Consider the following 60,948-nt stretch of genomic DNA (forward strand, 5'->3'; position numbering starts at 1 on the left):
ACTTGGAAAAAAGATCAGGGAAAAACATCTTCTGGACTCTTTTGTTGCCCCAATATAGAGATGCATAACATTTTGAAGATGTTTTCATTTTAAGTGAAGTGGAGCAGGTCTTGAATGAGCTGAGCTACAGTGGTAGGGATTAAGACTCTCAAGAGGTTCTCAATGGTGGGTGCTGTAAAGCACTGAAGGGGCTGAAAACCCACCAGGTGCCTTTTTAGGCACATTGAGGGCCAAGGGCTTTATGTTGCTTTGTATTGCTTTTGTATGGCAGGCAGGCTCACCCCCGACACACTCTAGTTGACATAGGAGCCAAGCATTTTGCTCATGCTCATCACTTAAATGAACTCATTATCACTGTTACAATCATTGTATTGTAATTTCATAAATTATTATTATTGTGACCATGTTTGATCAGCAGCAATTTATTTATTTATTTATTTATTTATTTATTTATTTATTTATCATTGAAAATGGGGGCCTTGGCTCTAAAAACAATTACACAATATTTAAAAAAATCGTCGAATATATGAATCCACAGGTACTGAACCTCGAGAGATTGTGTCTATTACATAATGGGTTATTGTATAGTGGGCCTTTTTGGAGGCTTGAGTTGAAATGAAAACATGGGACAAAGTCATCTAATAGCATCTATTGTGCATTCTGGTGAGCTAATTACAACGGGAGAGCTGTGTTGTCTCCCCAGCATTTCCCACCCTGTAAATGTTTATGACTCAGCAGTAGATTGCATCTCTGGTCGGAGGGATTGCCCCCCTGTTGACTCACAGCTTGATGGGGACTGACCAGTTCTTTCTATCTCTTTGTTTTATTGGGCCTCCAATTCTGCTGATTTTCACCTCCACTCCGCGGCTGCTGCGCTTTAAAATCACCACTTTGTTTTATCTATATAATTCAAACTTGTTTTTTGTCAAAAAAAATGCATAATGATTATTATTACTTTTATTGATCAGCATGTTGATGTAGTGGTGATGTAGTGATGTAGTGAGCATGTGTGCTTCATAGTTCTGCAGGTCAGGGTTTAAAGGGGAAGTCAAGTCAAACATTTCTTCAAAAATATTATTCAAAGATATGTTGTATGCAGCCCCACTAGTCTTAACACAATGTTCTGATTAATACTGTGCATGTGGGATATGAATTCGGCAGCAAAATCCACCTGTTTTATTTTCCATCTCAGGGGGCGGCTATTTTGCTTTCATGTCTTCTGAAAAGACATGAAAGCTCAGGTAACGACTAATCACAGTTTAGCTTGCTAATGTCACAGGACCCAAAAATAATATATTCATAAATATATGGATATATATTACTATCATGATTACAATAACCTGGTATCCTAGAAAAATTTATTATTTGGGAATCAGTGTAAATAAATCTAGTTTTTTTCCATCTCTGATTTAAAAAATAGTATAATTATGTTGATCCTTGTTTTGTTGTTGTTTTTTAAGGCAAACACTTGTCCTTTTGTGTATTTTTGCTTATTGGACTCAAAGAGCAGCTCATGCCATTAAAAGTCACCAGACATTGCGAGTGAATCATCGAATTATTGAATAATGCGATCATTACCATTTTTAAGTTTTCTTCTTCTTATTTTTTTGAGCGCAAATATTTGTTCAAACATACCAATTTGACATGACTTCATCGTCCCCCTCTATTCTGCTTACCACCAATCATGGCCATATTTTTTGTATGGTATCTAAGGAATGATAATGCTGTGATCAACAACCATATAAATTGCTGGACTGGCGCTCATTAAAAGCCGCAGATGTGAGGTGGTTGCTGAATTTTGAAACAATGTCGAATGTGACTGTGACCATAAGTGAAAGCGAGAGGTGGACACAGGTGACTTCTCTTCATACAGTGACTCTTTGTGCCCCTGCCCCACAACACAACACTCTATTGTTTATTGATGGAGGCAGTTGTCATAGTCCTGCAATAACAAAAGCCCAACTATTGGTGTGTTTACCTCTGCACAGGAACCACTAGGCAATTCTCCATTAAATTACAGCCATGTGTGGCCCACTGATGTCTCACCCGCCCCTCACCCGCCCGCACAAAACCTCCACCGGCGACAAACTTTTTCAGCTCAAGTCCCAATTTAGAAATGCACTTCCTCCCCCGACCCACTTTAAATGAAATTGATTGTAGCGGGCATGCACTCAAAAGAGTCAAAAATTGGACACATTTAATGTGAACGCACATATGCTCAAATTAGATATTGTATTGCACCTTTAAGATTTTCACCAAAAATATTTTTACCAGACTTGTGCAAGACACATATCTATCACTACAAACATGTATTTTGGCCCCGACACTTTGTGTGGCTGCAGGAAAGCTTCGGCACTTTCTGCACAAGGCTTATGCCAGAGATTGGAACGGTGTATCAATTAAAGGAAAAGAGTAAACATTGAGTTTTGTGGAATGCCACAGCACATCACTTCCACACATCCCAACCCTCCTCTGCCCCCCCTCCCCCGTCCAAAGCTCTCAGTTAACGGTGTGAGACAAATAAGCAGTCATCTTGTTATCTTACATGTCTCAGCTCTAGCTTAAAGACATGAGTACACTCAAACTTCCTGTATCAACACCATTTCAGCTATGCAAATTCTTCATCTGCATTTACCTAAATAAATACAATACTGCAGAAAAAGTATTAGCTCTCACTTTAACTCGTTTTGTCAGTGTTACGATGATCATATGGAGTAAAGTGGTGAATCAAAGTAACAAAAAAACTGGTGTCGTGGTTAGCAAGCAAACTGCCTTGTGATTGAGTGACGACCAGTTTAGTGAGTATAATCACCTGGCATAAGCTCCAGATCACCAAATGAAAACAAGCACTATAGAAAATAGATAGTCATGTATTTTTTTGTTTAATAAAGCTGTAGAATACGTGAGCTGCTACTTACAGGTTAAAGGGCAATTCAAGTCATCAATTTTCTTTACAATAATAGGTCCCACTAGTCTAAAAATGGCATTCTGGTTAATACTGGGTTTGTGGAATATGAATTAAGCAATAAAATCCTCCCTTTTTATCTTTTTATTTTTGTCACATGATGGAATCTAGAAAACAGTTGATCACTCGCTACCCCAGCCCTTAGGCAATGTGATGTCATTTTCCGTCGACAGCAAGTGGCAAAATGGCCGTCCTCCTGAGATGGCTGGATTTTCTGCTTAATTCATATTCCAGAAGGCAATATACATCTGAATGCCGTCTTTTAACAATTGGAGGTGCATAAAACATTTAATGCTTAAGAATATTTTTTTGCTTGGCTCCGTCTTCAAAATGCTCCGGAAATGTCTTTGGTGGCTTTTGCCACAAGTTCTGTATACATTCTATGCATTCATTAGGCTGTACGCTGGATATTGACTGTTTGCATGTGGCAGTCATGTGAAACATAGGAGTGTTTTCAAAGGGGACATGTGCACAAACATCCAACAGCTTCCCCCCACATCTCTCGCTACATTCTCGTGAGCGAACAAAAGCTCGTGAAAAGCAGAACATTTGAAAAAAGCCAGCTCACCGATCGATGGCAGTAACAATATGACACTGTTGTTGTTTACTGGAAAATAGCTTTCTTTGCTCAATGCCCCCTCAAAGGAAGAAAACGATGGGCCAACTCGCTGTATCGACAATCACATTCACTCTTGTACAGTTGATGGGTAAGTCCCAAAAAGTAGGTCGTTTTGTGAACAACAATGAAGAGAAATGTTGGCAGACCTCCCTGAAGGTCCAGAAGATGCTTATGTGGGTTATCAACAAATTGTACACCTTCATTAACAGTATTCCATGCTTGTTTCATGACTTTGCAGCAACTTTACATTTTTTCCTCTAATATGTCGTAACAAAATATTGTGACAAAAGGCAGGTGAAGAGGATGGTCATACGGTCATTGCTTGATACAACGGCCAGGTTTTCATCACCCTTGCTGTATTTGTTTGTTAGTCACTGAGATTTGGTAGAAATTATTTTGAGGAGGAAGAATTCATTATATTTAGGCGGGGAACTGGATCTACAGGAATTTACTTGAAGCAACCAGATGGACAAACAAACACTTGAGTCCTGCCTGGGCGGAGGTCTGCATGACTGAGTGACATTCTATAACAGCATTGCTGAAATAACCAATCTAATGGTACACTACGGATTTTGCTGGAAGGCGCCCGGCGGTGGTGGGAGCGGGTGCAAAAACGTTTGTGCTCAAGGGCCACAATTGTTAATCAACACACTGAGTTTGGGTGAAGAAAAAAAAAGTCAATGAAACACATTTGTATTTGTACATATTGTATGTGTTCTTTAATTAAAGTCAATTAAATAATTATTGTCATTCAGTTTTAATTGTTTAGTTATGAGTATAAAGGTGGTTCGGATAATGAGTCGATTTGAAGAACACAAAAGCTTGAGACAATAAATATTTTCAGTCTTGATCGTGACTGAGTGGTGCAAGTTTAAGAACGGAGCCCAATATAGGGTCGGGGGCCGTATGTGTCCCCCGACCCTATATTGGGCACCCCTGCTCTAAGGTGATGAATCTATTCCAGGTTGCTTGTCGACCTCTGATTTGTTTCACATTTCAACACTTCTATTCCCTTAAGAAATGATGTAAAGGGAATGAATCTGTAGGCTCTAACTCTTGCCCTCATAAAAGCTTTATTAACCCTTTTAAAAATCATTGTAATGTACTTTAGGGTAGGTTTAAGTCAACCACTGTTAATAATGTAAAACAAATACTTAAATTTCTTAAATATTAAAGTTATATACTGGGCATAACAAGGGTGTGTCCACACGCATCTGACAGTTTGGTGGTCAAAACTACACCTACTCTAAGTCCGGTGCGGTGATTTTTGTGAATTTGATCGGAGCACAGGTAGACAGATCTTGAGCTCTGTGGATATGTGCATAGATGCCATTGTATTTCATTTATAAAATGAATAAATAAATAAATAAATAATTGTGGTTATTATTGTCATCATTCTTATAGTTTAGTAGTCTTTCCACTGGGCGGCACGCAACAATGGGGGAAGGGACACAAATGAGCGGGTGCAGGGCCTTTTCTTTTGAAAAACTCAAATTGTTGGAAAATATTCATTTCTTGCTCACTAATCTGAGCTTTCAAAATTTGGAGCAAATTTAGGTCAATTTTCCCAGAAAACCATTTGGACCATCTATGAACAAAAGGGGGCAGTACAGTTGAGAGGTTCTAGTAGTTTGCCTTTGTACACACCTACAATACACTTCTCAGAAAAACATTTTCAGGTGAAAATTTAAGATGGTCATAAAGTGCACTTAAACCATTACAGGAGAACTTTATTCGACCTTTTGAATTTTTTTTTTCATCATTAAGGAATGACCTCCATTTTCTGAGGCTCAAACCTCTGTGGAGAAATGCCATCTTTGTAATTATATCTGTAATTTAAAGTATCTGTCTGAAAATGATTTGCATTTTACTATAGGAGAACATTTTGTTGCCGCTAATGTTAAGTATTCCCCTATGGGTGCGAGGGGTGGCTGGGCGTGGTTGTACGAGCGCACACAGACGCAGAAGAAGAAACAAAACCGTGTATTCAAGTATACTTTCTTATTGGGGCCATAAAGCGTCTAGACAGCACTCCCTTCTTTTTCACCTTCAGCCGAGACCGTCAAAGAGCATTTGGTTGTCCGAGTGTTTGGGCCACTCTTTGTCAACAGGGTCATTATGTAACACAAGCTAGAAGACTCATGTATGAGTGTATGTTAAAGTTAATTTTTGCAGGTATTTTTTTTAAGAAGAAACAATCAGAAAAATTGTAAAAACAAATAAATCTGAAATTGATTTTGTTCAAAATTCCTCACTCTTGGCCATATTGTGACATAAATTACACGGATTATTTTACCTGCCATGTAATTGTTGTCTTGTATTGAAAGGTAAACGCACAACATCATACCGCAGCTCCAGAGGAATCCTTGCCCTCTCTTGAACCTCATCTTAAAACAATGGGCATTCCCAAAAGTTCCCACGCAACGCGTTTGATCCCAGCTGACCCTTCTAGTGTCTGCGTACCAGAGTTTGGACCCGGGGCTTGGAATGTCACTGGTATGCCAAAAATAAATTCCTGTCTGTGTGCATGGGAGAACGTAAAGGAAAATAATTACATTTGACACTATTGTAAAGAACGAGTCATTTTTTTTAAGGGCACTGATGAATCGGATACGCTGTGTGCTTTTTTTCTTTTAAACTCTTTGAGGGGTATGAGTCAAATGAATTCTATTGTTTAATATTCGATTGACTGTTTGTTATCTGGATAACACTGGAAGAACGACATGTTTTTTTGAGGAACTAATATCAAGTTGTTGTCTTCTGTCAAGTACTGTGTGATCAATTTCTGGGAATGCTTCCCACCTCTCTTCCTTTGGAGGATGGTTGTCTATGCCCACAAGGTAAATGCTGATGAAATGCAGCATTATTGTTTACTGTTTTTGCTGTATGTTGTTGGAATGATCATTCTTTTTGGTTTGTAACTAACTCTGCCCAAATGTCAGAATTCTATTTGCTTATTGTGTTTTCAATGCTCTAATGCCGATCTAAAACCTAGAATGACACTCAATAGAGCACATCCTTCAAGGCCAAACTGTAAAGAGAAAAGAAAAATAGTGCATTTTCATATTTGCGTTTGAACAAACTGTTTAACTATGTCAACAAAGTCGTTGTTAAAGTTACTTGAATAATTCCTGCAAATTGCGGTATTTCATGTTGTTCTATATTCAGAAGTAACACTTCATGAATAGGTTATACTCTTCCCAAGCAAAAAAATAAATACTTCAGGTGTCATGAGAAAAATGTAGACAAAGAATCAAAATATTTTTGGGTGGATCAAGATAACAAGTAAAAAAATTATGTATTTTGGATTTTTTTTTTCTCCTATAGTACACAGGCATGCAAAGTTCCCACATGGCACACATTAAGTGACAGAAAAACTACATGCTACTAGTTTATTTGGTAAACTAATAGAGTGCAGCCATGGTGAGCATTATGCTTTTGACGTTAGTCAAACTCCTCTGAAATGACTATAAAGAAAATAATACATGAGTTTTCAGAGGCTATTTTTAAACTGAACAACTGGCAACAATTGGCGAATCACTGGTTTAAAGAAAGCTTTGTGGCCTGGGACCATACTTTGCCACACTGCCTTCAAAGCATCTCTGGCGATCTATGAACTCAATTACTTTTCTATTCAGATGCATTACAAAGGCGTGGGCAAAAATATAATAATATACACTATATATAGTATATTAGTTATTTCTAAAAAAAAAAAATAAATAAATAAATAAATAAAAGTACAATTTGTCGACAAGAACCTGAATTAAAGTTACTCTTATACTGCTGAGTAAGAAAATGTGTGATCAAGATAATCTGTTGTAAAATGAACCAGGGCTCGTGAATTAAACAAAATGTATATATTAAATGATCAATTATTTCCCATTGCCATTGCAGAGCAACGAAACATCCGAATCATTGTCATTGATAAATTCATTGCGTCGGGGGGAAAATGATTTGGGTTGAATTTTGTGCACTACTGTATTTGGATTTGACTTCCTCCGATGCAGAAGCTGGCCAATGAGCTGGGCCTCATTAAGCCGGCCTCCGTGCTGCGGGTCCGACCACTGGCAGGGCTCCTCCCGCCCCCTTCATCAATGAGGTAGTGGGCTTGCTCATTTGAATAATGTGCGACTACTTGGACTGGAGCCAATCAGCTGTCGGAGCACCACGATAACTCGCAATGCATTATTGATAATAATAATTACGTTGACATGCGCATTTGAGGAGGTAGGAGTGCGGTGGCGGTGAGGGGGGACATTTTTTTTTAAAGGCCAAAAGAATTTGTAGAAAAAGAGGAGGATAATTGTGCGGAACTCTTTTTGGCCCAGATGGTTGCAGCATGTCGAGGCGCAAGCAAGCCAAACCGCAGCACATCAACTCGGACGAGCCTGGGTCCGCACAAAATGGTGAGTTTGATTTCGAATTAGTTGTTTTAAGAGTTCCGCTCGCGCACTTTGACCCATATGACGGTGCTGATTGGGAGTTTGGGACAGATCGAAACTCGACAATGGTTACTCAGGTGTGGGTCTAAATATGAAGTGTCTTTAAATCGAACGTATCCGTAAGCCATGCAAACTTTGTTCATTCAAAATATCTGTTGATTTCTACTTTTTTTTTTTTTTTTTTTTAATTCATGGAGTGGGTGGTGTTGAATGAACTCACCCGGACGTGTAATGAAACTTTTAACACTAACGACCCGGTCCGTTTGTAAAATAAGTCCCATTCTTTTCATACAATCTTCTGTGGTTAATTTTGCTGCCTCCTTTCGAATCTGCGCCTCCTGAGTATGAAATCGAGTTTCAATTGAATGTATTTAATCGTACCCATTCAAATTAAAATTGCATTATTTAAAATTGATTTTCACATTGACTTGTAAACGTTGCAACTTTGAAACAAATGTAAACTAGTCCATTCAACAATACAAAAAAAAAGTATGAAATGGGACTCCGAGTAAGCTGACCCAAAGGCAATAAATCCCCCAGTTTAATGCATGACTGTTTCCTTTGGTACGTATGTGGGGGGTGGGGGATGAAGCAGTGGCCCTTTTGGTAGAGCCTGTTGGGTGGGAAGGGGGTGGGGGGCTCGACACCCCCCCCCCCCTTTTCTGCCCCCACCTCCAACAGAAGAGCGCTCACCCTTTTCTTTGAATGAAAAACTTGAAAAAGCTTCACTGTTAACTGGATTCATTCGTCGTGCGGTTTTTGTCAACCAAAATGTACAAAACGAACATTTGTTGGTGGATAATTTATAATTTGCCGCCTGCAGCCATAGGGGGTGGGAGCTAAGACTATGATGTATTTATGATATAAGAGTCGTATTGTGCGCAAATGCTCGCAGTTTCCCCCTCGGATGAGTATTGTAATGCAACGTCTGTGTGTGTTTTTGTGTATGAATGTGTACGTGTGTGTTGTGACACCGTTCCTGTACCTCCTGCTGTGCAATTATCAAGTCCAACAGTTTCTTTGGGCAAATGCAAACAGGTGGTCTGCCCCCTTTCTTCCATTCGCAATGCATTAGCATTTACAATACACCCATGTTGTGAAATGGAGACAAATTAAAATGCACATTTTTGGGTGCTTGGACAATTCACACTGGTCTTGTTCATATTTAGTGTGGTTACCTGAAAGTAGAAATGTGTGTGTGTGTGTGTGGGGGGGGGGGGGGGGTCTGACAGTGGTTTGACTCCATTCCTATTAACTGGTAGGTATTGTCATTGGTTCGTTGTATAGCCGCATGATATATTTTAAATACCAATGCTTCCTTAGGCGCTTGCACAATGTTCAGATTCATGTTAAAAGTAGTTGGTTGCCCCCTGCTGGCCTTGTGGACAAAAGGTCAATTCAAAGTTGTTCAAGGGCTCTTAACAGAAGAAAATAGCCCAGATGGACCCAGGTTTTTCAATGTTGGATCAGGGTTACTGTGTTTAATCCGTTGTTTATGTACTTTTTGTAAATTGTGGCATTAAAAATGTGAAAATACCAGATTTAAAGTCACTGGATTTGCATGTCACAATGTAAAAAAAAAAAAAAAAAGAAAACACTTGTTTACTGCCATACGTTCAGAAGACACTTATCCCTTCCAACCCCCACCAGGCATTCTACGAGATGATCCAGAGCAGCAGACGGACGGAGAAGTGAAAAAGTTCCGAATAGACCAGACTCGGATCTGCAACAAGTGCTGTGCTGAATTCTTCGATGAATTTGAATTTTTGGAACACGAAAAGAACTGTACCAAAACCCAGAAAGTGCTCATTATGAGAGAGGGTGATTGCAGTGAGATGACAGAGGAATATTTGCAAGGTTCTCCCGAAGACCCCGTCAGTGACCATGACGATAGCCGGTCCAGCAGCCATTCCGTAGCTGCCGCCAACGCTAACCAACTGGAAAAAACTGAAGAGGAGTCCAACGCGCACATGGAGGACCACGAAGATATGCCTGCCAGTCCCGAGACACACTTCCAACCTTCCCCTGAGATGCAGGATCCAAACAATTCTGAGGCCGTGACTACTGACTCTCAAATTTCCATCTCCCAGACTTCTTCAAATCCATCAGCTCTATCATCGCAGGACGCATTACAGGTCATCCCCATGATCTTGGAACAGTTGGTGTGCCTCCAGCAGCAGCAGCTACAGCAAATCCAGATCACAGAACAGATCCGAATCCAAGTGGCCATGATGACTCCGCAGGGTCTGCGCTCATCAGTGGGGGCGGCCATGGACCCCCTGAAAGCCCTCGGCGCACATCTCTCCCAACAGCTGTCTGCTGCAGCGGCTTTGATAGGAAAAAGGACCGGCAGTCAGAACCTGTCAATGGAGGCGGTCAAGCAAGGTAAACATTCTCTTCCCGCCGGCATCTCGACCTCCGTACCTGCAGGACTGAGCGCAATGACCTCTAAGATGGACATTTTGAAGGGCATTCCTGATCTGGCTAGTCGTTTACCAGCCCTTGTCACTGAGTCACCGGGTGTTGTCGGTTTCCCGGGCACCTTCGGTGCAATCCAAACAGGGAGTGACTCGAAAAAAGCAAAGGGGAAGCTGCTGAATGTTCCAATAGAGTCAAAAAATGGAGACTTGTTATATAAGCACAAGTGCAAGTACTGTGGAAAGACCTTCGGCAATGACAGCGCGCTCCAGATTCACCTGCGTTCGCATACTGGAGAGAGGCCCTTCAAATGCAACATCTGCGGAAACCGCTTCACAACCAAAGGGAACCTCAAGGTGCATTTCCAAAGGCACAGGGACAAATATCCCAACATCACCATGAACCCTCATCCAGTGCCCGAACACCTTGACAGCATTCCCACCAGCACCGGAATTCCCTTTGGTATGTCGGTCCCCATGGAAGAGTCCAATGAAATCAAGCCGATACTTGGTCATCCCGCTGCAGGGTTCCATTCTTCGTCACTCTCTGGATTCAAGACATTTGATGGCTTTGGAGGTGGTGACCCATTTTCCCAGAGACCCTCGCCATCAACAAGCGATGGCTCCCCGTCTGTTTCCTCAAATATTTTTGCCCAAGAGACCAGTATGGATCACACCCAGAAGGATGCCAAGGACCTCCTGGGAACACTGCATCACATGAATGGAAATGCCTTGTCTGGAGAGCAAAGTTCTGGCACCGCAAAGCTCCAGCAGATGGTGGACGGCTTGGAGAAGAAGACAAACGACCCCAACGAGTGTGTCATCTGTCACAGAATTCTCAGCTGCCAGAGCTCGCTGAAGATGCATTACCGCACACACACCGGGGAGAGGCCGTACAAATGCAAGATCTGCGGCCGTGCTTTCTCCACCAAAGGCAACCTAAAGGCCCATTACGGGGTGCACAGGGCCAACACTCCTCTTAAAATGCAGCACTCCTGTCCCATCTGCCAGAAGAAGTTCACCAACGCGGTGGTTCTGCAGCAGCACATTCGCATGCACATGGGCGGCCAAATTCCCAACACCCCAGTGGCGGAAACCCACTTTGAGGCCAACGACACAATCGAGTCCTCTCCACCGGAAGAAAAGTCTGCGGACCTCAATAGTTTTGCTGCAAACATGGAAACTCGAGAACCTGAGGTGAGCTCTCAGAAGCCACTTGACAATTCTGACTCTGTCCCATCTGCCGCTGAAGACCAGAAGCATCCTGGCCCCTCTGTGTTTTCCAGCCTTGATGTTTTGAAGAATCTCACCTCTGCTCTTGCACTAAAACGACAGGGTAGCACTCCATCTGAGAGCGAGGGGACACCCAAAGAATCGCCATCTGCTCCCAGAGAGCAGGAATATCAGAACGACCGCAGTCCAGGCGTTTCTGATTCTGCCATGTCATTTCATTCCACCTCTCCCGTCAACAACACTAGTAGCCTCAAGTCTCCGGAATCTGCTACAGAAGAGTTTGCCCGTAATGGATACAAACCGGACCTTGAAGGGGCGAATCAAGACGGAAGTGAATCCAGTGGAGCCCTCGACCTCACGGCTTCGAGCAGCTTTACCCCAAAAGCGATCAAAGAGGAGCCTAGTGTGCCATTCACAAGTGGAGAATATGGTGTGTTCATCAAGCAAGCAAGCACTGTAATTGTTTTGATTTTGAGCTAATTGCCTTTTTGTATCAACAGCTGCCAGTAGTATGTCTTTCATGAGGATCCCGTCGAGTCTGGAGATGAAGATTCCTCAAGAGAGCCCATTGGGCACCCATGGTTTGTTTGCAACTCAAATGCCCCCAGGAGCAGCAGTACCATCGCCCATCCCCACGGCACCGCGTCGGTCCTCCAAGCAGCATGTTTGTAACGTCTGCGGGAAGAACTTCTCGTCTGCCAGCGCCTTGCAGATTCATGAGCGCACGCACACTGGGGAGAAGCCTTTCGCCTGCAACGTCTGCGGCCGGGCATTCACCACTAAAGGAAATCTAAAGGTCCGTCTGACTTAATGTTATATCTGTTTGAATACGAATTAAAACAGTCAGAATTTATCATTTTTATTCATATCAGATGCGGCCATTTTGCCACTTGTTGTCTGAAAATGGCATCACAGTTGCTCAGGAACAATTGTGATTTTCAGTTGACAGCAAGTGGCAAAATGGCCGCCCCCTGAGATGGATAAAATGGGTGAATTCTGCTGATATTGATACTGATTATTATTATTATTATTATTATCAGCATAATTATTATTATAAAGGAATTCTGGGGTTGACTTCCCATTTTTATAAACACTAAATTCATTATAATATTCAGTGACCATAACGTTCTGTCGGCCATTGCAATACGTTTTAATTAGTTCTTTAATGGGTGTACATGATTATCAGATACTCACTTTCACTATAATTTGGGGATTGTAATTTACCTTTTTTTTTTTTTTTTAATCCCCTTCAGGTACACATTGGTACTCACATGTGGAACAACTCCTCAAGACGTGGTCAGCGTCTATCCCTGGATAATCCCATGGCTCTTATGGCAATGAGCTCTGAGCCAAAGATGTTACCAGAAATGTTGCAAGCCCCCAAAGAACTTGCTGCTCCACCCATGAACTTTGACCCATCCATGTGGAACCAGTACACCACAACCTATAGCGGCGGTCTGACCATGAAGGCCAACGAGATCTCAGTCATCCAGGGAGGAGGCATCCCCCTCCCCGGGAGCCCTGCTGGCGGCGCCCCGCTGATTGGATCCACCGGAGGCCTCATGAAGATGGACGCGTCTCACTCTGGCTTGCCTGCCTCCATGGCTGAGATTGAGAAGAACAGCTCTGACAGTGTACCAAAATCCCAGTTTCCACATTTCATGGAGGAGGGGAAAATTGCAGTCAATTAATCACTTGAACTTTCAGCCTGAATGTCTTTTTGCAACTGAGGTACAATCGTGGAATGCAGCAAAGGTCTTTTCCCAGTAATCTGCTCACATCACTCATTCAATTGATTCTATAGCATTGCTTTTTAGTTGATTTAATGTAACTACTGTAGTTGTATTTTATGTGAATTATATACGGGTATTTTTTTGCTGTTTATTCAAACGTTTGAATGTACAACATTACTTGAAACTCTGCTTTAACTCCAACTGTCTCCTTTAAAAAAAAAAAATAATCTTTTTGAAGGATTTCGACTTCAAGGGTTTGACATTTAAGGTTTAATGTAAAAAAAAAAGCAGTCACACTATAACGATTAAAGGCTTTGCTGCTAAGTAAAATAAAACTTGGTAAAAACATATTTGATCCTTAAAAAACTATTTTGGAACACATAACACCAGCTTAAAATTGTCACCCATTTTGGAAACCATTTTTTATCTGCAAAGATAAAATGATCGAGAGCACTGAAGAATGTTTATCAATCAAATGATTCCTTTGGAGCCAGGATGGACCCAATCTGGCAAAACACTTTTAAGCTTCTAGTGTAAACAACTTATTATCCACCCATTAAAATTGACGTGATTTCGGGACTAATATTTCAAAATGAAAACTGCAGTCTTGCCGTGAGAAATGTCAAGAAACAAAGTAGTTGGACATTTCCGCTTTTAGCGCTTTGGCACAGTTAACCATGTCGACTACTTACAAATGACTACTTTCCTTCCTATTGTGTGCCATCAATTTCTGACATTGTATGTTTTTGTAATGTAGTTTTTCAAATTGATGTGACATTTGGACAGGTTACTTGAGTGTCCTCCCTGTTGCATATGTGTTAGTTTTGAATTTGAATGATGACTCATGGTTCTACTTGCCAAGTGCCTAACTTGAATCGTGTGTGTTGCTGTTGTCTTTCAGTGCACCAGAGGGTTAATTTAAAGGCTTTGGCATCAATGATGATTTGTACATGTAGCATTGCTTGTGTATCAGATTTACATCCAGAACTCTCTCTGCTGCCTTTGTGTTTTCTTGTAAGGCGGTCATATTTAGTTGGCTGAGATCCAAATGCAGAATATTGTCCAGCCTGCACTTTATTTGAGCTTTATACGGTCACAGTTATTGTTGCATCTCAGTCTCACTGCGTAATGCTGTCTTAGCAGGACAAAGGGCAAAATTACAATTTTGTCTCAAGAGGTTTGCCAGTGCTCAGATTGAATGGTCTTCAAATTGTAGCATTTTAATTTATTTATAATACACAAGGCTTGAGTTGTGGGGGTGAGTTCTACCTCATTTAGATTTTAGTTCGCCACACCGCCCTTTCTCAATATTAACTGTACATTTCTCCCCCAATACATTCTTGAGTGCATATATTTTATTTTCTACTCTAAATCTGCTGTGTTGAACTCCAATGAATGTATCACAGGACACTTTACACAAGTCAGAATGCTCAGAGTTGGAAGGCCCCTGCTGTACATTCCTTAGTAATTATGCATTTGCCAAGTTGTGCCTTTTGTGTTTGCGAGCCTTGTCAAAAACTGCTTTTCGAAGATGTCTCTACAATTCAATGTTGAGCCAGTGTGGCCTGTTTACAAGTGGACATTGATTTAATGGTTTTTTTTCACCAAATATTTCCTTCAACTATGTTTGCTGGTTTTGAAAAAATAAAGTCCTCACTTTTTCACACAAGTATTGTTATTAATTCACCAATGATTGAAGTCCCAGCAGTGGAGTTGAGTAGTGCTTTAACTAATATCTTAACACAGAAACTACAGCAGTTTTAAAGTAAATGGCAGTTAATGTTAAAGAAAGAAGATCCATGAGTTGCATCTTGGGGTGATTTTGCACGCTTATTTTATCATGCATGTTAAGAGTCTCTTAGCAGTGTTTCCCAATAGAGCCAAGGCACATGGTTTGCATGAGGAAAAATCAGAAGGCATACCACCAAACAATAAATTCACGGGTTTATTAACCTCTTTAAATATGTTCCTTTGGCCATCTCGTGAAAACCTCTTGCTCTACATCATTGGCACAGATACATGAAAAAAAGTTATATTATTTGTAATAGGGCCAATATACTTCTGGGACCTGTGAATTAAATCAAACATTTTTTGAATGACAATTACTATTTGAAAGTGTGTTTAAACTTATTTTGCCCATCAACTATCCAATTAGATGTTCATCCCGTTTTGGGGTAATCATATATGCACGCTCAAGTAATTGTAAACATCTATAATGAATATGAAGCTTAGAATCTGTCATCGTACAAATTCTTAATTTTTTCCTCCCCCTTGTTCTGTTTATTGTCTCCCACCCGTTTTGTTTTTCCTCCCCCATTTTCTGCTTAGTGTGTCCCACCCCGGCTCTCTGACAGCGGCACGGTGCAAGTGACAGCCTCCACCCAGAGAGCCTCAGCTCGGAACCGCCCCTGCCAGGCTGCGTGCCCGCGGCGGCTGTTCTCCGGAATGACCGACAATATTCCCCTGCAGCCTGTCCGGCGGCCAAAGAGAAACAACAGCAAACACAGACATGGGTAAGGATCGTTGAAATGACACACGCGTTCATTTTGGCAGCCCTGTCGCTTTCATTTGCAGCCATCTTCATTGAAGACAAACGATTGCTTTGTGTTGTCAGCGGGGAGGGACAATGTACAAATTCCGGGTTGCTAAACGATTGGCAGTATAGATTATAGCTATGTTTTTAATACATATATCAGGTAAAGAGTGTTGTCCTAATGTGGCTGTTTAGCAGCTAGCTTTAGCCTTAGCTTATATAGCTTACATCCTTGTTCCGGGGAGAGCGTGCAGCAAGTGCACTTGAAGACGACGTCAATATTTGCCTTTTCGTTGCAGTGCAAACGCAACCCACATGTAGGCCCCGAGCAATGCTTTTTCCACTCAAAAAGTTTACTTATTAACATGATTTTACGCTAACTAATTTAAATGGATGACAGGCCTAGTGCAGATTGATGGAGAGGCGTTTTGAAATGTCTCAAAGTGATGCCATCCATTGAACACAACCATCGTCAGATCATGACACTGAACGATAACATCAATAGAAAGCAAATCCGTATACTGAAGAGGGCTTCGATTTGCAATTATTGATGCATGTTTTCGATACATATGTTTTAATACCTGCAATTTTTAAAATGACACATCCGTGACTTAAATACGAGACGCAGTCACAAACTAATTGGCCATTTTCAATTTACCCAACTTATTGTTTATTCCCCCCCCCCCCCCCCCCTGAAATGTCAACAGTGTAGTTAAAATACTCTTATTTACAAAATGTTGTTTGTTTGTTTGTTTGTATCTGCTTCCTGTCAGCAATTGGGGGAAATGACGTCATAATTGGATGTTAAAGTCAATGATGGGAACCACCTATGAACATTTTCCAAAAGATTATGGAAATGCTGCGGGGTTGAAACATTTCTCAATCGCATGATGACAGGACATGAAACCTTATTACAAAACAAGGAATTCAATCAGGTTTTTTGCGTCAGATGGACATCCAATGATGATGTCAAATCCAAAATTGCTCGAATTTCTTTTTTTTTTTTTTAAACACAATTTATTTTCAAAAGAGTAATTTAAAGGGACCATAGAGCAGGAATGGTCAAATTTTCACTTACAAGCTCAATTTCTTATTTTAATTTGCATTCGTTTAAATTAGACATAGAAGATAGTAATACATACAAAACCAAAGGACAAAGAAAAGAGGGATTCTTTTATTTGCTATGATACTCGCTGACTTGAATTCCAGTGCAGGTAGCCTTGATGTCTTATATGATACACATAATCTTTTGTGCTATTTTGAACAGCATATCATCCCTAGATATTTTGTTTGGATTCAAAATTGGGTTTCACAGTATTTTTTTTTTTGTCCTGGGTTTATAACTCACAGTGTAGTTATTAATTAATCACAAGGTCACTGAGTTCATTCGTATGGAATGTAGGCCTGGTTTGAACTTTAGGAGTGGTCACCCATTTCCTGATGAAACCACAGTTTTTTTTCTCTTTATGGACATGCAGTTGAACCATCTGTGTGGTTTATGTTTGTGGCCACACATTAACTCAAGATGTGATGGCGAATACATTAGGAGCAATTCTTAAGTTGAAACACATACACACAAGTACATTTTTCTCGACTACAATTGTTCTAAAAGTATTTTTGAAATAAAACACACACCAGAAGAAGCATGTCTGTGTCATAAGCAAACCAAATATTATTTATTGCCATTCTGTTGTGTTATGTCATTACCGTATGCTTTTTAAAGAACAATATTAAATACTGCCATATTGACATTTTGGGTTATTTTGGAGAACAGATGAATGGAATTTAAATTCATTTCATTGGGGAGGAATGATTTGAGATACAAAAGTTTTGAGTTACAAGCTTGCTCACAGAACGAATTAAACATCTATCAAGGCGCCACTGTAGTTGGCTGACGGCTTTTTGCCTGTGGTGGACTCAAAACAGCATTCAAATGGAGGAAGTCATGCTTTAAAATTGAATACAAAGAAGTGTTACGAAACATTGATGTAGATGATATGCAAAACGAGAATGTACAAAAAAGACAAAGTCGCCATTAAGGGCGTGGGGTGAGTGTTTTGTGAATTAGCTGTAAAACTGCTTATTTAACTCAATTTAGTGCTTATCAGTGTCTTTAAATAGTTTAAATTGATGTTTTGGTGTCTTGAATGAATGAAAATCTACTATTTGTGGCTGGGTTTGTATCATCTGGTGTCAGTTGAATTGTTGGCAGGTTATACTTAACTTCCCCCTTTGTTTCAGATGCTGCCCGTGGTCCAAATGTTGTGGCATGTGCGATTTCCGTCCCCGCACGGTGTGGCTCGGCCATCCAGAAAAGCGGGAGCAGAGGTACCCCCGGAATGTCATCAACAACCAGAAGTACAACTTCTTCACTTTCCTGCCAGGGGTTAGTTTCACTCAAAAGTCACCATTCTATTTCACTTCCCAACAACCACATATATAATTCAGAAGTCGGACGATTATTTGTATCGCACAACAACAAACCAGCTCAAGAGGGCACCTTGTCTCCTATTACCAAATAACTAATATATATGTAAGTTTACAAGATTTTGGATTCTTACGTTGCGTGTTTGCATTTAAGCCTGTTATTAAGTGCAGCAAATGTGACTATGACTTTGCAAATGTTACATCCCATTTGTCTGCATATTTATTTGACGTGAGCCTAAGGATGGGGGGTTGCTGTGCTGTTTTCACTTCTGATTGTTTTGTGTTTTGCATGAACATTTGCTTTCTATTCAGCTGTCTTAGGATAGGATCTTCAGTAGGTTGGTGAAAGTCGTTATTGTTTGTCAAACAAAAGAGCAGATGGCTTTTGCAATGCAAAGTGGAACTTTTTAAGTTTGTTGTTGTGTGTCTTAGCATTTGGTCTCTTTGCCTGCACCCAGCTTTAGTAATCTCTCACATTGGTGGCAATGGAATTGAATGAGGTTGTAACTTGAGTGTTAAATGTGACTATGATACTGGTTAAGGCTGCTGCTCTCCTTCCTAGACTGGAAGTGACACATTTTTGTAGTCTGCTCCAGGCATTTCTAAAACTTACATACAGTTGAATCTCAGGACACAATTCATTTCAGTAAGATGTTTTAGGTATTGAAATGATTTAATGTCTCCATGTGCAAATGGTCTTATCCTCTCTGACCACCACCAAACATTTATACACGAGTGTGAGTGGCACTGTATTTTCCCTGGCAAAAATTCATACTTTTTTTTACTAGTTACAAATGCACGTGGGGCTATTGCATCAATAAATTACTACATCAATGGAAGACAGCCACCTCCTTAAAAAAAACAACTGTACAGTACCAGATGTATAAGCCTTGGCCCCTGTTCTAATCCTTCTGCCCTCTAGTGGCTCTTATTGTAACTCCAACTCTCCCTCACAACAAGTTGCCGGTATCTTCACCAAAGCAGATGGAAATCCCCATTCAGTATTCCTATGAGGATGTTCAGACTGGATTGTAAAGCGAAAGCCACCCTAAATACCGTACTTGATTATCTCGTTATCTTATTAGGATTTTGTGACTGTCTGTCTTCTCCCCCAACAGGTGCTTTTCAATCAGTTCAAGTACTTCTTCAACTTGTACTTCTTGCTGCTGGCCTGCTCTCAGTTTGTGGAGGAGCTACGCTTGGGTGACCTCTACACCTACTGGGTCCCTTTGGTATGTGGCCTTTCGCTCTGTTAGTCAATAAGTCACCTTTCCGACGATGTGGTTCTTTAATTTCATTTAACAGGGTCTGGTCTTGACCATCACCATCATGCGAGAGGCCGTTGATGAAATAAGATGCTATATTCGAGACAAAGAGGTGAACTCGCAGATCTACAGCAAGCTGTCAATGAGAGGTAAGCATGGGATGCCCTTAAAGTCAGGTAGCGTAGGATTGGGAAATTAATCAATTGTCAAGTTTCAAAGTGCCAAGACCTTTTTTTCCCAATTTATTTTTTCCCCCAAATTTCTTTTAACAAAATCTCCGGATCTCATATATCCATCTTCAATATTTTTACTTATTGGAGAAAAAACATGGAGATGTTTCACATATAGGCAAAACCCACAATGCATTGCTATCATCCACAGAATGAGGATATACTTTTTCACTTTAAAGACATTTTGAGCATTTATTGATTTGTTCTCAAGCTGATTTCAGTACTTCCAATTGGTCATTACTGCAATAAAAATTAAGTGTGTCTGAATACATGTGGGGAAATGGTCATGTCCTCTGCTTCTGACATCAGTCTGATGTTGCAAAATTGCATTAAAACCATCAGAAAATAAGTATCAAATTACTATTGACTTTTTTTTTTTTTCATACATCTTTTTTAAGTCCAGAACTACAAAAGCTTCTGGTGTTATCATATCTTATGTTTTCTTACAGACAAGCATATATATTTTTTCATTTTTATCAACCACTCTACTTAAGTGTTTTCTTGACATTCAATACCTTCCATTGTAATGCTGGAGAAGGCAGATAATTCTCGTTTGACCAATCACAGGATAGCAGAATGTCAAGCTCCACCCCCCTGCAAGCTTACTAATGCGTTGCATACCACAATGACTAACTAAACTTAAGATTTGGACAGTTAGGTTCATATGTATATTTTGGATCACTTAACAAAATAAACAAGTGTACAGAAACATACTACAATGAAATAATAAACAATAAAATAAGTATTTTCAGATGTTTGCATTGGTATTTAAACCAAAATGTCCTAATGGAGGCTTTGAAGTTTGCTTTCAAATACACAGTACAGGTTTAGAAGATAGTTCCACAGGAACTTAGGACAGATTCCACCTGAGTCACCTTTCCTACATTTCAACATCTATTAAATGTAAAGGAGTGGCCCCGTTGAAGCTTACTGGCTCTGAGGGGAAACGGTGTGTAATTCAAAGCAGAGACATAAAATGAGTATACAAGGCCATGGTATGAAGTGTGAGCAACAATAAAAAAAAAAAAAAAAAGCAAAAAACCTTTCGTGGTTTCCATCACTCGGCCACTTTGATGTGGCAGCTTGTTTTAGCCGTAAACCTAATGACCGCCCGCTTCCATGATAGTGGCCCCCTGTACACACTTGTTTTGCTCCAGTCTCCAAAATGTGGATGACACGTTGCCATCACAACTTCTTTATACTTACAATCACGATTATTTTAAGTTCTGATATAATGCAATTGTATGCATGTCATAGCAGAAACGCCGTCGTCACAATGGGACAAAGAAGAACTGAATTCCCATGAACCCCGACGCATAGTGATATTATATGTGCCTTAATGTCTTGCATATGCATTGGCCGGAGGTCACGGCAGAGGCCAGGGGTCAGTGATCTCCTCCAAACAAATTTGCCTGTTAATTCCAAATGGAATGAGAGAGAAAGGCTCAACTCCCCCAGCATTCCTTCAGATCTGCATGGAAAATTACTTCCCCCAAACGTCAGCGTGCGGGAAAGCAGCTGGCACTCCTACAATTGATATTTGAGATATTTTTGCTGTTTACTCTAAACCATATTTTAACGATAGAAACATTTGACGTGTTTGATGGTTTTACCTTTAATGTCTTCTGTATTTTTCTCTTCCCTGTTAGGCACAGCAAAGATCAAAAGCAGCAACATTCAAGTGGGGGATCTTATAATTGTGGAAAAGGTTTGTTGAAAATGCTTCCGCACAGTAAGAATGGAAAAATCTCCCGCATAATGCTTATCAATTAATCCAAGCAAATTGATGTACATTTTGACTTCATTTTTAGGTCTGCTCAGTATATCTAGTCGCTTTCCATTAAAATTAAAAGTGTGGCTATGGCAGCTCCATTTAGGTGTTTTGCACACGAAATATAAGAGGCATACTTCAGTTTCCAACGAAGAGCGTCTTTCTGAATGACTGGCCGAAGGAAAGGTCACACATGTTGCCCGCCAACATGTCCGACTGATTTAATATTACGTCTTGGAGAATATGCCTCTGTGATCCAGAAGAACTGTGTTGAGATTTTGGGGCTATGTTACTAATGTGCCACGTGCGACGTGATAATTTAAACATTTTAAAAGCAGAAGGAAGGTGGGTGGGGTGAAGGAGCAGGAAGTGATGTTGGAAGTGATGTTTTTCTTTCTGCCTCTCTTTGTAGAACCAGCGTGTTCCTGCTGACATGATCTTTTTAAGGACCTCAGAGAGAAATGGTAAACATCTGCTGGTCATTCATCCAGATCTGGCTGGGGAAATGACTTGTTTAAAAAAGGCGCTGAGGTGCAGGGATTAGCCCAGAGCCTGGACAGGAAGTCCTATAATGTCTAAATTGTAATTGGGTCCAGTACTATACTATCAGTCAAAGCTGGCGTGGTTGGAAGAAGGGGGGTGGGTGGGGTTGCTGCTTCCAGTTATACATTCACGTGAGGGAGACCAAACATTGACCTCTCCTCCTCATGCTAGTCTTGCAAATGAAATTGTGCAAACCCAATCAAAACTGGAATAATTTCCATACAGTGGAACTAAGTTCTAACACAATACATTCCAGGGCCACGGTTGATGGAAATCCTTCAGATTTAGATACGTTTCCAAAATTGTGCAAATGGGAATGAGCTGGTCCATGATCAAACTTGTCGTAACTTAAACACACTTAACGAACTACACGAACAGGCACTTTTAGACAATACAGTATAATACATACATATTTATTTATTTATTTAGTGTTTTCATGCAGCTTTTTGTAAATTTTTTAATTTTTTTTTTTTTATATATTGGTGCTTCTGTTCAGACTTTTATCTCCGAATACCTATTGACCTACTTAGTCTTATCTTTTTGGAATGATTGCCATAAGAATGCCAAAGAAAAACCAAGCACATTTATATATTGTGCTCTTATGAAATTTGGGCGGCATTGCTGACGCTACTTTTTTAAAAAAATAATAATAATAATTTACAAGAAACCCAAAAAATAAGACCGCTATCTTTCTGTTTACCTAAACTTTAAAGGTTCCACTACACAAAAGCACCTCATTTGACTGATCATATGTGGATTAAGTTTGACTAATGCAACAACAACATATGTGTCTTTAATTATGTCCAAGGTTGCATGTTGTTATGACTTTATGGCCAGGAAAATGAATACAGCCGATTTGTTTTCCTGGAAATAGTGTGCGGGTATCTCCCTTCCATGTGGATGCCATTAGGTCTATTATGAAGATCCCGAGTCAGGACTGGGCTTTTTTTTTTGTGCCACATGACTCAAGTGACTAAATTTGGTGGCAGGGTGTCAGGTTTCTGTCCCACAAGTTACTGTGGCCAAACCTAGTCAGCAAAACTCCCAATGTTATTTTTCACTTGTTTTGGCTCACAGATCATGAATTGAGATGTCACTTCTTGACACTTGTCTGTTGTCACCCCCGAGTGGTGGAAGTGTTTCTATGGGGCATAAGCTTTTGTCTTCTCTCGCTCAGGCTCCTGCTTCCTTCGCACTGATCAACTGGATGGGGAGACAGACTGGAAGCTGCGCCTCCCTGTGGCATGCACGCAGAGGCTGCCGACCGCCTCAGTGAGTACATGAATAGCGATGGACCAAAATTCCCACGCTCCAAAACTTTATAAAAGTCACGCAAACTATAGCGTTAATTAACATGAATGTCCAACCCCTAAATAACGTTGTCGATGTCTTGTAGGACCTTCTACAGATTCGATCCTACGTATACGCAGAAGAGCCAAACATCGACATCCATAACTTTATTGGAACTTTCACCAGGGTGTGTGCAAAATGATCTGGTCCTAAGAAGCAAACAGGTTTCGATTTGTGTCAATGTGTTACTTCATCAGGGAAATGTTCTGTTTAACACCTTACCCTTATTACCAGTAAATATAAAATTAATAATCATTATTATAGCTATAATAAGTTACTATGGTTTAAATAACGTAACTTTTTTTTTTACTCTTTATTGAAGAAAAATACTTGGTGGAAACATGACTTCAGAAATGTAAGAACCTTCCTCAACATCTCATCTTTTACAGGAAGATGGTGACCCTCCCATCAACGAAAGCCTCAGCATTGAGAATACTCTATGGGCCAGCACGGTGGTTGCCTCAGGTAAGCTACTGAAAGATGTGAAAGTAGGTGCTGAGCGGTTTGGTTTGGAAGAATGATCTTTATCTTAACATTGGTTATTGGAATGTCTGTGGTTCCCGTGTGACAGGCACGGTAGTGGGGCTTGTTATCTATACCGGCAAAGAGCTGCGTAGCGTCATGAACACATCCAACCCGAGGCACAAGGTAGGTTTGCTGAAACCAGGCATGCAAATGACAGTCTTGTATGTGTTGAACATAAAAATTGTTGCATATTGCACTTAGAAAATATCCTCTGTGATCATTGTGACTAATTACAGTACGGAATGTATTGCAAATTGAATCGCGACATTTAATTGGGCGATTTGCTGTGTTCATGTCAGGTGGGCTTATTTGACCTGGAAGTGAACTGCCTGACTAAGATCCTGTTTGGGGCATTGGTGGTAGTGTCTCTGGTCATGGTGGCCCTGCAGCACTTTGCAGGACGCTGGTACCTGCAAATCCTGCGCTTCCTACTCCTTTTTTCCAACATCGTGCCCATCAGGTGGGACATAAAACCCTCCACATTGTGGCTCTGCAGTTATGCTATACATGTGGCTTTATTTCATTGTGTGCACGCTCTTGTTCTTCCCTAGTTTGCGGGTCAATCTGGATATGGGAAAGATGGTCTTCAGTTGGATGATCAAAAAGGACTCCAAGATACCCGGCACGGTGGTGAGAGCCAGCACCATACCCGAACAGCTGGGCCGCATCTCCTACTTGCTGACTGACAAAACAGGTTGGATAGGAGAAGAATCACTCATTTAAATCAGATCAGCCTCAGTGAAAAAAATTGAAGCAGAAACCTTACTGATCACACATTTTATGCTTTATTCAGGTCCACATTTAGTAGAATTTAATGACTATGACTATTTGTATGGCAGGAACGCTCACTCAAAATGAGATGGTGTTTCGCCGCCTCCACCTCGGGACAGTGGCATACGGGATGGACTCTATGGATGAAGTGCAGAGCCATGTGTTCAGTGCCTACACACAGGTACAAAACATGGAAAGGGACAGAACATTATCGCTTGACTATCAGGAGCCAACAGAGAATAAGGACGTCCTTTTTTTTTTTTAAAGCAACAACAATTTGTGATTGTTTGTACCTCTCAATTCTTCCTGACCTCTGATCATAGGCTTTGTCCCCCTTGACACCAGAGGTTAGTGAAGCAGGAAACAGGATTAACCCAAAAGCCATGCGCTGCCCCAACATGTTAAATGACGTTGCCATTAACCTCTGCATCGTGCAGAATGGCTAATAATAGAAAGGCCTCAGTGAAAAAGCATATTTCATTAAAAACATAGCTAGTTAGTTGAAAACATGTGCGTATTCTTGTGTAGCGCTCTGACTCCAATGATTACATTTGGACTTTTTGAGTTGCATGATGGCCTGAGTGAGGGAATGAGTGAAGCAATTGATTTTTTTTTTTTTTAATCAAGCGGGCTGTAGAGATAAACATTGCATATTTAATAAAATCAACAAACCATCATTGATATGAAATTTTAAGCCACCAAATTGCCTCTTTAAACTCAATCAGCTGAAAATCAATAAATGGTGCCCATCTCTAGATTGCATATATCATGATAATCTCATCTGTCCTCATCTGTGGCCTGTGTGTGCTCCTCAGCCCACTCATGACTTTCCGGCCTCCAGGACCCCCGCGGCCACAAAAGTTCGTAAGACCATCAGCAGTAGAGTTCACGAGGCGGTGAAAGCCATCGCGTTAGTGCACAACGTGACTCCGACATACGAGTCCAATGGCGTGACGGACCAGGCCGAGGCAGAGCAGCACTATGAAGACACCTGCAGGGTGTACCAGGCCGCCAGCCCCGATGAGGTACTACCGAGACACAATCCCATCTATTCTAGTGAATTTCCTTTACATCCTGTGAAGATGTCTATCCTCTGATGTGCAAAGTCATGACGTTGACTCCAGATTTGTAAGGAGATTCCACTGTATGCGTCATTTCATTGTGTCCCCCTCAGAAAAGAAACGCACGCAGGTTGAGCCAGGAGTTGGATGTTCTCACACATCCAGCCATGCTGAGTGATTTGCTTGCATGTTTCCCCACATTAATTTTATAACACCATCAACCTGGACCGTTCTGTGTTTGTCGCCGTGGCTTTTCCACTCGGCTGCTTTCCTCCTCGAAGTGTCACAAGCCAAATGTCATCCCACATTTATGTCCTCCATGGTGAGCATTCTTTGAACACCAGGAAGTGACCTGCTGAATTCAACGTGATCCACATCCTGGAGCGTAAATGCGGATTTCCTTTATGTGCTCCCCAGCCTCTTGCACTTATCCCCTTTTGGGTTTCCTTTGAGCACATATTTCACGGGTCACTGCTTTTGTCATTGTAAAAGCCCACCTACATTTGTTGTTTGGAGGAAATGACACCACTCGACTCTTTGTATGTGACGTTAATGAGCAATTTGTAGCATGAAGCGCATTCCAGAACTCGGCAAGTTAAACTGGCTTCCCTGCTGCCGAAAGGAAGTTTTAATATTGTGCCAATTTACATTATTGACTGTTGGATGTACATTTTAACTCTGGCAGTTTGGTGCCGCTTATCTTAGGAGTACTGGTCAATGATGTCACTTTCTTGGCCATGTGCTTTAACTGTTTAGATCACATCGTCATCGAAGAACTTATATATATATTTTTTTTACATTCGCTTGCATTAACGTTTGGGTGAGAATGTTCAATAGATGTTTCTCGTCGTTAAGTATCGTCGTACAGGGATTTTTTATTATTATAGCCTCTGACCGTCTAAATCAAATAGCTTTAATTGTGTATATTGTCACCTATGTTGTTTTCTGCCGCTCTGTGTATTTGACTACTCTGCCATTAGGCCTGTCACACATTGGTTGATGGATTAGTTGTTTGATGCAACTTCTGGTTTGCAAGTTGTGGTCTAATTAATCTCCCCTATTTTCTCTCTGAAATGCTCTTCAGTAATGGAAGTAGTTGGCCTCCTCTATCCTTGACACTCCAAACATTATTTTAATTACAAAAACGTCCCTGAAGTTTCAATAATCAATAACGTTAAGTGCTCCAAATGCGCCAGACATTGATTAATGCTGAATGTGACCAAAATATCAAAGAGCCTCTTCAGGCTGGGGCACCCTTTCCCTTCATATTTCAAGTAATGGAGCATTGATGTGACACAATGGCATTTAGATCAATAGTCTTCTGTCAGTCCAACCTCAAGCAGGGTCTTTTCCACTCGCTGTCTGCAGGTGTCGCTGGTGCAGTGGACAGAGAGCGTTGGCCTCACGCTGGTGGGGAGAGATCAGTCCTCCATGCAACTCAGGACCCCTACTGGCCAAATAATGAATTTCAGCATCCTGCAAATTTTCCCCTTCACCTATGAGAGCAAGAGGATGGGCATCATCGTGCGAGTGAGTGCCAATATACTTGTTGTTGTTCCATGAATGTTTCCTGAATGCAAGTTCAGAAACAGACCAAGGTTTTACTGTCAGTTTGGGCTGTGTTTGTTGCTAGGCGACACATTGGGGTGGGTTTAAGAAGAAAATACATGACAGATTAATTTGAGTTTGTGCATGGGAACAAAGAGGCAGGGGGTCTTAAAATGTGCAAATGGTTCAGATGACTTATTGCTTTTGACGGCTCAAACGCAGGAGGCACATGCATTTCACAACATATTAAACTCTTCAACTGGAAAAACACATTTCAGTGGGTACTCATAAAATTAAACATCATAATAATTCAATTGCAGGATGAATCGACTGGAGAAATCACGTTCTACATGAAGGGTGCTGATGTGGTGATGGCTGGTATCGTCCAGTATAATGATTGGCTGGAAGAAGAGGTAGTCACTTCTTTTTTTTTTTCTTTTGGACATTCATTTTTTTCACATCAAATAGCTTAGTGTTTTACATATTTTTCTCTAGCGCAGCATTACAAGAAAATTACTCAAATTGATGTTTTGATCAATAGTAATGTGTGCTTTACTGTTTTTGTAGAAATGGTAAATTATAAAATATATAGATAGCAATAACCATCATTCTTGGGTTTTAAAATGTAATTTAAAGCGTCAGAATTTGCATAATGGAGTATTATTCATTACATAAACATCGATAAATGTTTCTTAATTACCAATGCTGGTAAATTAGGGCAGCTGTGGCATAAAATTTGGGGTGGGGGTTTCATAAATTCAGTCATTTGTCATTACAGCTGTAAGGTTGGTTCTTTTTTTTTTGGGTGGGGGGGGTTCTCTGTACTTGAAATGAAACTGGAAAAGAGTGTTTGATACCTCCTGATTGTTTTGTAGTGCGGGAACATGGCGAGAGAAGGTCTGCGAGTCCTGGTTGTCTCCAAGAAGTCCCTAACTGAGGAGCAGTATCAAGATTTTGAGGTACATTTGTGAGTGTGAAACACTGATTCCCTGCAGTTATTGATTAGTTTAATCGTTATTTTATTTATTTTTGTGGGTCCAAAGCTAGCCTCACAGTTCCTTTCCATTTCAAGCCCAGTTTTAAAAACCACATAGTTTAAAATGTGTCAATTTTACCATTTGTTTACGTTCCAATGGAATTTCTGAGCCAACAATAGTGCATGTCCTTAGCGCAAGTTTACTTGCCTGACCTTTTTTGTTCTACTCGTACATAGCGATGGGGCACATGATGTGCTTGTGTGAATTTACACTCCAGAACCTGCTTTTCAAAAGTTTATGCCCCCAAAATGTGAACATAATGTACAACACAACAAAGATTAATTGTTTTCTTTTGAAACGGTTGCCATGAGAACAGCAGCACAAAAAGTTTAGTATTTTTGTCTCGATGTTCAGTCCCAATAAATACGATTGTTGCTTGGTGATTAGATTAACCTTTGAACTCCCTAGTGACCCCACGTCCCACTCATTGTTCGAGAAGGGTGGGGTCGCTCCCCCGCAGGCTTGAGTTACTGAACTGTATAATTGTGTGTTTGAGATGGTGGGCAGCAGTGAGTCACAAACACACGCACACACACTTTGTATTTCCTGTATGAGTCACCAGCGGATTGTTTTTGCGTTATCTCATTGGTGAGTGACCGCGGAGCCACGGCGGCAACAAGAGGGCCGTCAATTCGCCTTGAAGTGGCTTTGGAAGCAGTTTGAAAGAGCAAACGTCGTTTATTTAATTATAACTGAAATATTTGGAATGTTTTCTTTTTTTCAGTTCAGCCAACTGTCTGCATGTGTTTTTTTATGCATCTCATCTGCTCATATTTCTGACGTTCTCTTTTCGACTGCAGCTACCAGGAAAAAAAAAAAAAAATCACTTTATCCGACTCAATCTGTCTTCCCCGTGACTCCCTTCAGGCACGCTACGTCCAGGCCAAGCTCAGCGTGCACGACCGCTCCCTTAAGGTTGCCACGGTGATTGAAAGTCTGGAAATGGAGATGGAGCTCCTGTGTTTGACTGGTGTGGAGGACCAGCTGCAGGCCGACGTCAGGCCCACCTTGGAGATCCTTCGCAATGCGGGCATCAAGGTGGACAACATTTCTATATAAAACAACAAATCAAAACACGAGTGGCCTTGATGAGGTTTTTAAAAATATACATTAATCATGAAATTACCATGAATGTCTTTTTTAATCAATGGAAATGTAAAATATGTAAAATAACAAATTGTCCAGATCAGCGCTAATGCTCTGTTTCCCATACCAGAAAAGATGTAATATTTTTTTCTCAGTCACTAATTCAATATTGAAATGTTTTGCATTTTTTTGGTCCTGAATGCGCTTCACTACATACACGCTATGTTCTTTTTAAACATCATCATCATACATTGAAACAATGTGTTGCTATTGACCCACTTTTATTCGTTTGTCTGTCAATACATGACGTATTGATGCAAACATGTTATTTGCTTCCTGCAAAGGTTTGGATGCTGACAGGAGACAAGCTGGAAACAGCCACATGCACTGCCAAGAATGCCCACCTGATTACCCGCAATCAGGACATCCACATCTTCAGACCAGTAAGTGTGGAGATTCCGCTAGCGGGGTGGGTCACCCTCTGTCAGACGTCAACCCTCGGCCCCCCCTCCTAGGCCCGTTAGTGAGTGCTCGGTCGCTTGAGCAGGCCCAGCCAGCATCCACAAAGCATCAATCACTTCCCACTGGTGAACGCATCCAAGCCACTGTCAAGGAGAGCAAATTGAAGGAGAGAACGAGCAAAACGCTCCCGCCGGGAACACGCCGAGGCCTCGTTTCCTAATTTGTTTTTCAGCTTTTTGGCTTTGATGGTCCCCTCGCAACGCAACGCCTGGCACCAAGCCACCTCCAAGAGAGGGCCGCCCACTTAAGGTTAGCGTTTGCGTACAACCGTGCTTACTGGAAGAGAATAACAATGGTTGGCACGCCTTGAAAACCTGAGCCCCAGTGGACACTGTGGGAGTGCTGACTGGGCCTGCGACACGCACATCTGGATTAGTTTCCTGGTCGCCACCAAAGGCCTGATGCGCGCTGACGTCTGAGAAGTCAGCGGCTGGCGGATGTTCTGGCCTTAACGTAACTCTTCATGACAGATTAACTCCACGGGCTGTCAGGGATGAATTTGAGCTCGTCTTCGGTCTCATTTGGAAGCTGACACAGTTTCCTCAGTCTAACTGGCCGAAATCCAGGTTGCGAAGCTGTAAATTTTAAACCGGGGTGGAGTCCAGAGTATTTGTTAATGGGGCTCCTGCAAAAATTGTGATTTGACTGAAGAAGCAGAAGCTGATAGACTATTATAAATCTTACATAAACCAGTCTTAATTAAAAAAAAAAAAAAAAAAGTAAAAATAGACAGAATTGGAAATTATCCAGACTAACTGCCCATAGCTAACAATAAACCAGTTAATGAGAAGGCATGTTAGGTACACCAGCAAGGACTGTTAACTTTTTGTGGATGTGTGCGCTCAAGCACAGTTGTTAATGCGGTTGCTTCAAATGACAGGTGACCACACGAGGAGAGGCCCATCTGGAACTTAACGCCTTCAGGAGGAAACACGACTGCGCTCTGGTGATATCAGGGGACTCGCTCGAGGTAATCTAAGGTCTTGTAATCAAGCTAGGACAACGTGGTAACGTTTCTGACGACGCAAACCTATGCTGCAGGTTTGTCTCAAATACTACGAATACGAGTTCATGGAGCTGGCATGTCAGTGTCCCGCCGTGGTATGCTGCCGCTGCGCTCCTACCCAGAAGGCTCAGATCATCCGGCTGCTGCAGGAGCGGACGGGCAAGCTCACCTGTGCTGTCGGTGCGTAGCAAACACAACTGGACAAGCTGATATGATCTCACATCCATTATTTTTTATTTGATTTTTCTTCATTTTCATGATCAAAGGCGTACCGAACTAATAGATTTGTGCCATGCTACTTTTGGGCTTCCTTTCAAGCGCAGTGGTCAAATTGACAGATCTGGTATTTCCATTAAGAGAATAAAATGGTCATTTATTTTATTATGACAACTGACATCACATGTATTGTGCAAACACTGCCTACAGCGCAGACATGGCAGATGTAAAATATAAATACTTGAGGGATTTGGTTGTATTCATGAAGTAGAATGCGACCTGCTTTGGGGTTGAACACTTTAAAGAAAAGTTTTAGTCGAATAATCTGATGCAGTTTTATTTTTGTTAGCGTATTAAAAAAACATTTTCCCCAATTACTGTTCGTTAACCAACTATTTTTATTTATTTGTTTCTCATTTGGTGATTAACATTAATAACATCAATATCACACAAGCAGGATTGATGGTCATTGTTTTCTAAAGTAAAAGCAGATGTTTGCAAATGTCTTCATTTGACTAAACACAAAAGATAAATCCATCTGCTTTCATGAAGGACTAGAGAAATCAGAGAATTATTCATTTTAAGTGCCTGAAATCAAAATTGAACAATCTTAAATTGAAAAAATATGACTCCAAACCAAAACTCTGTTATTAAAATAGACAATAATTTTGATAATTAATTTGTTGTCAATTAATTGATTCATTTTGACACTTCTAAACACATGATGGGGTGAACAGGGCTGCTCACATGATGCAAGTTTTGTTAGCCTGTGAGACATGGATGGGTTCTGATCTCAAATTAAGGGCGTGCCTTGAGCAGCAGCCGCCGTATCGGAGCTCCGTCGATGTGAATCCTGACACCTCTATGGCTCTTGTTTTCTCTTAGGGGACGGAGGAAACGATGTCAGCATGATCCAGGAAGCCGACTGTGGCGTGGGAGTGGAGGGAAAAGTGAGACTCTTAGCGAGCAAACCTCTCTCAAAGTTCGCCTTTCCTGTCAATATCCGTTTCGCGTTCACATAATGTGAAGTCGTGTCCACTAACATTTTCACGTTGTCTGTGTGCAAGATTTATTTTACATGCAAAGAAGTGGCAGACTAAATACCAGAAACACGACAGTACTGCTATTATCCAATATTTTTTTTCTGGTAAAAATCTCTTAACAGCAGTCTTCTGAATTGCACCCATGTTTGTTGTACACAATTTGTACATCTCATTGCTCTGAGCTGCAACAAGTCTGACTTTTTATGTGTGTGTTTTTGTTGACTGTTTCATGAGCACAAAAACAATCATTGTTTTAGAGTACTTGGCGGCGCCTCAGGTAGACAAAGTCCTCACTGGCCTACTTGTGTTCCTTGTGTTTGACAGGAAGGCAAACAGGCCTCATTGGCCGCAGACTTCTCTGTGACTCAGTTCAAACATTTGGGTCGTCTCCTGATGGTTCACGGACGAAACAGCTACAAGCGTTCGGCAGCCCTCAGCCAGTTTGTCATCCATAGGAGCCTTTGCATTAGCACCATGCAGGTATCGGCCACCTTTGAAAGACCACAATTAACGTTTTGGTCCTTTTTTTCCCCCCCTTTTAGTTCTGATACACTTCACTAATGCACTCATTCATTCATACATCTGTAGCACTTGTATTTGGGGTCAGTGATGAGCTGGGTCCATTCACAGCTGACTTTGGGCGAGTGAGCTTTACTATGTGTTGTAATTTATAGCTATGATAATTCAGAAGACAAATTCCACCTGTCACTGAAACTAACCCTTAATTCACTTATTACACTATATTGCTAAATATATTACAAATTAGTAATAGTAGTATAAAAATCTGATGTCCTAGAGCACAGGTGTCAAACTCAAGGCCCGGGGGCCAGATACGGTGCGCCACATCATTTTATGTGTCCCGCGAAGACAAATTGTGCATCAAATTCATGTGTCATTACTAGAATTGCAAATCGCCTTCACTTTTAATAATATCCTTTTTTTTAAAAAAAATATTTGACCAGTTTTTACTTGTTTGATTTGAAAACAACTTATTTGTCAGTTTTCTTTGTAGCTTTTATTGTATATAATGAGGTGCTCATACATTTATTTGGGTTGACAGTCATAATGGCCCTCCGAAAGAAGCTATGACTACAATGGGCCCGTGAAAAAAATGAGTTTGACACCCCTGTCCTAGAGGAAAAAAAAGAATAACCGTCTAGAAATATTTACTTACAACTCTGATTAAAAAAAACATCATTATTTCAAATGACTCAAATGTGTTTTACACGGATATATTCTTCAGCCAAAAATGAGAGAAAATAACGCAGCCATACCCAAGAGTAAGCATCCAATGTGGGGCAGAAAGGCGTGGTCATGAGTCAGAGCGCCCCCACAGCACCACTACCGTGTTCCAGTCCAACCTTGGGGCCGCCACGGAGGGCGAGCCTATGACTCACTGCCTCAAGTGGGAGTGTGTGTTTGGGGGGGGGGTTCTCCTCCACATGTCTGGACAAGCACAACCACAGCTGGGAGCAGCCCTGCGTGGCACTTGACAGCTCAATGCTGCATCAGCCATGCCAACCCCGCACGCCAAAATTAGTTGCTTGGCGGTGCTGCAATTCAGTCAAGAATGTTCACGTGGAAGATTCAGCCTCTTGTTCAGTTGCTGGCATAACTGGCCACGCAGGCACATTACAGTGTTTTGGGTTGTTGTCGTGTAGCTTATTGCTGTTATGATGCACATAAATGCCTTTTAATGTGGTTTTAATTATGTGAAGTAGATCGAGTTACTTTGTATATGAAATGTGTTGTATAAATATAAATAAAATTGCATGCCTTTGCTATGTCTTCAACAACTTCTCTCTTCTGTTGCGCAGGCCGTCTTCTCATCTGTCTTCTATTTTGCTTCAGTGCCGCTCTACCAAGGATTCCTTATTATTGGGTGAGCGCACATGTTGCCGCCATGTTTCCTTCTGCCAAAGTGACAACACGTACTAATAAGTGTTGCACATGTTTCAGCTACTCGTCCATCTACACAATGTTCCCCGTCTTCTCCCTGGTGTTGGACAAAGACGTCAAGTCCGAGGTGGCCATGTTATATCCCGAGTTATACAAAGACCTGTTGAAGGTATTTAACAAATGTTTGCACAAATGTAATATTTATGATAATACCAAAACCAGCGTGTAAATATTTTGTAATCGTTTTTCTTTTTACAGGGCAGACCGCTGTCCTTTAAGACTTTTCTAATATGGGTTTTAATAAGCATTTATCAAGGTAAGAACGCATTAAGACAATCATTTTATCCGTTAATGTGCCAGTTTAACTTTGTCTTTTTTACCAAAAGTATGTTAAAGTCAAATCGTAAAATATTATTTTAATAATATTTTTGCTAAATGCTGTGGACCATTCGAACTCAATTCTACAAGTTTCTTGGAATTTTGTTTTTGTACAAGTTTGGTTTTATTTCTGCACTTGATAAATTGGAAATAGAATTAGTTGGTAAACATTTGCCATCTTTTAATACTGCACACATTTTAACCCCATTTTTGGTTGTCAGGTTGCTAAACATTGCGACAATATACATTACATTGCGTCTCTTAGCTTAGCCTCTCTTTGCATTGAATTAATTTTGGTTGGCAGAAAAAGTCATAGTAAATATTTGTATGAGAAAAAGGTTCTGGACCCAAAATGTTCCAAAACAATCAAATGAAAACCACATGTACTTTCTGGTGCTCGCAGGTAGCATCATCATGTACGGGGCCCTGCTGCTCTTCGAATCCGAGTTTGTCCACATTGTGGCCATCTCCTTCACGTCACTCATCCTCACCGAGCTGCTGATGGTGGCGCTGACCATCCAGACGTGGCACTGGCTCATGATGGTTGCCGAACTCCTCAGCTTGGCCTGTTACGTGGCGTCGCTCGTCTTTCTGCATGACTTTATCGGTGAGATGCCTTCAGTGTGCTCGAGTGTATTTCATGACTTGGAAACAGAACTTGCAACCCGCTTTGACTTTGTATTCACAGTCATACACACACATAGTTAAGATTGATTATATTAGCGTAATTCATTTTTGAGCTCTTAGAGAAAACAAGAATTGTTTTACAACAACAAATCGAATGGTAAATTGGTGGACAGTTTTTTTTTTACATTACATATATGCGAGATGGTGTGCTGTCCCTGCAGTAATGTTACCAAGGTGTTTCAAACAAACGACCACAATAGTTGGTTCCTGATGAGTGGACACGCTGAGTAACACCCAAAATGTTACTAGCTTTTATTTTAGACTATATGTGGGCTGTGGAGCTCCGTTTTGAGCTTGAGATCTCCACCACTGCAAGTCATGGCTGGCATGCGGTCAAGTGTACCCTTTATTTATTTTTTTCGGAACACGTTTCTTCATTTAGGTGCATAGGAATAGATTTTAAAGGTTGGCCTTCATGCCCCGTTTCAGTTAGCCATTGTGCTAACCAAGGAGGGGGGTTTTTTTTCCCCTTTGTTGGATGGATGGATTAAGCTAAACACATTGACATTTTGAGGATGGGCAGTCTAAATCTACTTCTACCCAAAGCAAATCATGGAAATATATAGTATTCCAGAATGGAAAGATTAGCAATAACGCAATCCTTCCTACATGCACAAAAGGAATCAAATGGTTTACGTTTTAATGATAATGTTTTAAGGGGTTTCTAGTATCAGATCTGTGTGCTGAGGGAAAATGGCCAATCCTCATCGTTGTTTCTTGTTTTTCAGATGTGTACTTCATCACCACACCGTCATTCCTGTGGAAGGTGACGTCCATCACGCTGGTCAGCTGCCTGCCCCTCTACATCCTCAAATACCTGCGTAGGCGCTTCTCCCCGCCCAGCTACTCAAAGCTCACCTCCTAGATGGGGCACCACCACCTGACGGATGTCCGCTATCATCAAACCAATGCAGATTGACGACATGTGACATGGGCACATTTAACAGCAACGTCAAATCCTAAATTCTAAACAATTGTGGGTGTTTTGCCTCTATATAATAAATACGACACGTCTTGCTAATTTATTCATGCACATAATGTTTCTTTAAAAAGGAAAAAAAAGGAACAGTTAGAAGCAGCACTAGTTTTATTGCTTAACTCGAGACTTGATTCACACTCCGCAAACTGTGACTTCTAAATGCAGTTCAGAATTATACACTTGCAAAGCAATTGAGTGGCCATAAAAGGCACGTTTGTTTATGCGTCAAGCAGTGGAGGCGGCCGATGTCAGCAAGCCCGCAGCATCTGGAGCTAAACTGGTCCCAACGTCTTTCTATGCTGCCCCCGCACCCCCGAAGCCATGATTATTTTGGCCACCTTTCATGTGGTACTGACCTAAACCCATAACAAAAAAAAGTATCCCTTTTACTGGCTTCAACAAGAAGGCATAACGACATTAAATACTGTATGTTGTTAATATTGTCAATATATTTATTTGCTTACCTTCTCTGTGTTCCCTTGGATCTTATTGTGACCTACTGTGATTTATGTTATTATTATTTGAGAACAAAACATTATTTATTGCTTCCATTAAGTTGAAAAGCATGATCTGGGTGCTTGTAAATAACTTTTTATGTATTAACCTTTTTTTTTTTTTTAATGCCACCCTGTAGTGTGAAAGGGACAAGCCAAACAAAAATGTGTTATTGTGCTGATAGTAAATAAATTTCCTGCTTTGTTATTCTGGGACGATGTTTGACTTCCATGCTATCTGGTGTATTACAAGAAGAGCATCCAACACCAAGCACAAGATGTAATCTGGCTCCAAAATCATGGTGAGTGTGCAATTGTTTTAACTTTTAATATCCTGCCATTAAGATGATTTTTTTTCTATTCTTATGACAGTTCACAAACCTTCAGCAAGCATCCCTCTCCACTCAAGTAATTGACCTTAAATGGTGAGTACTTTTGTTTTTCTATCATATTTTTTACGTACAACTATTAGGAGTGTCAAAATTATGGATTGATTGTGCAGTTTCTAAAAAAAATCCAAACAATCAGTGTCTCCAATATCATTTTTAATAACATATCAATGAAGACCAATCAGAGATTTAAATATAGCAAGATGTAGAAGATTGCTTCTTCCAATTTGCAATAACAGTTTGGGGAAGGCCCTTGTCTTTAGGTCCTGAAGGTTTGCTGGAATGTTTGGTGTAGAAGAACAAACTCCAAAGGCTTGTAGAAGAGTTATTGGAGTAGAGCCCTCCTTCAGTCATCATCATAAGTCGCTACTGAGCTCACACATGGTCAGAAATTCCCACAGACCCGCTCCAAAATTGTGTAGAAAGTCTTCCCCGGGGAGTGGAAACTTCAGAGCAGCACACGGGGGGACGCTTTGTCCAAGATGTTGTGGGCAAAGTGTGGACTTGCACGAGTTGCTTGTTGCGTAACATCCAGGCAGGCAAATGAAGCAGGTTGATTCGTTTCATCTCTGGGACCTCGAGTCAAGACACGAGTGAGTTTTCCATCCGGCTCGGAAACATTCCCAGTGGAAGAGAACAAGCCGATGTACCGCAAACTGTCCCGTGGTCGTGACAGGAGTTCCTACGGATGATAGCATGGAAATATGTTGGAGTTGGACCTAATGCCCAAACTGTTTTTATTCAAATCACATTTTATTTCTACTATTGTGGCCAATGGTGTCTCTTTAGCCGAGAAGGTTTCGGCTGCCATAAATCACAATAGTGTTGATTAAAGCGATAGAAAACAATTGGCTTCTTTTGTAGTCATGAAGAGTCAATTTAAGCCACTGTGCTGAATACCAAATTGGCTATATTCGAGTAGGTTATTGGTATTTATGTGCGACTGTGGTCTCTGGGGGAATGATGTGTTGTTCTCTTGATTACAGTCAAGTATAGCATACACATGAGAGTCCTAATGATTACTTACTGGTTAAGAGGCTTGGATATTTTTTGTATTGTCACTGGTATGAACTTGCTAGTACTATATCATTAGCAGGACAGGCTAATATCGGGATAAAAAAAAAAAAAAGAATACAGTGAAACCACCATGTATTGTCACATTTGCAGTTTAATCTGGATATTCGCTTGAAAAACTTTGCATTTTTAGTTTGCTCTTTTTTAGAATTCAATAATCAGAATCAGCTTTATTGCCCACGTTTGTGCATGCCAAACAGGGAATTTAACTCCGGTTGATCTCAGACCTGATTGTCCGTTCCAGTCTGTGCTTGTCTTGTTTTGTGGTCAATCCAAACCAGACAGTGATGGAGGTGCAGAAGATAGACTGGATGATGGCAGTGTAGAAGGTCTTCAGCAGTGGCAGGTTGAATTTCCTGAGCTGTGTCAGAAAGTACAACCTCTGCTAAAATGGCACCATTGCGAGTGCACGCCTGTAAATCGCTTTTCTAGGTCAATTGTTCGTGTGGTTTTTTTTGTATAAGTGAACAAATGTCATTTTGTTGTTATTGGGTGACACAACCCTTGTGAGGAAAAGCAGTTGAGAAAATAGATGGATGGACTTAGTGTACACATTGTTTATGATGACGCATTTGGCGCAATTGTAAACGGTGCATGCTTGCAAACTTTGGGATCAAGCAACAGAATACATCCTGGAGTTTCTATTCATAAGTGAATACCCAGAACCATTAGCAAAAACCTACAGATCTTTCGGACTATAAATGAACAAAAGACTTGTGAATGTGATTCACTGGGAGTGTAATCTTTAATTAGGTTGTCCCATGTTGTTTTGACAACCAAATACCTTTTTGCTTTCTTACCAAGATAACGTGTCAAAGTTATGAAATAGTCGCAGATGGAGGTGGAAACCTGGAGCTATTCTCTTAAAAGGGGGGCAGGGGGGGGGGTTATTGTGCTCCAAAGAAGGAAAATCCACAAGCAAGCCTGCCACTTTTCCACTGGAAGCGCCGACACTTGAATTCTTTTGGCCGACATGTGAAGATCGATCAGAATCTAGTTACATAAGCAGGCGGGTTCCATCAGGATGTATGGAGTTTCCATGTTGATGGAACATCTGACCTCACACACTTTGGGAAAAAAAAAAAAGAGGAGGAAAATGTTCTCAGAGGATCTCAAGTTGTGGCAGGAAGGAAATAAGATTCCTTCTTGTACCAGGACATGCCAGCGCAACAAGCTTGGGATTGCCTTTTTGACATGTCATGACCACTGAACAAAGACGATCAACACAACTTGAAGCTCAGTGTCCAGCTTAAGGGATTTAGGGTACGTTAACAGGACAACTAAATCCAAACGGGAAGTCTTGCCTTTCAGTTTTGAAAAGTTTCATGTGCAGAGAACAATGTCAAGCCTGTAGTTGGTGATGTCACTTCAAAAAATAAAACACTACACATAGGTTCTCCCAAGTCTCAAATCATAATTTTACTATCATCCATTAATGTGTACACCCCGCTCCAGAAGTATTAAAACTGTAAGTCCGATTCTGATGTTTTCGCGTTGGACTGAAAACATTTGGTTTTGTCATGAAAAATTGAATGTGCAAAAAGAGATCAGCATTCATCTATTATTTTCAGGTATTTACACTTGGATCTGATGCGCAATTGAACCCATCTGTTTTTCATACAAGCAAAAGCATTTGAATAGCTGACTGTTGGCTCCTCTTATATTGATTCTGCAAAGAATAAATTGCACTGAATGTCTACGCTCAGTTTCAGATTTGACTTTTGCCTGAATAGATGACATATATGCTTGCTTGATTTGTAACCAACATTAATTTTTTAGGAATTGTAAAGATGAAAGAAATTCAAAAAAATGTAAGCGTCCTGAAAATACAATAAATTGCGAGTATATTAAGTTACAGACAGTGAAGAGAATCTGGGAGCTACAAGGAAAGAGCTTTACATCAATTGATAGAGATATCGGCAAGTAAAAGTCATGACATTTAGCAAAAGTACAGATGTTAAAGATGCTAACATGAAAATAATGCAAAAGACTTAATAGCAAGAAGGAGGACTCGAGTGAAAATTGCCAAAACCATTAAACGTTAGCTATTTTTTAGCCGAATTGCAATGTCTAGATTGAATAATCCTTTGTCCAACCGTTATTGGAAAAATAATGATTTTGTTAATATTAGAAAACTAATTTTTACAACAAATACATAGTACCCATTCATCATGCGCATGGCATGTACGATGTGGACCAAATGACCCAAATGGAAGCAAGAATTCCTTTTTCCACTTGTACTTCCTGCGAAATAATTCCATAAGACATGATTTCCGTATCCTATTCTCACTGATTGGATTTAAGATCCGAGGTCCACATGTTTACACTATAGGAAAAGTCAAAGAGGGCAATGCAGTAACCCAGACAAGTCGACCTCAGTTTGAGTGAGTTTTACAGTGATGGAAAGTGGCACACGAGTTTGGAAAAAACGGGTTCTTTGAGACAGGGTTTGAGAAGACGAAGAAAAAAAAAAGCGGAAGTGCAAAGTCGGGCGTCTGGACACCAGCAGTTTTCCTCTCTTAAGCGTGTGCCGTATTCATTTAGTCATGCATGCATAGTGGGAGTTGCATAACAGTGGCCTAGTAAATGTGGTGGACAAGTTCATGTTGGTTGTTTGGTCAAGAAAGTTCATTTCTGAAGGACAAGTCTTTTTTTTTATTTAAAACATCCGTTTAGAGGAAGTTACTGTTGACGTGATTCATTTTTGTTTTTTCAGTGACAGTTTTGAATCAAACACTCGTTATTGGAATATTAAGTGGCTGTATGGGACTGTCTAGCACTGACAAAGACAATCTATGACGATGTAGGCCAACAAATCTGAGTAGGCCCAACAAGGATGTAACTAGGACTTCCTAGTAGCTAGAAGTAATCAAGTTAATTTTGACCATGCCTATGTCTACTGTCTGTCAAATCACCATCTACTCGAGAAAATTAGGCTGCACCCTGTCTAATTCTGACCAACTAAATGTAACTTAAGCCAAGCAATACTCAAGCAGCTCGAGTCATACCTGACCTAACTAGCAGGCTCAGAGATGTACCAAAAACTAATGATGCCGGATTATTTCTGAGTCGGACTCATAATGTCTGGCTAGGACTAGTTAGTAATAACCAGATGTGTCTTCTACTAGACCAGTATGATTAGTGTATATAGCTAATAATTAGTAGAAATTTCCAAACACCAACTGTACATTAATTAGCTGTGTGGATTTAATTTGACATGGATTACATGTGGGGTCGTGCTTCTGGGAAAAACTGGAATTACCATAACTCTGCCTTAACAGGTCTTGTGGGACTGACTACAACAATACAGTAGACCTGACTAGGACTAGATGGGACCTAACTCAGAGTTGTTGATGGATTTGATTCTAGGTCTGGCTGTCACATAATATAACAAACTGGAAATCAAACTAGGAAATGACTCTTCCCGAATAGGGTTGATACAGGAGGAAATATGACCAATAAGTATAATGACCAAACTAAGCAAAAACTGCATGAATAGGATTGATTTAGGACTAGAAATGGGTCTGCGTGGCACATATTTGAACAACATGCAAATTAGTCTCTAACTCTTCCTGAATCGTTTTTTGGAATAGTTAATACTGACTAGACCTGACTAGCAATGCCTGAATGAGACTAACTGTAAGTGACATAAATTCAAATGAGAGTAGCATATTTGGATAAGGCCGGTGAGTTCAACGAGTCCACGGGGCTTTAATGCTACTTCAGGACTCTGTCATGTACGTATGTTTGCTTAAAAGAAAGTGGTAAAAATAACTCTTCAGCCAAAAACAGTACCATTCCATGATGAGTATCATGTAATCAAAGAGCAAAACCGGAGCATCCCTCTTTTGTTACTCACTGGTCGTGCCTCTGCGGAGACTTCAGGGGTCCCACAATGAGTTTCTTGTGCGCTACTGTCTGAGAGAAAGCCACAGAAATGCTTTGGCCCGGGAACGGGCGACGTCATGGATTCCTGAGTGTGGGTCTTTGCAGGAAAAGCCCTGAGTCTCCCAACATGGAGCAGCTCCAGGTTTCCATGGCAAGGGCGCCTAAACAGGAGGAAACACTGAGGGAATCCCGTTATTTTGCAGCATTGCACCATTATAAACACTCAGAGCAGGGCAGGGAAGCCGCTCTCACTACTCCAAAGAACCACTGGCCAGCCGAACCTCCGCCGTTGCTCCTTTCACCAAACTCGGACGAGACTTTTTACAACTTGGACTTTTGTTTTTTTGCCATGCTTTTCAACAACTGAGAAGCTAAAACTTTGCCATGCTTGTTAGACCTGAGTGACTTTAATTTGACTTTTGCCAACATTTTTCGTTCTTTTCTTGTTTTTTTTTCTTTTTTGCCTCCTGATGTTTAGAGGGACTTGGAGGCTGGCCCAGTACCACACCATGAGGTCCATGGATCAAGGTACTGCTCAAGTGTTGTGATTCTATGGTAATCCAAATATTTTGATTATTTATTACATGTTGCTAAATCGATGCAAGTCTGTAATGTTTTGTCTTACAGTTGACTACTGACATCATCCACCTAGCCCTTTACATATTTTCCCATGTTTTGGGACAGAGCCAACAATTTAGAAAAATTGTCACGTTGGAGAGGTTTAAATTTAATGTTCTTATTTTCATAGTAAATGTTGACAGTGATTATTTTACTAAAATCTTATCATATCACTTTTTTAACTGTCAAACAAAACATTATTTTGTATTAATTATTTTAGTGGATTTGTTTCCGGGTTGGATATCCAGCACATGATGATAGTTTGAAGGCAGTATTCTTGGTCCTGGTCCATTTGGCAAAGCACCAAGAGGGTCCGTTTGACTGGGATGAGGTGATTATCCCATATGCTGTTTCATTTTTAATGGAAGAAATGACAGTCCTGTACATTGTGTTGCAAGTTGTCAGTGCAGCGTGTCAGACACCAGGGTGCAGCAGCACAATGCAAAGCTTGTTTCCAACATGAAAAAGTAGCCCGGTTTATCACCTTGTAAAACAAAAACATTTTATTTTCCCCAGATTCAAAACTTTTACCAAAACTTTACGTGTATATATGAGCATTGTTTCATTTATTGGTGCTTGTAATGCAACTTATTTACACATATAATTGTGTTATATTTACTTATAGATAATCCTAACTATCTTACTTGTATTCGCTTTATTTAGTTGTAATGTTTTTTTGTTTGTTTTCTTGTTCCAATGTAGTTTAAACTACCAATCCATCATTGCGTGACGTCAGATGATATTCGCTCATGTTAAAAAAAAAAAAACTAAAACAAATGTTGTCCTTGTGGGTATAAATGCCTACCCAATGGCGAATGCTGAAATTTATGACTTTATGGCAAGCCTTGGCGGAGGTTCCACACTACCAGAGAGGCGGGGGAGGGCGGGCGTTGTGCATATGATGTGACAATAGTTCCGCCGTCACACGCAAACAAGCAAGGCAGGAAACATGCGCACTCTTGCTCCCTGGTGAGAGTGTTGTTTTATTTTTTATTTTTGGACTCCTGACTGAGTGCACGCTCTACTTGATTGCGCCTCCCCCCCTTCCCCCGCCCTTTTCGTCCCGAACCCGGAGTAGACGTTGGTTAGACAGATGAGCTCCTTGTACGACCAGAACCGCGTAGAGGAGGAGCTGAGCCGGGTCAACTGCTCCGACGAGGATCTGGACTTTGCGTACTTGTTTGAATATGAAGCACCTTGCAGCAGCGAGGCTGAGGGAGGACGTCAAGGTTTGTGCACAGATTTTGGCGCCAATACAAGCGTGCCCCCGCATCCACTCTTGCATTTAGGGTCCCATGGGTGTGTGTCATGTATTCCTTAATACCCGTAGTTTTTTTCTTGACACTTTGTAAGAGGTTGTTAAAACTTAATTGGCACGCAAACCGGAGAGTGGGTGCAAAAACTTTCTCAAAATAGCACCTTATTATATGGCCAGATAATGGCTTGGTCACCAATTAATCAATTGATTTGTCACTAAAGCGCACTAATGGATTGGCACAACTAGACAGGCAATGGAATTCTTACTAATTAATTGCAGGGCACATATAGTCAGACAACAGACTGGCTTCCAGACTGAGGATTTGTTTCACCATTCAATCAAAGTGTTCATATAAACAAATAATGCATTTCTCACCAGCCAATCCCATGGTACATTGAAAATAACAATCAATCAACTACAGGGCAAACATACTCTAGTCAGCCAATGGATCGGGATGATTGCCAGTCAGGCAGATAATGAGCATCCTGTAAAAGTGCTGCAGATACTTGCATCATGATTGTAATTCTGTATTGATAATTCATATTGTGGTCTTTTTTCTTTCCTGCGCAGATCAACCAAATCTTGCGTCCCACAAAGTCCTCAGTCCTGACTCCGATCAACCCTTCCCACTGGAGGAAGTCTCCCCATATGCTATCAAGCCCTATAGTCGCTCCTATATTGAACACCAGACAGAGGTTCTGACAGGATATGACGCCCAGGAAGCACGGAACTACCCGGACAATACCCGGCCCTCAGGCCTGGCCTTGAGTCCGCGCATCGAAATCACGCCATCCCGGGAGCACTACAGTCACTCTCACGACTCCCTGCAGAACCTCCACCCGAGCGTCAATAGCCCCCGACCCACTTTGACCGTACCCGGCCATGATAACCTCTCCTACCGCGAGCCCCAGTGCCTGAGCCCTGCCAGCAGCAACTCGTCCACCAGCTGGCACTCGGAGAGCTACTCCCCCTGGGCGTCCCCCTGCGTGTCCCCTAGTAGCGGCCAAAACCCTGGAGACCTGTGCCCCCGGTTCCAGAACATCCAAACTGGATCCCCGCGCACTTCCCCGGGCACATCTCCGAGCACCGGCCTAACTGAGGACGGTTACTTGGGAACTTGCTCACCTTCCCCGCGCCCTGGCTCCCGTTCCACCTCTCCTCAGGGCAAACGCACCTACGACATGTACAGGAATCCTGCTCTGGTGCCCGGCATCCGTTCCCGCAGCCCATCCCCGCTAGGCAGCCATGTGGATCACAACATGGGGGCCCACTATCCAAACAGTGCCTTGCCAGAAGCCATGAATGGTTTTAGCTTGCCCAGCAAACTCATCAAGACCTCCAACCAGGTCTACACGCTGTACCCGGAGCATCACAGCGAGGGGAACTACCTGGTCTCCTGTGACCAGGACTCAAAAAACAAACCTGCTCCAGAACCGTTCTTTGTCATCCCTCCAATTTGGTCGAAGCCGCTGGTCTCCAGCATCTGCAGGTTAATTTGGAGAGACCACGTCACACAATAAGTGTCATTCTAATTTTCTAATCTGTGCCCTTTGTGTCCTATAGTATCCCATTGGCATCTCTTCCCCCTTTGGAATGGCCCATGCTCAGCCGCACAGACCACTATGAGCTCCATATCGAGGTGCAACCAAAGCCGCACCACAGAGCTCACTACGAGACGGAGGGAAGTAGAGGCGCCGTCAAGGCCCACACAGGAGGACACCCCGTGGTGCAGGTACCACCGCAAATGCCAATTTATCTTTACGGCAACTCCACAACAAGCCGCGAAGATTAATTGAATCGCAATCACAGGGATCACATTCCAGACCACCCATGTAGTTAGTGAAATCCTCATTATAGAAATAATCTAAATACTCGAGGCATGTTTTTATAGCATTTACTGCACGTCATTTTTGAAAACTTTTTAAACTCACTTTTAATATACACTTTTTCTGTAGGCCTAAAAGCAGAATTACAGAAGATAACATTCAAGAATTTGAACAAAACATGGCTGTGCTCAAATACAGTATTTTCGGTGGATTCTTCTTTCAACTTTACGCCGTCTCAAATAAAATAAATGTGCCATCATCTAGTGGCTTACAGTGAAATTACACCATGAGATAAACACAAGTTAGACCTGAAATTTGTAACTTGAATCTAAAATCTGCATCGGTGTGGGTTCTAAGCTGGTTACACAAAAACGCAGACATAGTGGCCAATCAAAATTCCAAGTTCGCAACAAGATTTATAATTGTGGATACCAAGTGAAATCCATGACTTTATCAGTCGCTGGTTTCAGGTGACTTTCTCATTACGAGCATCCAATTGCATTTCCTGCCTGATTACGCTCTTATTCCAGGCAAAAGTTCAGTCTCACGATTTTATCATGCTGTTCTCCAAATCGTTTTCTTTAGCATGGATGAGCAACACGCATACAAATATTCTTTTTTTGGATATCCGCCACGCGGCTTGCAAGCATTTCAACCACACAAGCAACCTGACTTCCTCTGCCACTGCTTTCGAATCTCATCTCTTGATATGTGAAGAAACATTGATGGCGGCTATTACCGCTTCAACTCCACTTCTTAGCTCACATTAAAGCTTTGACTTGTGAAAGTCAATTTTTTTTTTGTGGATTTACATTGTTTTTCATTGATAAAAACGCTGTCGATTGTGCACTTGTGTGATTGATTGGTGATTACCGTGCAAAAGTGATTTCTGCCACAAATAGCAAAAGAGTAAAAAATAATCAAGTTATTCATTTGATAATCAATTATTTGTTGATTAAGCAATTAATTGTATCACCTCTACTTTAGACCCTATTGCTTGGTTTGTTTAAATCAGCCTGCTTGAAAGGCCAGACATATCACGAGACTGAGGCAGAGATGAAAATATTTACCTAGTTGTTTGATTTCAAATTGATGCGCTGGCATCCAGTCCAGACACTCGACTATTTGCAAAACACAATTTGGTACATTACTTTTCTGCAATCAGTAGAGGCACTGTTGATTACTCTTAACTAGTTTGGACGGAGGAGCACTGTGTTGCGCGTCCGCCTCACAGTTCAGAGTTTATGGATTTGATTCCACCTCCAGCCCTCCTTGTGTGGAGTTTGCATGTTCTCCCCGTGCCTGCGTGGGTTTTCTCCGGGTACGCCGGTTACCTCCCACATTCCAAAACCTTGCATGGTAAGGCCAATTGGGCATTCCAAATTGCTGGTTGTTCGTCTATGTGTGCCCTACGATTGGCTGGCAACTGATTCAGGGTGTCCCCACCTACTGCCCGATGATCCAAAGAAGAACATTGTCACACCAGCTCTAAGGAATTGAGCTGTCACTATTGCTGTGATGACAATGTGATGGTGTGGATTTTGCATGTTCTACCTGTGCTTGCATGAGCTCCAGCTTCTTCCCTATTCCAAAGATTTGCATGCTAGGTTCATTCGAGACTTGAAATCATCCAAAGGTTCGAATAAGAGTGTGAATATTTGTGCCCTGTGATTGGCTGGTTACCAGGAAACAAGTACTAGCGACGCCCATCTTTGTTATTTCAATCGGCTGAATTTTTGGGCCTTTGGCGGAGTGCTCCGTGAGTCCCATTCACATGTTCACAGTGGAGACTGTTTATGGTGTTCTTGCATCTTTTCCACACTGCCCAAAGGCCTCAGGTGGGTTCTGCCTGGTTGGGCACGGCTGCTCTCCTCCTCGTTGTCACTCCTTCCCCATGTCACCCTTGCACCCTTCCCGCCATGTGACCAACCACCCCCCTGCGCTTTACTTTTCCGACTCTGTGTTCAGTCATGACTCACTGCTCCTGCACGTTGCCGTGACAACCGACCGACCGCTCATGTTTGCGCTCGGTTTCTCCTCTGTCCACTCCCTGCGGTTACCATAGTTACTGGCCGTCGTCAAAGATGTTGCAAAGATGTAAAATGTCACTCCCAGGAGTAAAAAAGTGTCTCTTGTCATTCAAGCAAACACATTTTGGACTACAATGAGCTCTCTGTCGGCTGCTCATCAGATTTTTTGTTTTGTAAACCACTTTCACAAGAATAGAATAATGGCAGACACACAACCGGTTTAACGTGTGGTGTACAGTCGTTTTCATGTTGTTGCTCATTGCGCAATCCAACCTTCTTTGTTGTTTTCTGCAGTTGCGCGGCTACAAAGGCAAAGAGGCGCTCGGCCTGCAAATCTTCATTGGCACGGCGGACGAGCGCATTCTCAAGCCGCACGCCTTCTACCAAGTGCACCGCATCACCGGCAAGACGGTGACGACTAACAGTTTAGAGAAGATTATCAATGGAACCAAAGTCCTGGAGATGCCCCTGGAACCAAAGAACAACATGAGAGCAATGTGAGACTATAATAAATAAATAAATCCACTTTCATGGAGAACGTAAGAAATCAGAAAACTATTACTTTTGAGAGCCTGAAATCAAACGATTTAGACAAGCTTAAGTTAAAAAAATGCCTGTAGACGATGATTAAAATATAAGCCGATTAATGTGATAATCCATTTGTTGTAAATTAATCAATACCTTTTGACACCTCTCTAACAAATGGCGTGCATCCAATTCTGGCCGACAGCTACTTCTAACATTTAGCCAACACTGTGTTTATTCATTCCGTCTCACAGAATCGACTGTGCTGGTATCCTGAAGCTGCGGAATGCCGACATCGAGCTGAGGAAGGGCGAGACGGACGTCGGGCGAAAGAACACGCGTGTCCGCCTGGTGTTCCGCGTGCACATACCTCAGCCCGGAGGACAAAGCGTCTCTCTACAAGTGGCCTCGCACCCCATTGAGTGTTGTAAGCAAAATAGAAAACACTCTTTGCTTTCTTTCTCTGCTGTATATTTTTTGATCCTCCAACATTCAAATGAGTTTGTAGCAATCAAAGATGTCTTTATGCTCGCGTGGCAGCGTGAGTTACGCCGTGTTTGCTCGACAGTGTGAGTGCAGCTTGGCTACATCCAAGTTTGTTTACACAGTCTTATTAAAGAGACGGTGTAATCAAAACTCAAACAAGAGCTTCATTTTTCATTCAGCTTTGCTAGGAACACAACTTTCCTGTTAGAGAAAATTGTGACAGCAAAAATTCAGCTTTATGAAGCATCATTTCCGGTCTGTCAAATCTCGTCTCTGCCTGTCTGCACGCAAGACATCCGTCAGGCGGGTGTCACGGTTGTCGTCGTGCACGAGGGTTCAAAGGTTATGCGGTTGTTTGTTGCCACCGCACTTTGCTGCTGTTGTTTCAGTTGCATGATGATGAAGTGCAGGAAGAGGAAGCTGCATGTTCCACTGGAATAGTATTTTGTTTTTTTTCATTTAAAGCAACTTCATTGTATGATGTGATGTCTAATGATAAGGAAAAGCGCGTTTCAATTGTTGCCATAGCTGCCTTCAATAGTGCACCGGCGGTCTTTGGTTTATGACGGAGTTCCTTTTAGATGGTGGCGATGTAGCCCGAATGAGTTTGTACACGAATTAGTGACTGTCATGACTTATATAGTTGTCAAAAAGTAAGTTACAGTAATTATTTGGTTGAAAAAAAAAATGCCCAAAGCCAGAATTATAAGGCCGCCCAACGATGTCTTCTTTTGTGGATGTGCAATCGGCATCAGGTTCAAATATTAATTTTCCCAAAAGCTGGGAAACGTGTTTCATAACACGAATGCCTCCCTTGCAGCTCAGCGCTCGGCACATGAACTTCCCATCATGGAGAAACAGGACTTGGACAGCTGCTCCGTTCAGGGAGGCCAGCAGATGATCCTGAGCGGGCAGAACTTCAGCTCCGATTCCAAAGTAGTTTTTATGGAGAAGACGCAGGGTGAGTGGCATCATTTCACATCCTCTCGTGATTTTCCGCATTCGCTCGCTAGTTCTGCAATAACCGCAACAAGAAAGTGACTGCTGACTCACTCTCAAGCTCACATTTTCATCGTACAAGGAACTGTATCTCTGCAACACTTTCTCTTGCTTTGCTGTATTGTCGTCACAATTAATTGTTCTTTTATTGATACATTAGTAATTTGAATTGTATTTACATCTCTATGAAAATAGTATGTTGGCATAATAAATGAGTCATAGGACATATAGCTAGATTACACACAAAAAATACCAAACTTTGTAGAGGGTACCACCGTAATCAATGGGGTTTCCCTGCTGCCATGTTACGCCATGCGGCAATAAACGGACAGTGAGGCTGACATGGAAAAAGAAATCCTTCAAAAAGGGATTACCGGTGTTTTGGAGAATTTTGTGCGGGCACAACTGCGGAATCCCTCTGAATGGGAGACAGCTGCGTTGGTCTGGAGCTCTGCCGGCTTGTGCAATACTGGGCCCAACCCCCGTTTTTGAATTTCCACTTCCTCTCATAATTATGTCCAGAGGGGCGAGCAAAGCAAATGTCGGGGTCTCCCTTAGAGTGGAGTTGCAACACAGTGCAAACAAACACAAGTGCCAAGAAAGGCGTCATAGAGTAGTGGAGTTGATGGTAGGCCGTTGGCAACATATTTTGAATCCATTTTCCCCCATCTGACTCATTTAAGCCGTGTGCTTTTAATTAGCAAGCTGACAAAAGGCTTTCCCAGCTACAGGAACATTCTGAATCATTCTAGGAGCTTGCGTATTGATATTGTTCCAGATAGCGTAGTCCAGCAACTGGAAAAAGTCCAGTAATTGATCACGTGTCTGGATTTTCGCCGAGCTGAGCTCATTGGTGGAGAAGTTCCTTGTGGGGCCGGTTATTATGCAAATTAGCCCCTCCTATGTAGCAGTGTAGAACGTCTTGCGTGTAAACACATTTTCAGAAAAATTCAAACAAAAGATTTACTTGTTTGTTGACACACCAGAAGACCAAACTATTTGACTATTAACTTGTTTGTAAAACATTGAGAAATCATTTTAAAAATTGTTTCCATCACTGCACAAACCATGACCCTTAGTGTGGCTTGTTTGAATTGGGTAGCAACTATGCGTGTAAAAAAAAAAAAAAAATGCAAATAACATTACTACCAGTGTAAAATTCGACCACACAGTAATTTTGGGAATTGTGAATACTGAAGGAAATCGTGTTTATTATTTTTTACTGAAGTTTTACCCATCTTGAAGTGAATGGAACTAATATGTATAATGTCAATTTACTTCACCCTCCATGAATCAAGAAGTAGACTTCCAAGTCAAACAATTAGATACGATGAATGTGACATTCCATTTATGTGTCCACTTTGGTTCAGAATTCAATTAAAATGCTGTTTTCTCCGATTAGCTCAAACGCAATCTTCACCGTATGTTGACTAGTAACCAACTGCTGATTTCACCTTTCAGATGGGATGCAAATTTGGGAAATGGAAGCGACTGTGGACAAAGATAAGAGCCAGCCGGTACGTATATGACACGGCACGATTGAATCTGTGTTACAAAAAAGAGCGGAGTCTTTTAAATGTTCCTGTTGTCTTGAAGAGCATGCTGTTTGTGGAAGTGCCTCCCTACCGCGACTTGTCCGTCTGCCATCCTGTCAAAGTGACCTTCTGCGTGCTCAACGGGAAGAGGAAACGTAGTCAGCCCCAGCATTTCACCTACACGCCACTGCCGTGTAAGATCATCACATGACAAGCAATTTGCCAGTGACTGTAAAGTCTAATCATGCTGTGTTCACACTTGCTAAATTGATTTTGGGCCTTAACAATTCAGGCAAAAAGATGGCCAGCTTTTGAAGCAAAGCATGCAAAGGAGACACAGTGAACTCTTGAGATTGCATCGCAGCTGACATTTTCTCACCGGAGTGCCTATTTGTTTTTGTTCAGCTCCATCCATCAAGTCTGAACCCCTAGACGAGTACGACTCAGATCACATGAGCTTTGCCGTGCCCCCCATCGTGGGCGTACATCATTCCTACTACCACCCTCCACACGGCGTCCTCCATCCCGAACACGGCCTGGTTTCCAGCATGGCCTCGTGCCAGCGCCTGGGCTCCAACCTCCAGGGCCAGGAATCCCGCTTCCCGAACCAGAGCCCGGCCATTGTCTTCTCTCGTGCAGGGAAAAGCCTGAACAGCAACCCGTGCACCTATCAGCAGACTGGGCCCGTGCTCCCCGACCCCCACCGCTCCGTCCTGGTCCACGTGGGCTCCCAGGCGCCACCTGCCGAACCGATGGGCGGAGGCCAGCACCCATCCATCATCCAGTTTTCCCCCACCAACCACCTCCTGCTTCGGGCTGGAGACCAAGCGCATCCTGACAACCAGCCCGCCATTTATTGCGAAGGCTACTCCCCGCAAGGGAACGACCCGTCGCCACCCCCTCAGCAATACCCGACCGTGATCCAGCAGCAGACGTACACCCACAAAGGGCAGCAGAAAGCCAGAGTGCCTCCTGAGGGCACACCAGCCGACAGAGCCAGGAGGGTGATGGTGAAGGAGGAGAACCTGGACCAGGCCTACCTAGATGACGGTGAGTGTAAGTTCATAATTTTACTTACTCTGAATGAGTGCCGTAGCTTTTATCAGCCGAGACAGATGGCGATCTTAGCCCCCTCTCAAACAATTGAAGGATATTTACAATATCATCTTCGTCTCCTTGCTGTGATCAAACAGCTCATTCTTTTCAAGCGAGGTGTGATGACACGCCACTCGGGGTGGAAATAACATCGATGGTGACTCATATGTTTGTGCTTCAGCCTGTCCACCCTGCGATACCCCCCGACAAAATTAATGTCAGGCCTCATCCAGCAGACTTCCTTATTTTGGAGCAAAAGGCTCTCTAAACTTTGTTGGAGATTCCCCTCTTGTAGTCAGGTGACATGTTTGCATGGGTTTATCGAGCAAACTTTTTTTAAGTGAGGCGAATCAAAGTGTCGACACGTTGATACTGTTATGATGTGAAAACAACTTCCATGACAACCATTGTCAAGGAGTGGAGCGGCCTGGCCGGGGGAGAGCCGGGGAAAGCCTCTTTGTTTGTTGTCGTTGGCCGGGGCTTCTCCTTGGCCTTGTATCCCCCTCACGCCCCCACCAGATCCTGCAGGGGAACCCACCAGAGGATTGACTTTTTCCCGACCGCGCGATTCTGCCAATCTGGCTCCAGGAATTCCTTTTTGCAGCTGCTCCGCTCCAAAAATCCAACGCGATGTGTGCGAGATAGAACCAGAGGGTGGAGGGGCATTTTTTTAGGGGAAAAGGAAAGGGTTGTTTGTGTTGTGTGGTTTCAATGGAAAAAAAATTCCAGCACCACTGGAATTTGTGTTTTTTGGACGGAGCTCACCAGGTTCCTCTCCACAGTAAACAGAAACAGGCTTGTGACTTGTTAAATGAACACTTGGGAGAACAGTGATACTGTTGGGCTCCTGTCTTCTCGAGTTGGTGACAGCCAAGCGTGCCTGAGTGTTTGTTCAGCTTTTCCTTTTACATATTTCCTGGTGTTACTGTCATAGCACTATGGTTGTGCTAGTGAAGAACCCTAACAAGCAACAGCCTCCAGAAAGAGCAGGCATCAAAATGTGATGTGTAAGATTTTAAATGTGATCATTTTTAATGCCCTTGCTACTTGAATATTTGTTATTCGATCATTTAGTTCACTTAGTTTGACAGATTTGAAATCAACCTTTTTGTATCAGGTTTATAGTGAGCAAAATTAACTGCAACAAGCAAAAGTGGTTTTCATGCACGAGAGAAATTAGACGCTTTCACTGATCGAAATCAGGTGAAGGGTTTGTGAACAATGTCGTGTAGCACCTGCGTCGCTTTGTATTTCATGAGAATCGCAAATATAAAGCCAAGTTAGCATTTTTTTGTAACCTAAATAATTATCGGTACAGTCTAGGTGGGTACAGCAGAACAGCAACTAGCCAAGTAAAATATGAACATATTATCCTTGTTGCAAGGCAGGAAAAAAAATATGCTATCAATTGCTCAAGGCAGAGCCATCGAGAAAACAGGCTTTAGCCTCTCTGATGATAATTTTAGCCTTGTTCTTTATCAACATGTAGTGTCAATGTGTGGGTGTCACTTGAAAGATGATGTGACGCAAAATCAACTGAAGGCATAATTTTAGAATTCAAAATAGTAGGCGGGGTGGAAACTCAGACATAGTTAACAATGTTTGAAGGAGTGGTTAATTTTTTTACTTGTTTTTTTATTGCTAAGATTAATGGCACAGATATGCTCTGAATAGTGCGCTGTTGTCTTTTAGCAGACAGCTATTCTGCATAATCACTTGAAGACGAGCCAACCAAACAACTTTTGCATACCAAAATGTTTGATCTAGAGTGTGTCCCTAAAGACATCACTACTATGGCTTATCATATTGTCTGTACGGCTATTTATGGACCGCAAATAATCCTCACCCACATATTAACTATTAACAAAAGCCTCTTGGATTTAACTGGCAGCGCAAACATTGCAATTTTTTTCATTCTTTCTCTTCAGTCAAGCAGTAGCCAATCACTTTTCTGCCTTGGTACTGGTACTTGGTGCTCAATCAGGAAAATAATACTTGATGATATTTTACGTCATAAATACATATACTGTTTTAATGGCGTAATTGAATAGAATGTAAAGAATTCAGCAGTTAGTGCATCTGGTTAATTCATTGTATCGCTTTCTGGTGTGTGAGAGTTGGCCACAGGGGGGCAGTATAATAGTTATGCAGACGAAGAAGAGTTTTACTACTACTGTAAGTGACTCAGCAAGCTGCTGTAATATTTTTGCTCATCCCTGGGAGCATTTTTATATTGTCTGTCTAAAAATAAAAATAACCCTAACCCTAATTTTTCCAATATCTAATCTATAATATATTTTCTAATTAATTAATACTCGCCACTTAATTTACCCGAAAACGCGAGGACCAGCACTTTTTTTCCCCACTTAAAGCATTAAGTCCTACCCCGAGTTCAACATAGTATAACCCGACACATATATACAATTGCACTCACACTTTGCGGAATAGCAGGAACACAACTTGAGTTGAATACACCATGGAAACATTCGGGGGCATTCCCCACATTTGCAAGCTTGCCGACAACATGTTGTCATTTTTTGTAGTCGTGGGAGGCCACATCCTGATATACTGTAAGTTTATTTTGCGTGGTGATAACTGTCATTTGTCTGATGTATCTCAGTGTTAAATGAAATTCAGGTTTTTCCTCTTCTGTGCAATACACAAACCTGGTATGTCTCGCCCCCCCTGCTCCCCTGTAGAACGCTTCGTTTTGCAGCCCCCACACGTTTCCATGTTGCGTTCTCATGTTCAAACTTGACAAAGTGTCGTCTACCTTCAAAAGTGAGTTACTTCAGAAGAAGTAGGCAGGAAAGGTGGCATTGCCTTTGCCATTGTGGTGAGTGGCTGTGGAAAAAAATGGTCAGAGGCAGTGGAGCAGGTGAAACGGTCGGTGAAGATTGGGCCTGTGGAGGGAGATAAAGCACACAGTGACAGCTTGGACACACATTCGTCTTAGCACACACAATGGCCTTGTTACACGTGTATGGCCTGTTTTAGAGGATTGGTACGTACTATATTTTCCGGACTATAAGGCGCACCTAAAAACCTAAAATTTTCTCAAAAGCCAACAGTGCGCCTTATAGTCCGTTGCGGCTTATATATGGACCAAATTCCTAAAATTAAACTGGCCCGAAGCATTGTCATGAAATCAATCATAAGTGGCCCGCTGAAGACTATGAATCATGAATCAAAAAGACTATGGATCATTATTTTGTGATTATAAAGTAATTTGTTGCGTCTGAAGTTGAAATAAAAAAGATAAAATGGAGAATGACTTGATTTGGATTAAAAATTATTAATGGTGCGCCTTATAGTCCGATGCGCCTTATATAAGGACAAAGTTTTAAAACGGGCCATTCATTGAAGGTGCGCCTTATAGTCCGCTGCGCCTTATAGTCCGGAAAATATGGTACCTCTGCCAATAACTTGGAACAAGAGGTCATGGTTTGTGCTGCCTTAAAATGTACATATGCGCTTTAATTTTTCTGTTTGTGGCTCTCAGTGGGAAAAAAATGGACATAATTGTTTTTATCCGTGTTTTCACTTACTTGAACTTACTCTAAGGTGTCGTGCACGCATGACTATGCACAAACACATCAATGTCAGCTCCCAGCAGGTCACCTGTGTCTCCCTCCCCCCCGGCGCCGCTCTCAGGAGCCAGACACTCTCCTATTGACGTGAGCAGCGGCCAGAGTGCCAAGCCTTCATTAGATTCAGTTAAAGCACTCTGTGTTACGGCTTCTTTAAACGGGTTTCACGCTCCAGGGTGGCAGATTGAAGATTTGCGGCTACGAGCAGGGAGATGAAAGTGGCCCAAAGGCATTAGCTGGCCACGCAAATTCCAGCACTGACTTAAAATAAACATGGCGGCTGATGTGGTGACGACAGCAGAGAATCCAGTTTAGCTACTCACATGCTCACCCTAAAAAAAATATGGTTAGAATGTGCTTAGGTGGCCCTTTAGAGGGCAAGAAACCAACTTTTGATTAGTCTGCAAGTTTAACATTAAATACAGTACTTTCATTTATTCACTTGGAATTGTTGGCGATACAAACTTTTCTTTGCATTTTAAACAAATATATGTCCAGGGCTGTAGTTCCCGTGACGACGTTTGGAAGTAGATTGCACGAGTAATTGTGGGCTGGATCGCTCTGGCTGCGTGCTTCGACAGCAGTTCACGCTTCCGTCTTGGCACTTGAAAGTGACACTGAATCTTCTGGATTAAATACTAGATTGGCTTGATTGAGTCATTCATTTTCCATAGTATGTTCCCCTCGCGGTTTTGCTTATTGACTTTTGAAAACAAATGCTATTTATATAGTGAGCTGTTATGTAGGTGTTTGTTTGTATTTTTAGTTACACCCTTTGACTCACCATTATGTTGCTGACAGCTTTAAATAGAGCACAGCAGTCAATGAAGTTACTTTGTTGCGAATAACAGTTAGGTTGTAGTGGCACTTCCTTCTCAGTCAGACATCTCCACTTGTTTATTAGAAATGTTGACTCACTCTGTTTGTATTGAGAAATTTTGGTGGCCAGATATATTCTTTGACCTAGATATGTCTGCTTTTTCTCTAATCTTGCGCTTCTTTTTTTCTGCCATAGGAAACTAATTTCACTTAATTTCCCAGACTATCATTTTAAATTAATTCCAAACATATCTTAGTTGATGATAGAAGGCACACTTAACCTGTGCTGCTCATACATGAGTCATGTCTTGTGCAAGTATAGTGTTGTTATTATGTCCGTTTTGTGACATTATGGTTTGGTTTTGTACTGCAAAATGTTTCCAGTGTAAATTCAGCGATTTCAGATAAAATGAGTGGAGCTGTGCGTTCCCATGGTTACAAAAGGCGCAGACACAACAAGCTACGTAATGGCCTGAATAGCAAGCAAGGAGCTTTTTTGGCCCACTTTGAATCACTCGCATTAGTCATCGGACCTAATGAGTCGCTAGTGACATAGTGGAAGCATTGGCGGGTTATAATGTCGCTAAGCGCCAATGTACACACACACACACACACACACATGCTTGACCGGTGATTACATTAGCTGTTTATTTTGACAGCCAATTTGGTTGGTGGTCTCCTGAATTTCCGACTCAACATGACACGCTGTAGTTTGCTGTAGCATTAAGCTAACAATGATCCATTTTTGTTTGAAAACTCCCCAAATTTTGGTCTGACTTTTGAGGCATGACAAATGAATGTTTCATAAAAACATAAGCACGGCACCTAAAAGCAAATACAATGGTCAACATGCTTCTGTGCATTTTTTGTATTATGCATTTGTTGTGTTTTTTGGGCAGACACTAATATGTATATAAATCGGTGTATATCAATGACGTCAAACTCGCATGAGCAAATAACTTTAAATTTGTGTTGGATTTGTATTTCCAATCTGAAGATATACTTTACTGTACACTGCTTTGACACATATCTCAATTGTGTCTCTTGAGAAGAAAAAATGGGTCAATTCTGAATTGTGTAACTTCAACCACGCAGGGTGATTCCAACTTTAGACCACACATTGTGTGTTTGATGTTGGACATTTGACTCCCGTGCAAAGTTACTCTTCACTGCTGAGTGCCCTGCAATATCGTGACGATCTCTGTTTGCTGCTCGTCATTGTGTTCAAGCCAGCTGACAGCAAGTTGAACTTCCTCATTTATTCGGGCCTACAGGAAAGAACACAAACACTTTTGTGGACAGTACAAGTGCGTATATGTGCTTCTTCAGTCCTGATTGCAACGCTGTCAAAACTCCTCTGCCTGCTCCTGCCGTCCTTTATGCTTCTATTTTTAGAACCTTGGTGCAAACAAAGTTTCCATTTCAACGCCCTGGCTTGTGGGTTTATGTCATCAGCAGGAAGTGATTATATAGCACGATTCAATAGAAGCACGCCCTCTGACTTTCAATTCATGTGGCCAATTCGAACGATTCGTGACGTATATAAGAAATCTTTGTGTGGATTTTTATTGAAATCTTTGTTTATTTATTGCAGCATTTGACATCTAGAATTTTTTTCACGCATTTTATCACATAGGAGGAGGACATTTATTATAAGGCCATAGCTAAAATGATTTTTAAAGAATGTTTGGCTTTGGACTGGGTGTAGTGTTGCATATTTCATATATCCACTTCAAAACTATAAATGAATTGTTAAAAAAAGAGCGCACTATTTGCTTTGCCTCAAGATCAAATGCCTCCTGTGACTGGAACCTAATTGAAACTAAATCAACAGCACACTCTTCTGTTTGCTGCTGAGTAGTGCAGTCCATTTTTGGAAGCTAGTTTCCCGGAGTCTTGGTTAATCAACATAAGTGACTTGATTCTTCCATTCTTATGTTTTTTTTTAAATATTTTAAAATGTTTCCTTTTTTGCTCTGCAGTGAACGAGATCATTTGCAAGGACTTGACTGGTGTTCAAACACAAGCGCAATCTTAGAGGACAGCTCTGATGCTCTTCGTTGTCAACATCTGGCTTTTGTTCACCACCACCACCACATAAATGCCCCTATGCAGGTAGCACAAAACAGCAGTTAACTGTGTGTAAGTTTTGGTAAGTCAATAACCTACAATTGTTTACTAGTGAATGAATAAATGAAGAATATCCAAACTTAACCGGTCGATCATCTCAAAAGTGCACTTTGTAATTAAGAATATACTGATGTCTTTGCCAATTGAGTGCACTGTTTCTGATAACCGGATGATTGATGTATATATATATATATATATATATATATATATATATATATATATATATATATATATATATATATATATATATATATATATATATATATATATATATATATATATATATATATATATATATATATATATATATGAGGGCTGCACAATATAACAACATCACGATATTTGCCCGTGCAATACGCATATCGCAAAGACATGCAATAAGTTTCTTATTAAATTGTTTGCATTTGTCTGAATTGAACCAGTGTGATGCAAACTTAAATGTACATTGTCATCCAATTGTTGAACATTATCTATGCTCATTTTTATTAATTAGCTAATCATACATTAAAATTACTTACTTTGCCCGATGAAAATTTTTTACTCTGTTAGATAATAAAAATGTTACTTCTTATGGTACATGTTTAATATCGCAATAATATCAATATTGCATATTGCATGTTTTCCCAATATTGTGCAGCCCTAATATATATGCGTGTGTGCAAAGTAGGTATACAGGTATAAAAGTAAAAATAAAACTGGAAAATGGGAAACATATAGTATGTCACAAATTTCACCTGTGTGCTACTACTGTATACCTACTTCTGCTACCCACTTAATATGTACAGTATTCCATTTTATGTGTCGTGTGTATATATATTCACGTGAAGTGTCTTCACAGGGCCTGCGATGCTGCATTTATGAATGTAGTTTGTGTTTTAATTCGAAATTCAAAATTCGGTGACAATCAGCACTTTGACACAATTTAAGTGACCTTTTGGAATTACAAGTGCATTTGTTTGATTTGTAGTTCTCTGAACCCTTTCCTGTGTGTATATACAATATAGCAGATTTTTATATATATATATATATATAATAGTATACGTAATCCAAGCCAAAGTCTTGCCTATGCACAAAATTCTTGCAGCCCATTGCAAACAAAGTACTTAACTTGCTTTATTAACGTACCCACTCGTAAGGATATATCGCTACCCTTAAATACTTTGCGTGATTGGAAGACTTTTGTAGTCTGAGAACGACTTAATCGGATCGTTATATCCCTCACGTGTTGATAAATTGAAGGCTTTTGTATGAAAAGCAGAAATGCACAGCAAGATAAAATCTGAGGAAGATGTTTTTTTTATTACACAGAATATTCTATTTTGTAATATTGCATTTATATGAATGATCTTTGCCATTGAGCCAGTCCAGCACAATTGCAGTTCCCTTATCTTGAATGTAATCTCCTCTTTTTTTATGTGTGAATAGAAACCTCCAAGTGCGATTTTATGCTGAGGCATGTGTAGCTTGTTATATTGTCCTGCGTCTTTTGTGTGTTTATCTCATGCAGCATATCATTTTTTTTTTAGATTTTTACAAGGAAAAACTGAAGGGAATGCGGCCTCATTTATATCTGAAATCGTGTGTTTTTGTTCACTTGTTAAATTTCAGCGAGGATTTCATGATGTCTTATTTACTGATGAGTTTAAGTCTTGCTATTTTTGTATTCTTCAAAGTAGCAATAAACTGTATCCTTACACGATCCCTAATGTTTCATCTGTATTCCTTCTGGAATTGGGAAATGTAATGATAAATGGAATTAATCTACAATAATCTAATGGAACACTGCAGACTATAGTCTCCAGACTGTTACAGGAGATGAGGTGATGAATATAAAATGTGTTATCCATAAAATATATCAGTGTAGCGGCGAACGTCAACTGTCTGAGCGCGTGCATGTTACTCACCT

At 41.2% G+C, this 60,948-nt stretch overlaps 3 protein-coding genes across 6 annotated transcripts; all 3 read left to right on the top strand.

The window, feature by feature from the left end:
• Nucleotides 1–7,740: 7,740 nt before the first annotated feature.
• On the top strand, nt 7,741–15,078 carry sall4 (spalt-like transcription factor 4). Of its 2 annotated transcripts, XM_088369396.1 has the most exons (5): nt 7,741–7,811; nt 7,913–7,990; nt 9,677–12,106; nt 12,177–12,472; nt 12,930–15,078. In XM_088369396.1, exons 2-5 carry the CDS (start codon nt 7,924–7,926, stop codon nt 13,365–13,367), a joined length of 3,231 nt encoding a protein of 1,076 aa, XP_088225522.1. In that variant the 5' UTR covers nt 7,741–7,811; nt 7,913–7,923; the 3' UTR covers nt 13,368–15,078. The 2 variants fall into 2 exon arrangements, with proteins under 2 accessions (XP_088225522.1, XP_088225521.1); XM_088369395.1 differs by lacking the exon at nt 7,741–7,811 and having other exon boundaries at nt 7,836–7,990.
• Nucleotides 15,079–15,735: 657 nt separating this feature from the next.
• Nucleotides 15,736–36,988, top strand: atp9a (ATPase phospholipid transporting 9A). Its single transcript, XM_088369026.1, has 28 exons — nt 15,736–15,922; nt 18,184–18,328; nt 19,488–19,601; nt 19,675–19,783; nt 21,514–21,572; nt 22,048–22,099; nt 23,356–23,450; nt 23,575–23,655; nt 23,918–23,993; nt 24,100–24,176; nt 24,353–24,513; nt 24,605–24,747; nt 24,893–25,005; nt 25,640–25,849; nt 27,254–27,415; nt 27,754–27,846; nt 28,309–28,392; nt 29,338–29,508; nt 29,901–29,999; nt 30,959–31,048; nt 31,120–31,264; nt 32,186–32,250; nt 32,668–32,823; nt 34,161–34,225; nt 34,303–34,411; nt 34,501–34,558; nt 35,024–35,227; nt 36,036–36,988. The coding sequence occupies exons 1-28, from the start codon at nt 15,855–15,857 to the stop codon at nt 36,170–36,172; spliced, it is 3,141 nt and encodes a 1,046-aa protein (XP_088225152.1). The 5' UTR covers nt 15,736–15,854; the 3' UTR covers nt 36,173–36,988.
• Nucleotides 36,989–42,335: 5,347 nt separating this feature from the next.
• Nucleotides 42,336–60,741, top strand: nfatc2a (nuclear factor of activated T cells 2a). Of its 3 annotated transcripts, none has more exons than XM_088369056.1 (10): nt 42,336–42,659; nt 44,578–45,496; nt 45,571–45,739; nt 48,158–48,360; nt 48,643–48,815; nt 49,695–49,835; nt 51,335–51,390; nt 51,470–51,602; nt 51,814–52,464; nt 58,895–60,741. In XM_088369056.1, the coding sequence occupies exons 1-10, from the start codon at nt 42,602–42,604 to the stop codon at nt 58,948–58,950; spliced, it is 2,559 nt and encodes an 852-aa protein (XP_088225182.1). In that variant the 5' UTR covers nt 42,336–42,601; the 3' UTR covers nt 58,951–60,741. The 3 variants fall into 3 exon arrangements, with proteins under 3 accessions (XP_088225182.1, XP_088225180.1, XP_088225181.1); XM_088369054.1 differs by lacking the exon at nt 42,336–42,659 and adding an exon at nt 43,619–43,978; XM_088369055.1 differs by lacking the exon at nt 42,336–42,659 and adding an exon at nt 43,622–43,978 and having other exon boundaries at nt 51,814–52,458.
• Nucleotides 60,742–60,948: the final 207 nt, after the last annotated feature.

Source organism: Syngnathus floridae, chromosome 2 (genome assembly GCF_059516105.1).
Source record: "Syngnathus floridae isolate MCC-2025c chromosome 2, RoL_Sflo_1.0, whole genome shotgun sequence".
Classification (NCBI taxonomy): Eukaryota; Metazoa; Chordata; class Actinopteri; order Syngnathiformes; family Syngnathidae; genus Syngnathus; species Syngnathus floridae.

What these genes read in the sequence shown, in the direction of transcription:
- sall4 (XM_088369396.1), top strand. Translation starts at nt 7,924, where the DNA reads ATGTCGAGGCGCAAGCAAGCCAAACCGCAGCACATCAACTCGGACGAG. An exon ending in GCCTGGGTCCGCACAAAATG is followed by an intron (nt 7,991 to 9,676) that starts GTGAGTTTGATT and finishes AACCCCCACCAG; the next exon opens with GCATTCTACGAGATGATCCA. An exon ending in CCACTAAAGGAAATCTAAAG is followed by an intron (nt 12,473 to 12,929) that starts GTCCGTCTGACT and finishes AATCCCCTTCAG; the next exon opens with GTACACATTGGTACTCACAT.
- atp9a (XM_088369026.1), top strand. Translation starts at nt 15,855, where the DNA reads ATGACCGACAATATTCCCCTGCAGCCTGTCCGGCGGCCAAAGAGAAAC. An exon ending in CAAGCTCACCTGTGCTGTCG is followed by an intron (nt 31,265 to 32,185) that starts GTGCGTAGCAAA and finishes GTTTTCTCTTAG; the next exon opens with GGGACGGAGGAAACGATGTC. An exon ending in TTTGCATTAGCACCATGCAG is followed by an intron (nt 32,824 to 34,160) that starts GTATCGGCCACC and finishes TCTGTTGCGCAG; the next exon opens with GCCGTCTTCTCATCTGTCTT.
- nfatc2a (XM_088369054.1), top strand. Translation starts at nt 43,843, where the DNA reads ATGAGCTCCTTGTACGACCAGAACCGCGTAGAGGAGGAGCTGAGCCGG. An exon ending in GGCTGAGGGAGGACGTCAAG is followed by an intron (nt 43,979 to 44,577) that starts GTTTGTGCACAG and finishes TTTCCTGCGCAG; the next exon opens with ATCAACCAAATCTTGCGTCC. An exon ending in CACCTACACGCCACTGCCGT is followed by an intron (nt 51,603 to 51,813) that starts GTAAGATCATCA and finishes GTTTTTGTTCAG; the next exon opens with CTCCATCCATCAAGTCTGAA.